This window comes from Heterodontus francisci, chromosome 13 (assembly GCF_036365525.1).
Source record: "Heterodontus francisci isolate sHetFra1 chromosome 13, sHetFra1.hap1, whole genome shotgun sequence".
NCBI classification, from domain to species: domain Eukaryota; kingdom Metazoa; phylum Chordata; class Chondrichthyes; order Heterodontiformes; family Heterodontidae; genus Heterodontus; species Heterodontus francisci.
The window spans coordinates 104,760,926-104,833,014 of NC_090383.1; the positions used below are offsets into that span (position 1 = coordinate 104,760,926).

The 72,089-nt window shown below is 44.1% G+C and overlaps 1 protein-coding gene across 1 annotated transcript; it reads left to right on the plus strand.

The window, feature by feature from the left end:
* The first annotated feature begins 4,939 nt into the window (after positions 1-4,939).
* LOC137376556 (arginase-1-like) lies at positions 4,940-54,358 on the plus strand. The gene is made up of 8 exons (XM_068045322.1): positions 4,940-5,256; positions 5,356-5,428; positions 7,319-7,493; positions 19,053-19,212; positions 30,506-30,600; positions 39,802-39,906; positions 40,108-40,244; positions 53,011-54,358. The coding sequence occupies exons 1-8, from the start codon at positions 5,149-5,151 to the stop codon at positions 53,136-53,138; spliced, it is 981 nt and encodes a 326-aa protein (XP_067901423.1). The 5' UTR covers positions 4,940-5,148; the 3' UTR covers positions 53,139-54,358.
* The last annotated feature ends 17,731 nt before the right edge of the window (positions 54,359-72,089 follow it).

Below are 72,089 nucleotides of genomic sequence, written 5' to 3' on the forward strand. Positions count from 1 at the left end.
AAGCACTTATTACCCACCTCAGATGCAGGAATCAGCACATCCTTGCGTCCTCTCCTGCACTGCCTCCTTTGCTTGAATGCCGTCCTTAAGTGTCAAGGATTGTTTTCTCAAGGGCACGTTTTACATGAAAGGAAATAAGGAAAGAACATCAGTGTCAGAGCTTCCCTCCCTCCAATGAAATTACTGTTGAGCATGCTGTGTGTTCTGCGATAAAGGCATGTACTGATAACACCGCCAATGAATCACTTAGTACCCACCTCAGCTGTAGGAGGCAGGATGATGTTACTGCCCCTATCTCGTGATGGTTCAATGCTGCTGTCAGGGAAAACATGAATGATGTGAGGGTGCTGGAAAAGAAGCACATTTCTTTTGGGCTATGAACATAAAGCTGGCCACTTAGCCCAGCAGTTCCCTGCTAGTGGTTATGTTACTCGTGCGTCTTCCCATCCATTCCCATTTAATCCTGCCTACTACTATCACCAGTTGTGTTCACAGCAAGAGCATTCACATCTCTGCTACCACTGGACACGGCATGCTTGTTTCTTTTAGTGCTCAGTCTCTTCTTGCTGAATGTTCCCCAAGTGCTTGACCCCTTTGGACACCCTCTCTGCTTGACAGGCAGCAGCTGGCAATTGCGGAGTCTCACAAGGCTCTGCATGGTTGTTTCAAAGGCGGATGGGGAAACAGGTGGCTGTGTGCCCATGTGCACTGCTCTGATGGGTGTAGGAACAGGTGACTGTGTAACTGAGCAGCAAGGAGAGGGTACCGCAGGTAGGGGAAGTGGAGCTTTGAACAGGCAGGCATATGTATGGTCCATCAGATCATTAGGCCAGGGAGTGAGATGCTCAGGATCCAGGGTTTGTGACATGTGACTGATGTCCAGTGCGTGGCCACCTCCATCCGAAGGTGCTTCCGGACAATTGTTGGGCATAGTAAATGGCTCCATCTCATCAGCCAGTCCTTGCTGCCAGCGGAGAGTCTGTTGCCGCAGCCAGTCCAGTCTCCTCACGAGAAACATGAGATGAGATAAGAAATACAGACTGCACTCCATTAAAACGTTACAAAAGCGAAAGTGACCGTTAAGACGGTAGGTTGCAGCACATGTACTGCCTGCACACAGGAACTCACAACAGGGACTGGAGAACATGCGGTGGCTCAGACAATGGAACTGTTTTCAGAGCAGCTTACAACAGGGACTGGAGAACATGCGGTGGCCCAGACAATGGAAATGTTTTCAAAGCAACTTACAAAGGCAGAGCAACTTACCTTGGAACAATCTCCTGTGTCAAATAAAAATGAAGCAAGTCTCCAAAACGAATAAATAATTCAGATAAAATGCGAGAAAATGCCCGACGAAACCTCTCCACCTTCCACTTTCAAAAAGTTGCGCCGAAGCTTTGACGCATGCGCAGAGGCCAACCTGGCGCGTTGCCCGAGAAAGACGACGTAACGCGATGACGTCATCTGCGCATGCGCAAAACGGGAAGGGCAAGCCGGACCGCAGCGCATGCGCAGAGATCAGGAGACCGTGTGCGCATGTGCGTAACGCGTCATCTGCGCATGCGCAAAGTGGTCCTGGCAAGCCGGACCGCAGCGCATGCGCAGAGGGCATGAGACCGTCTGCGCATGTGCGCACCGCGGCGCATCCTGATGACGTTGGCGATGACGTAGCGTTGTCATGAATTACTTTGTAATTTTAAACTGTTGCTGGAGTGGACAGATGACTTGTTTAAAGAGATCAGCTGTGGCTGGCAAAAACATTTGCATTCTAAGAGACAGTAGCCTAGGAAAAAACAATGGGAACTGCTCACTGATTCAATTAACAGAGACTGGTCTGGGCAATGGTGATCCACACCTTGTCAGTGTAAGAGAAAGCACTACACCCTTCCCCCCACTGAGAGCTTTGGAATCCACAAATACAGGAGCTTGTTAAAAAAGCGAGTCACATGACTAACCTGCTGGCCCAGGTCTGGTTATGAATTGCTCACAGGACAGCTTAGGTCAGACTGCAGATTGCAACTGAACTTGGAAGAAGAGAGCCTCTCTCTCACTAATCTTCGGATCTACTGAAGTCATTTAAACCTCAAGAGAGAAAAGACTCCTACATCGAAACATGTTTTAAAGCATGCACTGGGCCCCAACGAAATGAGAAGATTTATCGGCAACCAAAGACTCTACATTGAACTCAAAGGATCGTGTCAGGCAAACCCCTCACCTGCCAAGATTGAGACACACAGGATTTCGCCACCTAAACATTAAAAACTTAAAATTGCAAGACCCTGACTAGAAGGACATTTGCATAGAATTAGCAGTGTTGGAACAAAAAGGACCCAGTAGTTACTTCCCCAATACACAGAAGTGGTCAAACCAGTTTTAGTCACATGACTAACTGGCTGTTGCAGAGAATTTGAACTTCCAACAAAGGATTTTGAAGAGACTGTTCCATATAAGGAGCTAGTCACATGACTAACCTGCAGGGCAACCTGGGAGATTTTTAAAATTTGAACTCCCAACAAAGGAATTAGAACAGAGAACGCTGTGTGCTCATGGACTGAGAACATCTCCTCTCCGCCTGCTTCCATCCCTTCCTATGGAACTGAATCTTGTGAAAACATGTGAAACTCAAAGAGAGAAAGGTTTCCTATGTGAACAATGTTTTAAGAAGACTACTGGGCCCCAATGAAACCATATCTTCAATCAAGGACTACAGCGAGCTCGAGAAACAGTAACAAGATATTGCCTCAAACTATTCTATTTATCTTTTCCTCTGCTCTTTTCTGTCCCTATCTGCATGTTTATATCCCGTGTGCATGCTAGCGTGGGTGCATCGTATATCTGTAGGCATTAACCATATTAGAGTTTAAGTTTTAAGGTTTAATAAATGTCATCTTTCTTCTTTAAACCACAGAAAGACTGTTTGTGTTCATTTCTTTGCCTTATAATTGGAAAGTTGTGAACAAGGATTGACAAAGGGGGAGCTCAAAACACAGTGTGTTTAAAATTAAATCCTGTTACAATAAGACCAGGTGACGATAATAACAGACCCCGAGACACCTTTTGCACCTGGTCGTAACAATCGTAAATTTAAAACCCAGCTATTGACTCAAACTTTTCCCCTTTATTCTTTCTACTTTTTCCGTCTCTATTTGCATGTGCTTATCGCCTATGCATGCTAGCGTCGTCACGTCACGTATTCGTAGTCATTAACCGAATTAGAGTTTAAGATTAATAAACTTCCTGCTTTCTTGTTTAAATCTAAGAAAACCTGTCTGATTTCTTTACCTTACAATTGGAAAGCAGTGAACAAGGATTCACTGAGGGCTGGCTAAAAACATGCTGTTTTTAAAATTAAACCCTGTTACGGTTAAACTAGGCAAAGGCTGAGAGGGAACCCCTAAACCCCTTTCTCACCTGGTCATAACAGCTTCTATTATACATTTTGTGAGGTAACTATCTATTATTTATTATTGAAATTGCTAGATGACCCTGTCTACAACTATATTTACTAATTATTTTTATGCTCAATGTTTAAACTTGAACAGTGATGTTATAATTTTGATTTTTTTAAGACAATAAACAATTGTGAGTGCATGTTGTGCTGTCTGATTTTACCTGATGATTTGGCCAGAAAGGGTTAATTTATTCACCCAGTAGGATACCCACAAGCTAATTGAGCACTGCGAAGGAGAACACAAACAATCCAAACTGGGTTATGTAAGACAGTTTGGTGAACTAAACTTAGTCAACATTCACCCTAGGTGTAGGATGGAAGGTTACTTCTTGGTGAGGAGTTAAAATGAAGGGATTAAGCATTCATCAGGTTCCAAATTTTGTGGCCAGTGGTGAATGAATGACAAGAAACAGCAAGGGTCTTCTACCAATCAGATTGAAGAATCTTCACTGAGATACCCAGAGTCAAAATCAGGAAGTATAAATTAGATTTAAATCATGTATAGCAAGCAAAATTAAGGTTGCGAAATGAGATAAGATCAAGAAGGAAAGATGAAACAGGCAGCAAAAGTAAAAAAAAAGCTAACTTTAAAAAAAAATCTCCAACTTGAATTAATTTCTGGAGGAATGAGACTCCACATAGAGAAAAATTAAAATTTTCAGAGCCAGGGAGGTTGTTTGGCAGTAATTATCATTTATTACACAGTTAAAAATTCAGTTACTTCTGAATACACCAGCCTTAACTTTTTCTGGTGTTTTTAGTAGGTAACTAGTAGATAAGTACCACAATTACATTGATTTCACCAGCAATATTCTCCAATAGCACAGCCAGTGAAAGAGCAGGGTAACTTGGACATCAATTTTCAGATTTCTGCATTTAATCATGCATGTGCGTACTCCAGAAGTTGCTGTCCGATTTACTCCACAATAATGGTGAACATTGATAGCCTCAACATTATTACCATAAAATCAGGACCATAATTGCTGGGATTCCAAGACCAATGTTCTCACAATACTCACCTCTGCTTTTGTCCCTAGTAAGGTCCTTACTCCCTCCCACTCTAATCATTGAACATCAGTCCTGCATTAGTTGCAGTTTCCTTTGATGAAAGGTCATTGACCTGAAATGTTAACTCTGTTCCTCTCTCCACAGATGCTGCTTGACTGGTTTAGTGCTACCAACATTTTCTGTTTTTATTTCAGATTTTCAGCATCCACATTATTTTGCTTTGGTTTCAGCAAAGTAGAATTGATTGGCTGTAAGCAACCACTGGTCATACCTACAACACAATAATTTTATGTCATGTTTTGACAAAAGATCCTTACCCCAAATGTCAACTCCTCCCTAATAAATGCTGCAAGGCCTGCTGAATTTTTTTGTGTTTGTATGTATTTATGTAATTTCAGAATCTGAATAGCAACCATATAATTGATATCGAAGGAGGGGAGGGGCTTTCAGGCCACACCCCTATGTGCTGCTCTACCTCATTACCCCATGTCGCAACTGCACCGTATACTGATTTAACTACAGTAATATGTGCTTTTGTCTCAGCTGTCCTCATTAACGATAAAAGCTCTCTGTTCTGCTGGATGGATATCTGAGTTATTTCAAATATAATTTGCATATAGTAAATGACATACCGCCCGGGAACTACAAATAGTTACTTGAGATTTGTTTGTTAAAAACCAAGAAGCAAGATGCTGTCTGGAAAGCGTTTGGTTCTTCTGAATCGCGGGGTCAGTATGATCAGCAGAAGATTTAATCACAAGGTCGGGATCCTTGGAGCACCATTATCGAGGGGACAGGTATGCTATATGGAAGCGATAGTTAGGAATCGAAAAGGTTTGTTATTTTTAAAGACGCGTTTTATTTTCTTATTTACTGTACCCTTTGCCTGCCTATAGGGAAAAGAGGGTGTAAAAATGGGACCAGACGCTTTAAGAAAATCTGGGCTGCTGACAGCGCTTCAGACTGGAGGTAATAATCCGGATGGTTATTAGAATAAAAACAAGAAATGCTGGAACCACTCAGCAGGTCTGGCAGCATCTGTGAAAAGAGAAGCAGAGTTAACGTTTCGGGTCAGTGACCCTTCTTCGGAACTGTAATTATTCGGTCTATCCCTCGCTCCCTTTTTTAAACCGAGGTACAACGTTAGCAGTTCCGAAGAAGGGTCACTGACCCGAAACATTAACTCTGCATCTCTTTCCACAGATGCTGCCAGACCTGCTGAGTGGTTCCAGCATTTCTTGTTTTTATTTCAGATTTCCAGCATCCGCAGTATTTTGCTTTTATTTTAGTGGTTATTAGAATGTTAAATATTGAGATCATCCCCAAAAGGGACAATATATCATAGGAAACCTTTTCAATTTTGATGTTTTAGGAATAAATGCATGATTCGTGGAGTATTTATAAAGCCATTGCTTTTTTCATTCACGTCTCCATTACCAGAAGAAATACACACGCTGCAAACATAGTTCATTTCAGTTGCGATCACTGCATCTACAAATAAGAGGAGAAAATCGAGTCCTTGCCCTCAAATTTAATAAAAAATAAATGTAAACACTCTGAAAGGGCATTTATTTACTTTTTAACTCACCGTGCCTGGAACTTTCTCAAGCAGTCAACACTAAGCTGTTAACACAAAGAGTAAGAGAAAATAACACTTTCAAACTAGCGGTGGCTAGATATGGCAGACAGGAGGGTTCAAGAAATGGATTGTTGAGCTTTGGTCAGAACTGGCAAAAAAACTTTTTTTAGCAAGAGTCGGGAAAGGAAGATCTCTGATAAGGTGGGTGGCAGGAGAGATTAAATGATAAAATGGATGGCGCAAGGTGAAAAGGACAAGTAAAGAAATAAAATATGATTCTAAAGGAGGTGTAAATGGCAATTACTGCCAACAGCTGCTGTCTGGAAAAATGGAAGCAGTGGTTGGGAGCTGAAATTGTTGAACTCAGTGTGAAGTCTGGAAGACAGTAAAGTGTCAAATCAAAAGATGAGGTGTTACTCCTCGAATTTCCGTTGAGTTTAATTGTACTTGAATATCACTAATTGAGTTCATGTTGACAGATTACAACAATGTCTTTATTTGTTCAAATGGACCATTCAGCACTTGCATCCAATTATTTTCAATTTAATTAGAGTGAATGCAGTTAAAGTCTGAATATGAAAATGCAACTTTAAAATGTATTTTAAACTGAGGCTGTCGACTGGCATTGAATGTAAATTATTGACTACTTCCGGTGGTAAAGCTTAAACATACAACTGAGCTTTGACCAGGTAGTTGACATTCCTAATTGAAAGTCGTAGAAAGGTTCAGAGGAGGCCAAGCAACACTGCATATCTAATATAAAGATTGCAGTGTAAGGTATCCTGCTGTTAGATGTTACTGGCATATTTAATAAATACTTTAGCATGTCACATTTACAAAGCACACAAGACACAACAGAATTTCCACAATGCCAGACTTCATATGTGGGACCAGATGATACAGTGAGAAAGCTTTAATTACAAAAACCTATCACAGCTGAGCCAATTTAGTTCTTCATCCAATAGTCACACATAAGCAGAGATTGCAGTATGGCGATCAGAAATGAGAATGTGGCTGATTTTTTCCACCTGCAGTCTAGGACTCTGAAGTCAGTTATAGTACCCGTCACACTCTGGATTAGTCAATACAGCACAGAACAGCAATCAACCTGGGACTTTCTCTGTCTGTATAAACTCACTGCAACACAGAGGGGTGCATTTTACCATGTGAGCCAGAGGGTCCTTTTAAAGATTATTTATTGATTCATAAATTTATACTTAACTGAATCAGTTTGAATTAACCTCCCCACCCACATTTTCCCCCAATGTTTTCTTTTTGAGGTTGTAATCTGAAAGACTATGGCAATTTGAAATTTGAAGATGAGCCGAAAGATGAGCCATTCAGAACAGTCAAAATGCCACGGACTGTGGGAAAAGCAAATGAGAAATTATCTCAAGCTGTAAACAAAGTGAAAGCAGATGGCCGGATCTGTGTCATTCTTGGGGGAGATCACAGGTATTTCTGTTTACTTTTGTTCAAATTATAAAATTTAAAGACATGTACAAGAAAGTTATCCAAAATGTTCATCACCATTTCATGCAACTGCAGAAAACATAGGACGTTCAGTAAAATATAAAGTGTATTTCCTATTTGTGTAGAAAAAAATGGGGAAAATAGGTATTATTTGAACAGTAAGATTAGGAAATGTACACAATTACTGTAGACTATAGCCACATCATCATGTGCTAGCTTGATTTGAAGGGGAAGAGGGTCTGATTGAAATATCAAAGATGGCAATGGACATGCGATGAATGTTACTTATGTAAAGAAATGTTTTGGGGATGTTGCTGGAATAGTTGCTGAGCCCTTGAGCATGAATGCATAGTGTGCTGACAAAATTTTAAGGATATGTTCACTCGACTGTGCAGCAAACCTGCACCATCAGTTATCTGCAAAGATGTAGAGCATGAGGCTGAGGACATTGGTGTAATACAAGGAAACAGCATTCCAACACATTACCATATGGTTATTCTCTGGAATACAAAGAAAGAACAAAGAACAAAGAAAATTACAGCACAGGAACAGGCCCTTCGGCCCTCCAAGCCTGCGCCGATCCAGATCCTCTATCTAAACATGTCGCCTATTTTCTAAGGGTCTGTATCTCTTTGCTTCCTGCCCATTCATGTATCTGTCTAGATACATCTTAAAAGATGCTATCGTGCCCGCGTCTACCACCTCCACTGGCAACGCGTTCCAGGCACCCACCACCCTCTGCGTAAAGAACTTTCCATGCATATCCCCCCTAAACTTTTCCCCTCTCACTTTGAACTCGTGACCCCTAGTAATTGAATCCCCCACTCTGGGGAAAAAGCTTCTTGCTATCCACCCTGTCTATACCTCTCATGATTTTGTACACCTCAATCAGGTCCCCCCTCAACCTCCGTCTTTCTAATGAAAATAATCCTAATCTGCTCAACCTCTCTTCATAGCTAGCGCCCTCCATACCAGGCAACATCCTGGTGAACCTCCTCTGCACCCTCTCCAAAGCATCCACATCCTTTTGGTAATGTGGCGACCAGAACTGCACGCAGTATTCCAAATGTGGCCGAACCAAAGTCCTATACAACTGTAACATGACCTGCCAACCCTTGTACTCAATACCCCATCCGATGAAGGAAAGCATGCCGTATGCCTTCTTGACCACTCTATTGACCTGCGTTGCCACCTTCAGGGAACAATGGACCTGAACACCCAAATCTCTCTGTACATCAATTTTCCCCAGGACTTTTCCATTTACTGTATAGTTCACTCTTGAATTGGATCTTCCAAAATGCATCACCTCGCATTTGCCCTGATTCAACTCCATCTGCCATTTCTCTGCCCAACTCTCCAGTCCATCTATATTCTGCTGTATTCTCTGACAGTCCCCTTCACTATCTGCTACTCCACCAATCTTAGTATCGTCTGCAAACTTGCTAATCAGACCACCTATACTTTCCTCCAAATCATTTATGTATATCACAAACAACAGTGGTCCCAGCACGGATCCCTGTGGAACACCACTGGTCACACGTCTCCATTTTGAGAAACTCCCTTCCACTGCTACTCTCTGTCTCCTGTTGCCCAGCCAGTTCTTTATCCATCTAGCTAGTACACCCTGGACCCCATGCGACTTCACTTTCTCCATCAGCCTACCATGGGGAACCTTATCAAACGCCTTACTGAAGTCCATGTATATGACATCTACAGCCCTTCCCTCATCAATCAACTTTGTCACTTCCTCAAAGAATTCTATTAAGTTGGTAAGACATGACCTTCCCTGCACAAAACCATGTTGCCTATCACTGATAAGCCCATTTTCTTCCAAATGGGAATAGATCCTATCCCTCAGTATCTTCTCCAGCAGCTTCCCTACCACTGACGTCAGGCTCACCGGTCTATAATTTCCTGGATTATCCCTGCTACCCTTCTTAAACAAGGGGACAACATTAGCAATTCTCCAGTCCTCCGGGACCTCACCCGTGTTTAAGGATGCTGCAAAGATATCTGTTAAGGCCCCAGCTATTTCCTCTCTCGCTTCCCTCAGTAACCTGGGATAGATCCCATCCGGACCTGGGGACCTGTCCACCTTAATGCCTTTTAGAATACCCAACACTTCCTCCCTCCTTATGCCGACTTGACCTAGAGTAACCAAACATCTGTCCCTAACCTCAACATCCGTCATGTCCCTCTCCTCGGTGCAAAGTACTCATTTAGAATCTCACCCATTTTCTCTGACTCCACGCATAACTTTCCTCCTTTGTCCTTGAGTGGGCCAATCCTTTCTCTAGTTACCCTTTTGCTTCTTCTATATGAATAAAAGGCTTTGGGATTTTCCTTAACCCTGTTTGCTAAAGATATTTCATGACCCCTTTTAGCCCTCTTAATTCCTCGTTTCAGATTGGTCCTACATTCCCGATATTCTTTCAAAGCTTCGTCTTTCTTCAGCCTCCTAGACCTTATGTATGCTTCCTTTTTCCTCTTAGCTAGTCTCACAATTTCACCTGTCATCCATGGTTCCCTAATCTTGCCATTTCTATCCCTCATTTTCACAGGAACATGTCTCTCCTGCACACTAATCAACCTCTCTTTAAAAGCCTCCCACATATCAAATGTGGATTTACCTTCAAACAGCTGCTCCCAATCTACATTCCCCAGCTCCTGCCGAATTTTGGTATAGTTGGCCTTCCCCCAATTTAGCACTCTTCCTTTGGGACCACTCTCGTCTTTGTCCATGAGTATTCTAAAACTTACGGAATTGTGATCACTATTCCCAAAGTAGTCCCCTACTGAAACTTCAACCACCAGGCCAGGCTCATTCCCCAACACCAGGTCCAGTATGGCCCCTTCCCGAGTTGGACTATTTACATACTGCTCTAGAAAACCCTCCTGGATGCTCCTTACAAATGGGCAGAAATGGATGGTAGCAAATTGATTGGCCACTGTACACTAGGACCATATAATTGATTACATTGGGAAGCTTTTCTTGTGTCTGCATCTGAACATGCCTGAATGCAGTGAATATTGGAAGATCAGGGAGGTCAGATAGCATGCCTGTAAATAACCTACCCAATTTCCCTGCATTCATTTAAAATAGTAGGAATACCATTATTTCCTTTAAACTACTTCTTAGGCAGTCTCTCGGGACCAAGGATGACTTGCCTCCACTCCAGTTCAGTGAGTTCTAACATGGTTAATGAGTCCAATGCGCAAACTGCAGATTCTACCACGTGGGGAAGATGGTGTTTGAAGAATTGGATAGGTGAGTTACTTGGGGGGGGGGGCTGTGTACTCCTTCCTCTGCCTGGACTTGGCTTCCGCGTGTTCCCCTCAAAATCTCACGAGGTGCTCGGTATCCACCTGAATGCACCTTCTCCACTTTGAGTGGCTGAGGGACAGGCTAAGCCAGTGAGCGTGTTGGATTTCTTCAGGGATGCCTTGAGAACGTCCCGAAAGCATCTTTTAAACACATGTGCTATGACCTGCCTGCTGTTATAATATTCATTGTTCCTGGGCAGTCCAGTGTGCCCACTTAAAGAACCTCAACTCTACAAATCTGTGCTGCTGCTGGGAGATTTTTGGAGAACAATATGTTGCAAGTAAGATCATCTCATGTCTCTGACATTTTGGTGGAGGTGCTTGTGGCACAAGACGAAGACACAGGCTGTTCATGTTCTACTTGATGGCAGAAGGATAGAGTTGCCAACATTCTTGGATCATCTGCGAGTCTCAGATACTACTGTTAGTAAGACAGGAGAAAAGTACAGCTAAGAAGGTGAACTTTTGGTGCAGATTTGAAAGTGTTTAATTGCCTGAATTGTAGCTAGTTGAGTTGCAGGTAGGGACCCTGCTCTGTATGGAGCTGGGTTGAGCCCAACTTAAACTGGGTACTCTGCTGTGTTTCTGCCAGTGCATTAAATAACCTTCAGAAGAAGTCACCTTGGAGTGGAACCAAGAAACACATGTGAGGCTCAGGTTTCAATTTTCACTGCGGCCTTGACTGATAACTGGCTTAGAAAATCATTACAGCTCACAGCCAGCAACCAGGAGGAGGGACCTCCCAAACTGCACTCCCGGCAGCAAGATGACTCATTTGGATGATTTCCATTTGTTTTTTGGGGAGTGATTTCTAGTGAAGTTTGGATGTTCTGGGCTCATTTTGTGTGAATTTTAGATTTCTATTTGAATATCAGCTGCTACTTCATAACAAACTATTCCAGTCGCTCCCTAACAAAATCTGAAAGTACCTTATTGACAAATCATACAGCTCTTTCTGCACCAGCTTTCAATTTTTTGTGTTTTGTATGCAGTACTTTTATGGATCTTTTCCCACTTATTGCCAGATTCAGTTGAAACATATTGCAGGAAAAGTTTACCACCCTCAAAGTTTAGCCCTATAATTTTCTTAAATGAGGCCAATGGTAGCAAGGGATTTGTAGAATGAATGAGTAAACACTACAAGAGTAGAGACTGTCTAAATTTTGATCAGGGCCCTTGAAGCAGAAATATTCATATCTTTGAACTAGCTCACAATGGAAGATAAACCTCCTGAGCACTGCTGCTAGCAACTTGGGAAAAAATAGAGCTTCACAGATGGGATTTGCACCTGGGTACTTCCTAACCCGCTAAGCACGCACAATACAGATGTAGAAAAGAATAAGAAAGAACTTACAATTATTTTGCACCTTTCATGTCCTCAGGATGTCACAGCCAATGAAATACTTTTGAAATGTATTCTCGATTGTAGTATAGAGAAAGGCACCAACCAATGTACGCACAGCAAGGTCTGACAAACGCCAAGAAAATAATGACCAGATATTGTGTCTTAGTGCTATTGGCTGAGTGGTAACTATTGGTAAGGATATCAGGGAGAATTCTTCTCCTTTTCTTTGATTAGTGCCATGGGATCTTTTAATGCCCTGAGAGGGCAGACAGGAGTCTGGTTTAATGTCTCAGGTGAAAAAAGTCACCTCCAGCACCCCCTCAGTACTGCACTGATCTGTCAGCCTAGATCAGGGGTCACCAACACATTGATCGCAAGCTACTGGTAGCTTGCGTCAGCCTTTGATTAGCTTGCATAAAGCTCCTGACAAAGCAGTCTGATCACCCACGTTATCCTGCCAGCACTAATCACACATGCGCATCCTGATGTCACCGCACACTGACATCACCATGGGACAAGCAAGCAGTGAGGAGTGGGGCAGCTGACGAGTGGTGGGGGTGGTGGGGGGTGGTGGATCGTGATATTTCTCCTTTATCAGAGGTTGGTGACCCCTGGGTCTAGATTATGTGTTCAAGTCTTTGGAGTGGGGCTTGAACTCATGGTTGCCTGACTTAACAACAACTTATAACAACAACTTATATTTGTATAGCACCTTTAACGTGATAAAATGTCCCATGGTGCTTCACAGGAGCATTATAAAACAAGATATTACACCAAGCCACATAAGGGGATATTAGGTCAGATAACCAAAAGTTTGTACAAAAAGGTAGGTTTTAACGAGTGTCTTAAAGGAGGAGAGCAAGGTAGAGAGGCAGAGAGGTGCAGTAAGGGAATTCCAGAGGTTAGGGCCTAGGCTGCTAAAAACACAGCCACCAATGGTGAACTGATTAAAATCAGGGATGCTCAAGAGTCCAGGATTAGATGATCGCAGTTATCTTGGAGGGTTATGGGGCTGGAGGAGATTGCAGAGATAGGGAGGGACGAAGTCATGGAGGGATTTATAAACCTAGATGATGATTTTAAAATCAAGCTGATGCTTGAACGGGAACCAGTGTAAGTCAGTGAGCACAGGAGTGAAAGGGGAACAGGACTAAGTGCAGGTTAACACAAGGGCTGCAGAATTTTGCAGGACCTCAAGTTTGTGAAAGGTAGGATGTGGGAGACCAGCCAGGAGTACATTGGAATAGTCAATTCTCATGATAGCAAAAGCATGAATGACGATTGCAGCAGCCAACGAGCTGAGACAGAGGCAAAGTCAGGGACTTACAGGCAAGTGTGCTACCACTGAGCCACAGAATGCACAAGTGAATGATCTTGTGAGAAAACCTAATCCTTACATAGTTATGGCAGTGGCTGCCAGTCAACTGATGTATTTCTGTTTATGACTTAGTGACACACAATTCTGTGCTAAAACTGTGATTTTACTTGAGTCCTGAACATTTCATCCAGTTTAAAAGTGGAGTCCAGGGTCACCACACTTTCCGCATTGAGGAATAAAAAATTAATCTCCCGGGCACTGCTACTGTCCCAGATTTTAACTTTGCAATTTAGGCTGCAATGTGCTTCAAACACTTCAACACAAGTGTTGTGTATTTCAATGTTGGTCAGAGATTAGAAGTTCTTTATTACAGGACTGCTAAAGATGGCATTGATAGAAATATAAACATGCTAAATACTATCAACAAAACATAAATGATATTAGAGCTTTCCACATTCAATTTGTTAGCTTTTTATCTGAAAAAGCAAATTAAATGATATATTGGCCTTGGAGGAGGTCCAGCACCGATTCAGCCAGGCCGTCAGAAAGCCGCCTGCTTTTGTCAGGTGGCTTTTCTTGGGCCTAGGCCGCCCAACCAGCCAAGGGTAAAATCCCCATGACGGTTTGACAAGGCCCTTAAGTGGCTGTTAACTGGCCACTTAAGGGCCTTGATTGGCTAGTGGTGGGCGGGCCGGTTTTCGCTGCCACTGCCCCGGGTAAAATGGCAGTGGAGGCGGGAGCGGGTTGGGAAGGGCTCCCCGAGCCTCCCACACCATTTTACAACCCCCCCACACCCCCTGCAACCACCAACCCACTCTTTGGCAGGGTGTAAAATTCCAGCCTCTGTTTCAAAAAACTTCTGGACTTCACTCGCCTGCCATAGCTGTCTCCGAACATGGACAACGGTCTGTTGAAACTTTATGCTTACTCCATTCTACCCACATCAACTTTATCCTACCACGAGACCTCTGTACACCCTCCTACTGTCTCATCTCTATTCCCGTTTTTTTTTTTTAGATTAGATTAGAGATACAGCACTGAAACAGGCCCTTCGGCCCACCGAGTCTGTGCCGACCAGCAACCACCCATTTATACTAATCCTACACTAATCCCATATTCCTACCAAACATCCCCATCTGTCCCTATATTTCCCTACCACCTACCTATACTAGTGACAATTTATAATGGCCAATTTACCTACCAACCTGCAAGTCTTTTGGCTTGTGGGAGGAAACCGGAGCACCCGGAGAAAACCCACGCAGACACAGGGAGAACTTGCAAACTCCACACAGGCAGTACCCGGAATCGAACCCGGGTCCCTGGAGCTGTGAGGCTGCAGTGCTAACCACTGCACCACTGTGCTGCCCTACTTTTTACTACTAGGATATGTATATCCTAATAATTACTATGTACTCAGGCCTATGTAACTTGAATTTTCCCTATGTCTATTCATATGCATGCTTTGACTGCACCAGACCCAAGCCTATCAATTCTATTTCCACATTTTTCTCCCCTTTTTAAAAAATTATTTTCTCTTTACCTCTCCTGGAACCCTCTCTTCTGTCCTCATGCCTCCTTTCATTGCTCCCTGCTGGGGTACTCTGCTCTCCCAAATCCGTACCTCAACCCGTCACTACTCCTTGACCTTCCTACTGTCCTGTTGCTGCCACAGGCTTGGTTCCCTCAGTGCTTCTCTTAGCATCCTCCAAAGAACCCATCAAGGCACTCATTGTTGTCTCCTTATGAGCAGCAACTCCAACTGCCCCATCCTACTCTCATGCCAACTTTCCTGTTTAACACTCCCACTGGGGGCTAATCTTGCTAATTTCCTTTCCATCCAACTTGCCCCTCTCAGTGCTGACCCTGTGTAATATGCCAGTGGTTGAGCTATCACTGTCCCTCTCCATATCTCCCTCCAGAACATCTGTTCTCTTGTGAACAAGGCCCTGGCCGTCCATGGGCTTATTGTGATTGCATTGACACCATGGCCTTGACAGAAACTTGGTTGAGCAGTGATGAAGCCTCTCTGCTTTGCTATGCCTTCCACCAACTGTCCTGCTCAGACTGTCATGGTAGAATATGTGGCTCTTATTACCAAATTATACTTTGGTCTGTCCCCTTACTCCTCTGAATCTTTGTCCTCTTTTGAACATCTTGGCTTGTTCCACCCCTCTTTCTCATTTGAAATCCTCATTCTATACTTTCCACCTAAATACCATAACATTTTTTCACTGAAGTATTTTCCCTGCTTTCCTCCCTCAGCTCCTGACCCAAGGGACTTCTCATCCTTGCTGATTTCAATCTACAATCCAATTCATAATGCTCCCCCTCCGCTGAGTTCACTGCCCTCCTATCCTTCCTTAATCTTTCGCTCTATATAAACTCCCCTACCCATACTCACGGCCATCCCCTTGACTTTGTTATCTCACATGGCTTCATTACTCCCATTGTGTCAATCACAGATAAGACCATCTTTGATCACTTCCTTGAATCACTCTCTACCCACATCTCCCTTCCACCTCCCAACCCTATGTCCTTCTGTATCCACCCCTGGAAAAAAAAACTCTCCCAATTCGCTTACAGCGGCACTTTCAAAATCCCAACTGTCTAGTCTTTGGCCCTCCATTCACTAACATTTTTGCAGCTACCGATCTGCTCCACCACAACCTCATCTCCACTTTTGACGTCCTAGTCCCCATTAAAACTATTATTCTCTCTGCTGCAGCCATTTCCCAGTTATGGCCCTCGTCTTTGCTCTTAGGTCCAAGGGGCGTAGACTTGAATGGAGCCATTCATCACCAGATATGACTGGACCACATAAAGTACTACTAGGTCCTGTTCTCGTCTGCTAAAACTGCTCACTATTTCAAGATCATTTCTGGAATGCAAAGATAACCCCGGTTTCTTTTCTCTACCGCAGTCTTCGTAAACCCCTCTTCCCAGTATCTTCCACCCTCACCTCCAACAAGAAGTGTGAGGAGCTCATGAGCTTCTTCTTTACTAAGTTTGAGACTATCCGATCAGCTGCCTCTGCCATTTCCCTCCCTTCCTCTAGCCCACTGGGAAAAACGTCCTTGAAGGATCCCCTCTGCTCCAGCCCTGAACTCAAATCTTTTTCTAATTTCTCTCCTATCTCCTCATATGCTCTCTCTGAGCTCATCTTGTCCCTGAGACCCGCCTCCTGTTTCCTCAACGCTATTCCCAATAAACTGATGACCCCCTACTTCCCTTCCTGGTTTCCAAGTGAGCTAATATTGTTAACAGTTCGCTCTCCTCGGGTACTAACGCCCCTCCTTCAAATCTGCTCTCTCCTCAAAAAATCAACCCTTGACCCATCCATTCTTGCAAACCTATGCCCCATCCTCAACCTCCCCTTCCTCTCCAAAGCCCTTGAATGTGCTATTGCCTCCCAAATTCATGCCCATCCTTCCTTGAAATCCATGTTTGAATCCCTTCAATCAGCTTTCTGCCCTGCCATAGTATCAAAACAGCTCTTATTAAAGTCACAAATTCCATCTGTGTGACTGACAAAGGTAAAATATCCATCTCAACCTGTCTGCAGCATTTGACAGCGTTATTTCCACATGTATGCTGATGACACCGAGTTCTACCTCACCAACACATCTCTCAACTCCTCTACTGTTTAAATTGTCACAATGTTAGTCCAACATCTAGTAATGGATAAGCAGAAGGTTCCTCCAACTAAATATTGAGATGACCAAACCATTGTCTTCAACCCCGCCACAGACTCTGTTCCCTAGCCACTGACTCAATTTCTCTGCCTCGCAACTGTCTGAGGCTGAGCCAGAGTGTTCGTAACCTTGATATCATATTTGAACACAGGATGAGTTTCTGACTACATAGAGGTGCAATCACCAAGACCACCTATTTCCACCTCCAAAACATCACCCAATTCCTCCCCTGCTTTAGCTCATATGCTGCTGAAACCCTTGTCCATGCCTTTTTATTACTTCTAAACTTGATTATTCCAACACGTTCTTGGTTGGCCTCCCATTTTCTACCCTCCATAAACTTGAGGCCATCCAAAACCCGGGTCCTAATTTGCACCAAGCCCTGTGCTCGCTGACCTACATTGGCTCCTGGTTATGCAACATCTCAATTTTTAAAAAAAATTCTCATTCATGGTTTCAAATCCCTCCATGGCACTGCCCCTTCCATATCTCTGCAATGTCCTCCACCCCTATAACCCTCTAATATCTGCACTCCTCCAATTCTTGCCGCTTGAGCATTCCAGATTTTAATCACTCCACTGTTGGCAGCTGTACTTTCAACTGCCACGCCCTTAAACTCTGGAATTCCCTCCCAAAATCTCTCCGCCTCTGTATACTCCTTCTAAGATGTTCCTGAAAATCTACCTCTGACCAAACAATGAGCTTGATATTATATGATCACATTTTGTTTGATAACGCTCCAGTGAATCGAATTGGGGTGTTTTACTACGTTAAAGACACTATATAAATACAAGTTATTGTAATTTTTTTTAAATTCATTTATTTGATCGCCATATATCAATGGCCCATATAGAATAATTTGTATGTTATATAGGATAATACAGCACATTATCTAACTCATTTTGAGATATAAAAAGATAATAGGTGGCATTGAATACATTGAGAATAATCTTCAGGTGCCTATGCTTTTTTTCTAGCTATTTATGATGTCATCTAACTCTTTGTTTCTTTATAATGACTCCCGTGAATCCGTTATTCCAGTATGAAACAGCCTCATTCGTGACATCTGCCAATAAAACACATTTAAAAGACAGGTGGTGGAAATGTTCACCGTAGTGTTTTGTTAAAGTAAGACAACCAGTTACCAGTATGTATGCACATGTTGTGGTGTCAACTCCAGTTTCCTGTCTGCCTCCCATAACCCTCGACTCCCTTTGTCTGTCTATCAAAAGTCTATCTAATTCAGTCTTGAATAAATTCAGTGACCCACCTCCACTGCTTTCTGGGGAAGAGAATTCCACAGACTAATGACCCTTTGAGAAAAAAAAATTCTCCTCATCTCCATCTTAAAAGGGAGACCTCTTATCCTTCAACTGTGCCTCCTAGTTCTAGTCTCCCCAAAAGAGGAAACATCCTCCCGGTATCCACTCTATCAAGCCCCCCTCAGGATCTTTTATGTTTCAATAAGATCACCTCTCATTCTTCTAAACTCCAATGGGTATAGGCCCAAATTGTTCAACCTTTCTTCATAAAATAAGCCCTTCATCCCCTGAATTTGTCAAGTGAACCTCGAGAACCATTAACTTTTAATAGATTATAAATTCTATGCTTGACAGTCTCTCTATGGATTAGAGTTGTGCTACTTGTCAGTTGCATTGTACAGATTTGCTCAATTTAGAATCTCACAGACTATTCTATAGCACATCTTTTCATGCCATTAATCTCATGGAGACAAGCAACTAGAAATACATCGCAAAAATATACAATAGAAATGGGACATGTAGACCTCATGTTACAAAGGAAACAATTTGAAATGTACATAAGCTGAGATAAAATCCTGATAATGTGCTTTCTTATTACAGTTTGGCAATTGGATCGATTTCTGGTCATGCAGCATTTCACTCAAACCTGTGTGTGGTGTGGGTAGATGCCCATGCTGACATTAACACTCCTAGTACAACACCATCAGGTAATCTGCATGGACAGCCAGTGTCATTTCTCATCAAGGAACTGAAGACTGAGGTAAATGTGAAATTAGGTGCAAAAATTAAATACATCATTATGTGAAGACAAATTGGGGTAGATTTTCAATTTCATTGCCTGAGCAATAATCTGGCAGAGTGGACTGCCACCCATTTATAGAACAGTGTTGTCCAATAGAAATCACTGAGTAGACATAGGCATTGCTATGATAGCATCATTTTAGCTACAAACTCTAATTTCAGAAATTGCCTTGCACACAATGCAGGTAATTTACTTAAATTTACTTAACATCTATTATCATCCAGGTGAAATGCTGCCTTTCTCTTTCACCAAATTTTGGAAGTCTCGGATGAATTTATCAGATACAGGACATCTTAGTGCAGCTTCTAGGTTTTTGTCGAGCATTTACAAGCAGTACCTTGACCTCATTGGAATGATCTGAGAACGCTGACTCTGACAAAGCAACACACAAGATCCACTCTTGCTCTCTATCCAGAATGCAGTTGGATGCTCCTTTCCCGACGCTCTGATGTGCCCTATTAGAGCTCATCATTATTAAAGAACAAAGAAAATTACAGCACAGGAACAGGCCCTTCGGCCCTCCAGGCCTGCGCCGATCCAGATCCTCTATCTAAACATGACGCCTATTTTCTAAGGGTCTGTATCTCTTTACTTCCTGCCCATTCATGTATCTGTCTAGATACATCTTAAAAGACGCTATCGTGCCCGCGTCTACCACCTCCGCTGGCAACGCGTTCCAGGCACCCACCACCCTCTGCGTAAAAAACTTTCCACGCATATCCCCCCTAAACTTTTCCCCTTTCACTTTGAACTCGTGACCCCTAGTAATTGAATCCCCCACTCTGGGGAAAAAGCTTCTTGCTATCCAATCTGTCTATACCTCTCATGATTTTGTACACCTCAATCAGGTCCCCCCTCAACCTCCGTCTTTCTAATGAAAATAATCCTAATCTACTCAACCTCTCTTCATAGCTAGCGCCCTCCATACCAGGCAACATCCTGGTGAACCTCCTCTGCACCCTCTCCAAAGCATCCACATCCTTTTGGTAATGTGGCGACCAGAACTGCACGCAGTATTCCAAATGTGGCCGAACCAAAGTCCTATACAACTGTAACATGACCTGCCAACTCTTGTACTCAATACCCCGTCCGATGAAGGAAAGCATGCCGTATGCCTTCTTGACCACTCTATTGACCTGCGTTGCCACCTTCAGGGAACAACTGAACACCCAAATCTCTCTGTACATCAATTTTCCCCAGGACTTTTCCATTTACTGTATAGTTCACTCTTGAATTGGATCTTCCAAAATGCATCACCTCGCATTTGCCCTGATTGAACTCCATCTGCCATTTCTCTGCCCAACTCTCCAGTCCATCTATATTCTGCTGTATTCTCTGACAGTCCCCTTCACTATCTGCTACTCCACCAATCTTAGTGTCGTCTGCAAACTTGCTAATCAGACCACCTATACTTTCCTCCAAATCATTTATGTATATCACAAACAACAGTGGTCCCAGCACGGATCCCTGTGGAACACCACTGGTCACACGCCTCCATTTTGAGAAACTCCCTTCCACTGCTACTCTCTGTCTCCTGTTGCCCAACCGTTCTTTATCCATCTAGCTAGTACACCCTGGACCCCATGCGACTTCACTTTCTCCATCAGCCTACCATGGGGAACCTTATCAAACGCCTTACTGAAGTCCATGTATATGACATCTACAGCCCTTCCCTCATCAATCAACTTTGTCACTTCCTCAAAGAATTCTATTAAGTTGGTAAGACAAGACCTTCCCTGCACAAAACCATGTTGCCTATCACAGATAAGCCCATTTTCTTCCAAATGGGAATAGATCCTATCCCTCAGTAACTTCTCCAGCAGCTTCCCTACCACTGACGTCAGGCTCACCGGTCTATAATTACCTGGATTATCCCTGCTACCCTTCTTAAACAAGGGGACAACATTAGCAATTCTCCAATCCTCCGGGACCTCACCCGTGTTTAAGGATGCTGCAAAGATATCTGTTAAGGCCCCAGCTATTTCCTCTCTCGCTTCCCTCAGTAACCTGGGATAGATCCCATCCGGACCTGGGGACCTGTCCACCTTAATGCCTTTTAGAATACCCAACACTTCCTCCCTCCTTATGCCGACTTGACCTAGAGTAATCAAACATCTGTTCCTAACCTCAACATCCTTCATTTCCCTCTCCTCGGTGAATACCGATGCAAAGTACTCGTTTACAATCTCACCCATTATCTCTGACTCCACGCATAACTTTCCTCCTTTGTCCTTGAGTGGGCCAATCCTTTCTCTAGTTACCCTTTTGCTTCTTCTATATGAATAAAAGGCTTTGGGATTTTCCTTAACCCTGTTTGCTAAAGATATTTCATGACCCCTTTTAGCCCTCTTAATTCCTCGTTTCAGATTGTGCCTACATTCCCGATATTCTTTCAAAGCTTCGTCTTTCTTCAGCCACCGAGACCTTATGTATGCTTCCTTTTTCCTCTTAGCTAGTCTCACAATTTCACCTGTCATCCATGGTTCCCTAATCTTGCCATTTCTATCCCTCATTTTCACAGGAACATGTCTCTCCTGCACGCTAATCAACCTCTCTTTAAAAGCCTCCCACATATCAAATGTGGATTTACCTTCAAACAGCTGCTCCCAATCTACATTCCCCAGCTCCTGCCGAATTTTGGTATAGTTGGCCTTCCCCCAATTTAGCACTCTTCCTTTAGGACCACTCTCGTCTTTGTCCATGAGTATTTTAAAGCTTACGGAATTGTGATCACTATTCCCAAAGTAGTCCCCTACTGAAACCTCAACCACCTGGCCAGGCTCATTCCCCAACACCAGGTCCAGTATGGCCCCTTCCCGAGTTGGACTATTTACATACTGCTCTAGAAAACCCTCCTGGATGCTCCTGACAAATTCTGCTCCATCTGGACCTCTAACACTAAGTGAATCCCAGTCAATGTTGGGAAAATTAAAATCTCCTATCACCACCACCCTGTTGTTCCTACATCTTTCCATAATCTGTTTACATATTTGTACCTCTATCTCTATCTATTAGTTGGGCTTGCTTTCTTCTGCTGACCTGGAGCAGTTATTCCAATTGTTCAAGCTAACCATGATAACAGTTAGAATAATGCAACATAGAAGGAGGCCATTTGGTCCATCAGATCTGTGCCAGCTCTTTTGAAGAGCAATTGAGTTAGTTCCATTTCTGCTGTTTTCCCATAACATTGCATTTTTTTTCTCCAAGTAATTATCCAATTCCCTTTTGAAGGCTACTATTGAATCTGTATCCACCATCCTATCAGGCAGTGCATTCTAAATCCTAACCAAGTTCACAAATGATATTCTGTGTTACTGACAAAGGTAAACTTTCCCTCCCAATTCTTCTCAGTTTGTCTGTACCCTTTGACACAGCTGACCACACCATCTTCCTCCAATGCCCCTCCATTGTCATCCAGCTGGGTGGGACTGCTCTCACCTGGTTCCATTCTTATCTATCTAATTGTAGCCGAAGTACCACTTGCAATGGCTTCTCTTCCTGCTCCTCCACCACTACCTCTGCAGTCCCTTGAGGCTGTATCCTTGGCCCCCCTCTTATTTCTCAAAGACATGCTGCCCCTGGACGACATCATCAGAAAGCACAATGTTAGTTTTTACATGTACGCTGACGACACTCAGCTCCACTTCACCACCACCTCCACTTAATTCCTCCACTGCTGCTAAATTATCCACTGCTTATCTGACATCCAGTACTGGATGAGCAGAAATTTCTTCTAATTAAGTATTGGGAAGACTAAAGCCATTGTTTTCGGTCCCTGCTCTAAACTCCCATTCATTAGCTACTGACTCCATTCTCTCCCTGGCAACAGTCTAAGACTAAAACAGTCAGTTCATAACCCTGGTGTCACATTTGACCCCGAGATTAGCTTCTGGCCTCATATTTGAGCTGTCACTAAGACTGCCTATTTCCACCTCCATAATATCACCTGACTTCGCCCTGTCTCAGCTCATCTGCTGCTAAAACCTTCATTCATGCCTTCGTTACCTCTAGACTTGACAATTCCAACACACACCTGGCTGGTCTCCCACACTCTACCCTCCATAAACATGAAGTCATCCAAAACTCTGCTGCCCATGTCTTAACTCGCACTAAGTCCCATTCATCTATCACCCCTATGCTCGCTGACCTGCACTGGCTCTCAATCAAGCAACGCCTTGATTTTAAAATTCTCATCCTTATTTTCAAATCCCTCCCTATCTCTGTTATCTTCTCCAGCTCTACTAACCTCTGAGATATCTGTGCTGCTCTAATTCTGGCCTCTTGAGCATCTCCAATTTTGATAGCTCCATTTTCAGTTGTCTAGGCCCTAAGCCCTCCCTCCACCTCTCTATCCTCCTTTAGGACACTCCTTAAAACCTACCTCTTTGACCAAACATATGTGAGTGTCATGTTTTGTTTTATAATGCTCCTGTGAAGCACCTTGGGACATTTTATCACGTTAAAGGCACTATATAAATATAAGTCATTAAATTACTGGTGTGTCCGTGGCACTGAAGTATGGCATTTTCACCCACGTTACAGACCATTTTAGTAGATGACCAACAGCATTAACAATGATCAAAATAGTTTTGCTCGCTCTGCTTTTCACCTGATCATTTTGCCATAAAAAGCATAAAAAGGTTAAAGTGCATGCACATACACTGTAACAATATGAATATTGCGAGCAATTCGTTGGTCGGGAAGTACTTTCGGGCACCCTTGGACATGAAAGTTGTCTTACATGTGCAAGCTGCTTCTATCTCGCATGCCCATAGTGAAAAACTGGTACTAAATAACAATTTCAGTCAGATGCCACAGGATTATTGGTGTGGGCAATGAGAAGATGTCACAAAGGTGCAGTGCTAGCTTTATCTTCTAAAGCTGAGGACAAGGCCTGTTGCTGTGGCAGAGTCGAGGGAGCTTTGCTCTGCATCTAATCGCATTATATCTAGCTTGGAAGTGCATGATGGTTACACGTGCTCCCAGAATTACCCAAAAAATACTATGGTAAGAAACTTAATTCATAAAAGACTACAATAAAGTTATGTAATACACTACTATTTTGCATTGAGATACCATTTTACACTCTTCAATCAATGTCAGTTTAACAATATTTGTAATTGGGTTACATTACTTTGAAATTATAGTACATATTCAAAAATGTTAGCTGGCAGGGAGTTAGAATAAGATTGTAATTCGGGGCTGGATTTTATTAGCGACGTGCTCTGCTGTGGCGCACTTTGAACTCGGCAGCCTTCCAACATGGAAGTGCCGCCACACAGTTCCTGCAATATTAAATTATATAAATAGAGGGGGCCGCCGCCGCATCCCTGGCAATGGCGTCTGGCGCCATTTCTAAAGGGCTTCAAACCCTGACAGCTCATGTAAAATTTTAAAGGGACCAACACTTTAAATGTCAATAAAAACATGATCACACAATAAATTTATTTCCTTCTTCCCCCACCCCGAGAAACCATTTCTGACAGTCCTGACTTTTAAACCCCAAATTTTGCACTCTTGGCCATTCAACCCTTTCCCACCATCCTCACAGCCAATAGAAAATGTTTACCCTGCTACTCCACCCCTCACACCCTGAAAATTCTATTCCTCCCCCACCCCCTTCTCGCCATACGGAGTTCCAAAGGCGCACAAGGTGTGAGTGGTGGCCGTAAAATCGGCGTGGGATGGCCGCCGCCAGCTGGTAAGCTAATTTACCTCTATTTAAGGTTAATTAAAATATTTAGATGAAAGCCCCGCCGCTTGGCGGCAAGGGGACCGGACCGAAGTCCCCCCGCCTCTGGTAATATGCTTCGGACCCTTCTCGACGTCGAGGGTCGAGGCAGGCCTCTCCCTGCAGAATTGTACCAGCCCCGTGGTGCAAGGGGCTGGTAAAATTCAGCCCTCAGTCTTTGGAGTTTAGTGATTATATATAAACTACTAAACTTTGCTGTTATGACTATGATATTACCTGAACTCCTTAATTAAATTGCAGGTTTGTATGCAGGAAAAAAAGAGAAGCACGTTAGTACCAATGTTTTATGTCATGGCGGAACAGGGATGTAAATCTTTTGGTGGAATGGGGTGGGCATAGGTGGAAAAGAACAATTTCCTGCCCATCTGATTTCTCACCAGAAGTGTAGGTGGCATTCGAAATGTCTGTCCATATGTAGGTGGACTAACTGAAATAATATGTAAATGCACCTGTGTGGTGAGTGGAAATCCTGCCACACTAAAGATGCGACACAATCCTATAAAAGGATAAAATCTGGGTTGTCCTTGTAAATGCGACAGAGAATATCCAGCTTCTTCTGTTATATCATGGAAGGTGCCAGGCTTGATACCAACCATTTCACACAGAAGAAAAAATTGGAAGGCAAGACATTGTGAAATTCAATTAACTATGAGGTTATATCACTGCAGTTACATAGTACATCACTGCAGCTGAAGTCCTGTAATAGTCAGAAATGTCCATCTCTGGGGTACCTTGTTGTCTTACCCCTACAACAGTGAGATCTTTAAAGTCACTGTTAACTCAAAGATAAGCTTCCCAATCTGCTATTACCATTTGTCACCATTTAAGAAATACTCTGCATTTGTTTTTTCCTACCAAAGTGGATAACTTCACACTTTTCCACATTATATTCCATCTGCCATGTTCTCGCCTGCTCACTTAGCCTGTCTAAATCCCCTTAAGCCTCTTTGCATCCCCCTCACAACTCACATTCCCACCTAGTTTTCTGTCATCTGCAAACTTGGAAATATTATATTTGGTTTCCACATCCAAGTAATTGATATAGGTTATGAATAGCTGGGGCCCAAGCACTGATCCTTGAGGCACCCCACTGGTCACAGCCTGCCAACCTGAGAATGACACATTCATTCCTACACTATTTTCTGTCCGTTAACCAATTTTCAATCCATGCCAGTATATTACCCCCAATCCCATGGGCTCAAATTTTGCTTACTGTCCTCTTGTGTGGGATCTTATTGAAAGCCTTCTGAAAATCCAATTACATCACATCCACTGGTTCCCCCTTATCTATTCCGCTGGTTACATTCTCAAAAAAACCCCAACAGGTTTGTCAGACATGATTTCCCTTTCATAGATCTATGTTGACTCTGCGCAATCCTACGATTGTTTTCTAAATGTCCAGTTATCACATCCTTTTATAATAGATTCTAGCATTTTCACTACTACTAATGTCAGGCTATCAGGTCTGTATTTCCACATTTTCTCTCTCTCTCCTTTCTTAAATTGTGGGGTTACATTTTCTACCTTCAGGAACCGCTCCAGAATCCATAGAACTTTGGAAGATGACCACCAATGCATCCACTATCTCTCTGGCCACCTCTTCCGACACTGTGCGATGTAAATCATCAGGTCCAGGGGATATATCGACTTTTAGTCCCATTAATTTCTCTAGTACTACTTTTTTTACTAATACTAATTTCTTTCAGTTCCTCATTCTAGCTACTCCCTTAGTTCCTTAGTATTTCTGGGAGGTTCAGCTATCTTTCTCCGTGAAGACAGACACAAAATATTTGTTTAGTGTTTCTGCCATTTCCTTATTCCTTATTATAAATTCCCCTTTCTCTGCCTGTGATGGGTCCACATTTGTCTTTTTTAATCTTATCCTTTTTATATACCTATAGAAGCTTTTACAGTCCGTTTTTGTTTCTTGCTAGTTTACCTTCATATTCTATTTTCTCTTTCTTTATTAATTTCTTGGTCCTTCTTTGCTGAATTCTAAAATGCTCCCAATGCTGTTGGGTTTTTGTGCCTCAAAGGAATGTAAACTTGCTGTAAACCATGTATTAATTGTTAAAATACTAGCAATTGCCTGCCTACTGTCATACCTTTTAAGGTAATTTCCCAATCTACAACAACCAACCTACCCCTCAATCTTCATAGTTTCCTTTGTTTCGATTTAAGACCCTAGTTTCTTATTAAAATACATCACTTTCAAACTTAAAGTAAAATTCTATCATATAATGGTCACTCTTTCCTAAAGGCTCCTTTACAATGAGATTATTGATTAGCCCTTTCTCATTGCACAATACCAGATCTAAAGTAGCCCGTTCTCTTGTTGGTTCCTCAACATGCTGTTCTAGAAAACCATCTTGTATACTGTCCAGGAATTTGTCCTCCACAGCATTAGTGCTAGTTAGGTTTACCCAGTCTATAGGTAGATTCAAGTCCCCCATGATTACTGTATTACCCTTGTTACATGCACCTCTAATTTCCAGATTTATACCATGCCCTACATTACCACTACTGTTTGCTGGCCTATAAACAACTCCTACCAATATTTAAAAGCAAAATACTGCGGATGCTGGAAATCTGAAACAAAAACAAGAAATGCTGGAATCACTCAGCAGGTCTTAGCAGCATCTGTGGAAAGAGAAGCAGAGTTAACGTTTCGGGTCAGTGACCCTTCTTCGGAACTGACAAATATTAGAAAAGTCACAGATTATAAGCAAGTGAGGTGGGGGTGGGGCAAGAGATAACAAAGGAGAAGGTGCAGATTGGACCAGGCCACATAGTGGCCATTATGTGGCCTGGTCCAATCTGCACCTTCTCCTTTGTTATCTCTTGCCCCACCCCCACCTCACTTGCTTATAATCTGTGACTTTTCTAATATTTGTCAGTTCCGAAGAAGGGTCACTGACCCGAAACGTTAACTCTGCTTCGCTTTACACAGATGCTGCCAGACCTGCTGAGTGATTCCAGCATTTCTTGTTTTTGGTCCTACCAATATTTTCTGTCCCTTGCTGTTTCTTAGCTCTACTCAAACTCATTCTACATCTTGATCCTTTGACCTAGGATCATCTCACTAATGTACAGATCACATCCTTTATTAACAGTGCTACCCACCTCCTTTTTCCTTTTTGCCTATCCTTCCTAAATGTCGAATACCCTTGAACATTCAGTTCCCAGCCTTTTTCCCAACCTATAGCCTTATCTGCTGGTGTACTCTTAAGTTTGTACGCTTTGTCCCTTCCTGCCACACTCTGATTATTATTATCCTTATTGCAACCTTGTTCTCTTGCCTTCTCCTCTCTTTTTTAAAATTATCACATCTTCCCTCATTTGATCCCTCCTCCCCCACTATTTAATTTAATGCCCTCTCTACTGCCCTAGTTATACGATTCACCAGAACACTGGTCCCAGCACAGTCAGGTGAAGACCGTCCCAATGGTACAGCTCCCCCTTTTTCCCCCGTACTGGTGCCACTGCCCCATGAATTGATACCCATTTCTCCCACACCAATCTTTGAGCCACACATTTAACTCTAATCTTATTTACCCTATGTCAATTTTCTCATGGCTCAGGTTATAATCCAGAGATTATTACCTTTTGAGGTTCTGCTTTTTAATTTTAGCCCTGAGCTGCTCATACTCTCTATGCAGAACCTCTTTCCTAGTCCTAGCTATGTCATTGGTACCCACATCTCATCTCATCGCATCTGAAGGCAGCACCTCTGACAGCCCAATACTCCTTCAGTATTGAGCTAAAGTGTCAGCCCTAAATTATGTGTTCAAGTCTCTGGAGTGGGACTTGAATTCACAGTCTTCTGACTCAGAGGCAAGAGTGCTACCACTGAGTCAAGGCTGGCACCTGATAATCAAAAGTGTCTATCTTTGGGCGAATCTTATCCTATCTTGACAACAATTAAAGTTTGGAAACAGGGATAAGCTTTACATTATGCTATTATAAAATAATGAAGAAAGTAATATACTTCAGAGTTTAGGGGTGCTAATAAACATTCTCTTGATTTATTTTGTCTTCCAAATGCCTCAGTATAGAAAAAGAAAGTACTTGCATTTATGTGGTGCTTTCGTTTATTTGTTGCAGCCAGCCTTTTGAGGCAGCTGGTAGCTTCAGACTTACTGTAAAACTGCAATTTGCACAGGCTTCCAGGCATTTAAACTTTAAATTACCTGCCAGTACCACAGCTATGCTGGATGTCAGGAACCAATGGGAATTCCTACCATCTGCTGCTGCTATGTTGACTTCTAACGTGCTCCTACAATCCTGTGTTTAGCTGCAAATATTATTGCTGTAAATGAGCCAAAACCAGTAATTGTTAATTGCAACCGCTAGTTACTAAAATTCAAAATAACTAATCGGTGATCCAAGGAAAGGTTTCTAATTACATTTATATGTAATCCTTGTTTGGAAATTAATCAATCATTTATATATAAAAGCTTTGCAGTTATAATGAATAAAGGCCTCAAACAACGTAGGTATATTTTGCATGCTATATGGTAAACTATCTTTCTCAGCCTGGTGCTCTCTGGTATCACCTTTCAGGACTTCCTGGCTGTCCCTTAGCTGAGTGCATTTATCACGTAACACTGAATGGAATGCATTCTAATTCAGTTGCCAAAACACACTTGACACACATCAAAAATAGTTACTTTACTGTATCCTTTGATCTTGACAGAATAGACTAGCAATAGTAAAAGTATTACAACAGGAAAAATACACAATAATTGCCAGAGTAACCTTTGATTCTAGTTAGGGGCATTTATTTCCCAGCCTTGTTGATAGATTTCACTTCACAGACTCCCTTTACTGTTTATTTAAAATTAATTATTAATTACTTTTCCTATACAAAAGTAGTTGATCTTCTTGGCATTGCTCATGGAGTCTTCAGGTGAAGCAGGTTTAGAGGGCAGGGAATAAATGGAAACGGGAGACATTAATTAATTACCATTTTAAAGTAATACATTCTGTCCTTATTTTTATTTAATACTTATTTCATACTATTTATGGTTACACAGCCAAAACTGTGGCAACTTGGGAGCTGGAGAAGTAAGTAGAGTTGGTTTGAGAATAGGGTTACTCTGCAATACAGACTGAGGGCGGCACAGTGGCGCAGTGGTTAGCACCGCAGCCTCACAGCTCCAGCTACCCGGGTTCAATTCTCCAGAAACTGAAGAGGGGTTTGCTGAGGGCAAACAATGCTGATACCGCAGGGGCAGCCATTGCTGTCTGGGGAACACTTGCTGATAAATTAATAAACAGCATGTGCAATATATATAGTAACTTTCAACCAAATTTGTCTGGCCTTTGTTCACCACATTCCAGGAAGTATGGGGAAGTTGTAATTATGTGGTCAATCTTTAAGATAATTGTAATCTTATACTTTCAGGTTACCTCAAGCTAAAACAATTTTCTGTCTGTTAGCTGTTGGGTCCAAGTTTCTTTGAACTCTTGAGTCATTCTTCATGTTTTCCATCTTAGATGCCAGCTGTCCCAGGATTCAGTTGGCTGGAACCATGTTTATCTGGAAAAGATATTGTTTATATTGGTCTGAGAGAGGTGGATCCTGGTGAGAAGTAAGTTTCTTAATTGAAGATATACTGAGAATTTATAATTTGTATAATTCATATTTAACATTCATTTAGAGTTAGTATCAAATATTAGAAGCAATTGTCACCTATTTAGTAAATCTTATGTTTAAGTTAGTACCGTAGTTGTTGGGAATTTAATTTTCCTGTAATAGATGGTAGTTTAATTTATAGTAATTGTGTAGTACTTCTTAGAAATTTATTATGGAGGCTCCCATGACGTTGCCAGCGTAATATCTGGCTGATTTCAACTTTCAGCCTCATTTCAATATAATTGGCAGGTTGCCCACCTGATTTCTTCTAGAAGCAAGCATACTGAGCAATTTATGCATGCAATTTTTGACGGGCCTCCTGCGGCCTATTTAAAGCAGAAATGCATCTCTTAAAGCAAGGTTATGTTTCCTGGAGACAGATTGCATTCCCAGACTACATGCTATTCTGCTGGGACTAAAGAGTCGGAGGACTGCCTTCGGGTTTTCTAATGCCTTTCTGGAGATCCTTGTGGAGGAAATCAGGGCAACAAGGAAGGTACTGTTCCATAGCACTTGCAGAAGCATCCCCAGGACCACTATTCAGCAGACCTGTACAGAGCTGGCTGACCAGATCAATGCCAGCAGCATCACCCCCAGGACCTGGCTACAGTGTAGGAAGAAATTCAATGACTCACAAGCAAGGGTGAGTACAACTCTTTTCTCAATCACTTACTCCAGCATCTGGCGACAATCCTTAACCCCCTCCCTCATCACTATCAACAATCCCCTCCCCTCCATTCCACCCTCAAGCATACAGTCACAAGGTATACTGCAACATCTGTCTTTCTGACTCAAACACATTCACCTCTTCCTCTGCTCTCTTCACATCATACACGAACAGAATTTGCTTCTAAGGTCCTAGCATTTGCACAACCACCAACAAATGGGTGGCACAGTGGCGCAGTGGTTCGCACAGCAGCCTCACAGCTGCAGCGACCCGGGTTCAACTCTGGGTACTGCCTGTGTGGAGTTTGCAAGTTCTCCCTGTGTCTGTGTGGGTTTCCTCCGGGTGCTCCGGTTTCCTCCCACGTGCCAAAGATTTGCAGGTTGATGGGTAAATTGGCCATTATAAATTGCCCCTAGTATAGGTAGGTGGTAGGGAAATATAGGGACAGGTGGGGATGTGGTAGGAATATGGAATTAGTGTAGGATTAGTATAGATGGGTGGTTTATGGTCGGCACAGACTCGGTGGGCCGAAGGGCCTGTTTCAGTGCTGTATCTCTAAAATAAAACAATAACTCCCAGCACTTCTCCTCACTTCCCATTGCACATATATGCCTTTACATTCATCACCTCACCATCCTAATTTCATTTTGCAACTTCTCCACCTCTCAACACATGCTTTTTATGCATAGCGCCTGCACACCACTAATTACTTTTTCAATAGCCACTCACTAACCCATGCCTTCTCTTTCTGCAGGACAAAACAGCACATAACCCTCATCCAAGCAGAGCACGAAGCCCTGCAGATTAGTAGCCGAGTGTCATGTAAGGCCCCCACCTGCCAAGAATGAGGCACATTAATTTTTAACTGTTGTTGGAGCGAGGAAATGATTTTTTAAACAGATCAGCCATGGCTGGAAAAAACATTTACATACTAACAGACATCGAAGGTGAGGAAGCACATTCCAGGGCCTGCTAAGGAGGATACAATCCACGAGGGCCAGGACTAGTTAGACCAGTTAGTCACATGACTACCTGGCTGCTCCAGGGTTTTCTTTTGAACCAGCCACAGAGAGTTTGAAGGGAGAGTGTCTGTTTGCTCCTGGACTAAGAAGATCACTCCTGTCTGCTCCCATCTTTTCTCACAAGCCTCTGAATCCACTGAAGACACATGAACCCCAAGACAGAAAAGTCTCCTACAGCAAACAAGGTTGAAGAAGAATACTGACCCCAACAAAAAGCAAGATCTACCTACAATCAAGGACTCTACAGTGAGCTCGAAGACCCGTAACAAAAACTCTTCAGATATTGCCTCAAACTTTTGCAATTTATTTTTTCTGCCCTTTTCTGTCTCTATTTGCATGTATGTATCGCATATGCATGCTCGCTTGGGCACGTCGTGTATCTGCAGGCGTCAACCGAATTAGAGTTTGTTTAATAAAATTTCACCTTTCATCTTTAAATCTAAGAAAGCCTGTTTGTGCTGGTTTCTTTGCCTCATAATTGGAAAGTGGTGAAGAAGGATACACCAAGGGTGAGCTAAAAACAGTGTGTTTAAAAATAAAACCCTGTTCCAGTAAGACCAGGTGAAGGCTGAAAGGGAACCTTAGAACTCTTTCTCACCTGGTCATAACACTGAGACAAAGTCATGACCCATGGGGAAGGTGAGACTAGCAACGTATTAGAGCGGGGTACCAGCAAGTCAGCTCGGCCAAACTGTCCCAACAGCAGTCAAGGTGCAGCAGTCTGCAGCCGCATCCTCACAGGCTCGAGAACCCAGAACTCATTGGCTACATGCATCTCAAAGGGCTCTATGTGAATGACCGCAGCCTTCCACCAGCTTTGCTGGGGTCATTGGGGACCACCTCATAGAAGTAAACATTCTTAGAAAAAAGGCACCAATAGGTTGACATTTGGGTGAGAACTGAGCAGAAGGCAATTGATGGGAATTAAATTCATCACCTTTATCACTATTGACACTTTGGTCTGCAGTGTTTTCATAGCAGCTTCCAAGTTTGCATTGTCATTATGTTATTGATATGGAAGTTGCCCAAATGATTTCAGATATTTTTAAATCCAGATTGTGGGAGTGATGATGAATGTAATAAGGATTGCTAACTTACGGAAAGTGACTCTGCGTTTTCATATTGAGTATGTCATCGGAATTGCTGAGCAATTAACTAATCTCTCACATCTCCTTCATCTGCTACTTCCTAGTCTTCCTCCTTGTATTACTCATCTGACAAGGATTGTTTCTGCTGCTATGTCGTCTCCAAATGCAGGCCTCTCTATATGGCTAGCTTGTGCAATATGCAGCATGCTACTATGTTGTGTGAGAATCTCCTCCTCCTCCTCTTCCTCCTTAGCTGTTTGGCATATACCTGGTGGGAAAGGCTGTGCAAGGTTGTGCAGTATGCACCAGTCCATGACGAATTTTGTGCTCTGCCTGGTACTGTAGGATTCCTTCACAGCAGTCCACACAGTGGAAGCATTGTTTAAACACCCCAATGGTGTGATTGATCACATTTTACATGACTGCATGACTTTCATTATATGCATGCTGCCCACATATGTTTGGGTTGCGCACCTGAGTCATGATCCAGATGGTCAGCAAATAGCCCTTGTTGCCCAGTAGCCACCCTCTGGTTTGTTGTGGTAGCTGAAATGCAGATGGAACAGCTGACTGCTACAGAATGAAGACATCATGACTGCTGCCAGGATACTGAATATTGTCTCACATGATGCGTTGAACGTGGTCATACACCAGAATCAGAATCACAGAATAATACAGTGCAGAAGAGGCCCTTCGGCCCATCGAGTCTGCACCGATGCATTAAAAACACCTGACCTGTCTACCTAATCCCATTTGCCAGCACTTGGCCCATAGCCTTGAATATTATGACGTGCCAAGGTACTTTTTAAAGGATGAGGCAACCTGCATCTACCACCCTCCCAGGCAGGGCATTCCAGACCATCACCACCCTCTGGGTAAAAAAGCTCTTCCTCAAGTCCCCCTTAAACCTCCCGCCCCTCACCTTAAACTTGTGACCCCTCGTAACTGATCCTTCAACTAAGGGAAACAGCCTCACAGCTCCAGCGACCCGGGTTCAGTTCTGGATACTGCCTGTGTGGAGTTTGCAGGTTCTCCCTGTGTCTGCGTGGGTTTCCGCCGGGTACTCCGGTTTCCTCCCACAGCCAAAGACTTGCAGGTTGATAGGTAAATTGGTCAATGTAAATTGCCCCTAGTGCAGGTAGGTGGTAGGAGAATGGTAGGGATGTGGTAGGGAATATGGGGTTAATGTAGGATTAGTATAAATGGGTGGTTGTTGGTTGGCACAGACTCGGTGGGCCGAAGGGCCTGTTTCAGTGCTGTATCTCTAAATAAATAAATAAATAAAAGCTGCTCCCTATCCACCCTGTCCATGCCCCTCATAATCTTGTACACCTCGATCAGGTCACCCCTCCGTCTTCTCTGCTCCAGTGAAAACAACCCAAGCCTATCCAACCTCGCTTCATAGCTTAAACGTTCCATCCCAGGCAACATCCTGGTGAATCGCCTCTGCACCCCCTCCAATGCAATCACATCCTTCCTATAATGTGGCGACCAGAATTGCACACAGTACTCCAGCTGTGGACTTACCAAAGTTCTGTACAACTCCAACATGACCTCCCTGCTTTTGTAATCTATGCCTCGATTGATAAAGGCAAGTGTCCCATATGCCTTTTTCACCATCTTATTAACCTGCCCTTCTGCCTTCAGAGATCTATGGACAAACACGCCAAGGTCCCTTTGTTCCTCGGAACTTCCCAGTGTCAGGCCATTCCGTGTCACATTACTCCTTCCAAAGTGTATCACTTCACACTTTTCAGCGTTAAATTCCATCTGCCACTTTTCTGTCCATTTGACCATCCTGTCTATATGTTCCTGTAACCTAAGACACTCCACCTCACTGTTAACCACTCGGCCAATCTTTGTGTCATCCGCGAACTTACTGAACCTACCCCCCACATAGTCATCTATGTCGTTTATATAAATGACAAACAATAGGGGACCCAGCACAGATCCCTGTGGTACGCTACTGGACACTGGCTTCCAGTCACTAAAACAGCTATCTGTCATCACTCTGTCTCCTACAGCTAAGCCAATTTTGAATCCACCTTATCAAGTTACCTTGTATCCCATGTGTATTTGCTTTCTTGATAAGTCTCCCACGTGGGACCTTGTCAAAGGCGTTGCTGAAATCCATGTAAACTACATCAAATGCACTCCCCTCATCTACACACCTGGTCACATGCTCAAAAAATTCAATCAAATTTGTTAGGCATGATCTCCCTCTGACAAAGCCATGCTGACTATTCCTAATCAAATTTTGCCTCTCCAAGTGAAGATAGATTCTCTCCTTCAGAATTTTCTCAAATAGTTTCCCTACCACTGACATGAGACTCACTGGTCTGTAGTTCCCTGGCTTATCTCTGCAACCTTTCTTAAATAGTGGGACCACATTAGCTGTTCTCCAGTCCTCTGGCACCTCCCCTGGTGGCCAGAGAGGAATTAAAAATTAGGGTCAGAGCCCCTGCAATCTCCACCCTCGCCTCCCACAGCATCCTGGGACACAAATCATCCGGACCTGGAGATTTTTCCACTTTTAAGCCTTCCAAAACCTCCAATACCTTGTCGCTCCTTATGACAGTTTGCTCAAGAACCTCACAGTCTCTCTCTCTCTGAGTTCCATATCTACATCCTCATTCTCTTGGGTGAGGACAGATGTGAAGTATTCGTTCAACACCCTACCAATGTCCTCTGGCTCCACCCACAGATTTCCCCCTTGGTCCCTAATGGGTCCTACTCTTTCCCTGGTTGTCCTCTTCCCATTGATATACTTATGGAATATCTTGGGATTTTCCCTACTTTTACCAGCCAGAGCTTTCTCATATCCCCTCTTTGCTCTCCTAATTGCTTTCTTAAGCTCCATCCTACACTTTCTGTATTCCACTAATGCTTCCATTGATTTGCTGTCCTTGTATTTGCTAAAAGCCTCTCTTTTCCTTCTCATCAGACCCTGAATGTTTCTGGTCATCCATGGTTCTCTGGGCTTGTTGCTCCTCCCTATTACCCTGGAGGGAATATGTTGGGCCTGTACCCTCCCCATTTCCTTTTTGAATGCCCCCCACTGCTCTTCTGTAGATTTCCCAACAAGTAACTCTTTCCAGTCTTCCTTGACCAGATCCTGCCTTATTTTACTAAAATTCACTCTCCCCCAATGCAAAATCTTTTTTTTGCAACTTGTCTATTTCTTTCTCCATAACAAACTTAAATTGTACCATGTTGTGGTCGCTATCACCAAAATGCTCCCCCACTAACACATCAACCACCTATCCGGTTTCATTCCCCAGAATTATGTCCAGCACTGCACCCTCCCTTGTTGGATCCTCTACATATTGAGTTAAAAAGTTCTCCTGTATATATTTTAAGAACTCCACTCCATCTAAGCCCGTAACACGATGACTATCCCAATTAATGTTGGGAAAGTTGAAATCACCTAATTATAATTACCCTATTATTTTTACACACCTCTGCAAATTGCGCACATATTTGCTCCTCAATTTTCCGCTATCTAGGGGTCGATAATAAACACCTAGCAATGTGGCTGTCCCTTTTTTATTCCTAAACTCTACCCATAAAGCTTAATTTGACGCCCCCTCCAAGATATCATCTCTCCTTACTGCAGTAACTGACTCCTTAACTAATATTGCAATGCCCCCTCCTCTTTTACCCCCTCCTCTGTCTCGCCTGAAGATTCTATATCCCGGGATATTGAGCTGCCAATCCTGCCCCTCCCTCAACCATGTCTCCGTGATGGCTACTATATCACAATTCCACGTGTCAATCATTGCCCTTAACTCATCCGTTTTACCTGCAATACTCCTGGCATTAGAGACCTTCCATCCTGGTCTTACTCCCTTGAACCTTACTTCCACTGTATTCCCTCTGACTTGTTTGCTTTCCTGTGCTTAGCTGTGTCCCTATTCTGCTAGGAGTCTGCGTCCCCTCCCCCTGCCAAATTAGTTTAAACTCCTCCCAACAGCACTAGCAAACCCACCAGCAAGGATGTTAGTCCCCCTCTGGTTCAGATGTAGACCGTCCCGCTTGTACAGGTCCCACCTTCCCCAGAAATGGTCCCAGTGGTCCAGGAATCTAAAACCCTCCCTCCTGCGCCAACTCTTAAGCCACGCATTCATCTGTGCTATTCCCCTATTTCTATACTCGCTAGCACGTGGCACAGGGAGTAATCCAGAGATTACAACCCGAGAGGTCCTGCTTTTTAGTCTACTGCCTAACTCCCTGAATTCTTGATGCAAGACCTCATCCCTCTTTCTACCTATGTCATTGGTACCAACATGTACCATGACCTCTGCCTTATCACTCTCCCCCTTCAAGATGCCATGCAGCCGTTCAGTGACATCCCGGACCCTGGCACCAGGGAGGCAACACACCATCCTGGAGTCACGTTGATGGCCACAGTAGCGCCTATCTGTTCCTCTGACTATAGAATCCCCTATTACTATTGCTCTTCCTCTCCTTTCCCCTTCCTGTGCAGACAGGCTGCTTGCGGTGCCAGAAGCTTGGCTCTGTCTGCACTCCCTGGAGGAACCAGCCTCATCAACCTCCAAAATGGAATACCAGCTGGACACTGAGGGAGTAGAATCGCTTCCGGTTGCGGTGCATCTCAGAATTGATGTGGCGCCTGCAAAGCGGCGCATTTGCAGTCAATGGCACCATATGGAAGCCTGCAGTCCTGGTAAAGCTGTGTTCTTGCTTCGCTCCGGCAAGAAAGAATGGAATGTATTTTTAGCTCACTTTGCACAGAGGCTCAGTGACTTCCATAACAGCAGATCTGGTGGGAGACTAAGCATAGCGACTGAGAGGTTAAAGCAGGGGAGAGAGAACGGCAGCCCAAACTCACCAGCAGCAGTGGCAGCCACAAACCTGGTTGGAGACTGAGCTGCAGCGACTGAGAAGAGAGAGGGGACTGAGGGAGAGAGAGCGAGAAGCAGCCCAGGGAAAGAAGAGTGGAACATCAATAGTGGTAGGGGATTCGATAGTGAGGGGAACAGCCAGGCATTTCTGTGGTCGCAGACGTGACTCCAGGATGGTATGTGCCCTTTCTGGTATGGTCAAGGATGTCACAGAGCAGCTACAGCAGAACCTCAAAGGTTGTCATCTCCAGATTACTCCGGGTGCCATGTGCTTGAGTACAGAAATAGAAAGATAGAGCTGATGAATACATGCTGGAGAGATGGTGCAGGAGGGAGGGCTTTAAATTCTTGAGGCATTGGGACCACTTCTAGGGGAGATGGAACCTGTGCAAGCTGGGACCAATATCCTCGCAGAGGGGGTTTGCTAGTGCTATTGGTAAGGGAGATGGGAACCTGAGTGTATATTCAAAAGGGAGAAAAGTTGGAAACGGAAGGCAGAAAATTAGTAAGCCTGTTTGGAAGGCAGAGGCTAGAAAATAAGCAACATGGGTTTTTGGCAATGTTAAATGGTATATACTTTCATGCAAGAAGCCTAGGGAATAAGGCAGGTGAGCTGAGAGCACAGATTGACATGCAGGAGTATAATATAGCTGTTACTAAGACATGGCTGAAAGAATGGCTAGTGACGGGATTTTCAGACAAGATAGGGGGATAAAAATGGAGGGGAGGGTCACAATATTGGTTAAAGAAATAATATACAGCTGTGAGGAGGGATGATGTAGTAGAAGAATCATCAAATGAGGCCATGTGGGTTGAACAAAGGAACAAAAAAGGGGCAGTCACACAACTGGGAGTGTACTATAGACTTAACGGTCAGAGGGAGATAGAAAAGCAAAAACATGTGCAAATCTCTCAGGTGCAAAAACAATAGGACAGTAATACTCGGGGATTTTAACTACCCTAATATTAACTGGGATAGAATTAGTGTGGAAGGCACAGAACAATCAGAATTCTTAAAATTCATTCAGGAGAACTTTTTTTTAGCCAGTACATAGCAAGCCCCACAAGAGAGGGGATGGTTCTGGACTATATTTTATAGTCAGTCTCATGTTTGTTATGCACAGAAACCCATCACCATGCGTAAGTGTAGCTCTGATAAATACGTTCAAAATATGGATGGGTTTTAATAAAGTACATAGGAAAAAACTAGTTGTTGTAGTCCTGACCAGAAGTCATCCATTTAAGATCATTACAAGAATGAAGGGCAAGATTAGGAGTATTTTTTATGCAGAAACATTTAAAATTCCAAACACCTAATCAGAAAATATGATGGAAGCTGAATCCATAATAGCTTTTAAAAAGTGGATACATTTTTGAAAAAGGTATATTTCAAAGGTTATGGGGAAATGGAAGAGGCATGATCTGCAAAAGGCCTCCTTCTGTGCGTTAACATTCTTTGCTGATATATTGCTTTAGCTATACTTTAAGTAATTTTACTAATTGACTTTTTTTCAGAGATATTATAAAGAAATTGGGAATTAAATTCTTCTCAATGACAGATGTGAATCACATGGGAATACAGAAAGTCATGGAGATAACCAGTGATTACTTGTATTCAAGGTATGGATTTTACCAACCTGGAGTTCATTTGCTGTCTAGAAAATTAACAAAATACCAATTTACATTTATCTAGAGACTTTAATATTTTAAAAAGGTCTTAAGGTGTTTCACCGAGGCTTAACAGTTTCTATAACATTTTTACTGGGTGTCAACATATTTATAATAAACTCTCAACCTGATTTAATATCTAACTTTCTCTAGAGTAAAAAAGCCAATCCATCTTAGTTTTGACATTGATGGATTTGATCCCACTCTGGCACCTGCTACAGGAACCCCTGTAGAGGGAGGTCTCACCTATGAACAAGGTATCTTCGTGGCAAATGAAATCCATAAAACAGGTAAGGGAAAGAGGAAAATGATAGAAAAAGTTGTCAATATAATTGGCCCCATTGGATAAATTATGCAAATTGAGAAACTCAAGGAGACATTGACATTTAGAGGTCCCAAACCAGTTTGCTGGGTATGAGTACACCAGAACTTGGGTAGTTGTGGTTGTTCAAGAAGGAAATGGAAAGAAAAATCTAGGTAAGCAAAACATTATCTTCGGTTCATGCTGCATCATCTGTGGGACTGGTAGTTGCTTTGTTTTAAGCTTCCTCTACACAATCAGCTTAGTTTAAATTTTCTAGGGATGTTATATTTCTGTCAACTGATATAGTTGACATAGTAAATGCAAATCACCAATAGATGCAAGTTTTTTTTTTTCTTTCCAATGGAAGCACAGAATTAGTGAATTCATTGCACAGAGAACCAACATAAGAGAATTATAGCACACTAATAGAAACCGAAATAGACACAAGCTAAATTTAACTTTAGAAAAATCTTTGTCCATGTCTAGTCATTGGACCATATTAATTTAGAGATATAGCACTGAAACAGGCCCTTCGGCCCACTGAGTCTGTGCTGACCAACAACCACCCATTTATACTAACCCTACAGTAATCCCATATTCCCTACCACCTACCTACACTAGGGGCAATTTATAATGGCCAATTTACCTATCACCTGCAAGTCTTTGGCTGTGGGAGGAAACCGGAGCACCCGGCAAAAACCCACACGGTCACAGGGAGAACTTGCAAACTCCACACAGGCAGTACACAGAATCGAACCCAGGTCCCTGGAGTTGTGAGGCTGCGGTGCTAACCATTGCGCCACTGTGCTTTTCAACAATTCCAAATTGTAGCAGACCACAAGGGAAAAGTCAGATAGTGAGCCTTACTGTTGGCTGACATGCATTCCTTACCACCTGCACTCCACCCCTCCCCCCAGCCCCCCCAACGAAGATTGTTGCTGAGCGCTCCATGTTTTTCACTGTGTATAGATGGCAGAAATGGTGGGGCCTGGGTTCCTGGTCGATTTCTCTTCTATCTGCCTGTTACCACCACTTTGAACGACTGCCATGGCGAAGCTGATGGTAGGCACCAGGAAATTGCCATAATGGCCCATAGCATCAGTAAGGGCCTTGTATTGGGCTCCTCTCCCTCCACCCCACTCCCAGCACTTAACTGTCAAAGACCCTGGTCCTGGGCAAGGCCTCCAGTGGGACGATGAGTCCAGTCTGCAAAGGTTATGCGCCCTGACAACATTCTGGCAATAGTACTGAAGACTTGTGCAAGCTGTTCCAGTACAGCTATGACACTGGCATCTACCCGGCAATGTGGAAAACATCCCAGGTATGTCCTGTCCACAAAAAGCAGGACAAATCCAACCCAGTCAATTATCACCCTATCCGTCTACTCTCAATCATCAGCAAAGTGATGGAAGGGTTCGTGGACAGTGCTATCAAGCGGCACTTGCTTAGCAATAACCTGCTTACTGACACTCAGTTTGGGTTCCGCAAGGGCCACTCAGCTCCTGGCCTTATTATAGCCTGTGTTCAAACATGGACAAAAGAGCTGAACTCCAGAGGTGTGGTGAGAGTGACTACCCTTGACGTCAAGGCAGCATTTGACCGAGTATGGCAGCAAGGAGCCCTACAAAACTGGAGTTAATGGGAATCGGGGGAAAACTCTCTGCTGCTTGGAGTCATACTTAGCACAAAGGAAGATGGTTGTGGTTGTCGGAGGTCAGTCACCTCAGTCCCAGGATATTGCTGCTGGAGTACAGTTCTAGGTAGTGCTCCACCCAGCGGTCCATTTGCTTGCGTTGGTCAGTGATTGTGTCCCCTGATTAAGATTTGAGGGGGGCGATCTTCTTGATGGTTGGCTCAAAAGCTCTCTCAATGCCATCATACATTCCTCTGATGTTTCCGGTGTCAGAGGCCAGCTGAATATGACTGCATAGATGTTGCCAGTAGTCATTTGCGCAGCGCCTGGCTGTTCTTTGTGCAGCGCTTCTGGCTACTTTAAGTGCTTTGGATGTTAACTCGCTGGGGGCTTTCTTGTAGTTCAACAGTGCAATGCGCTTAGCAGCTATGACAGGTTCCAGCTCTTCAAAGTGAGATTGAAACCAGTCTGCATTCTGCTTCACACGTTTGTCATAGGTGGTCATAGCTGAGTCATAGATGGCTTCTCTGATGTGGGCCCGCTTGGTCTCTGCATCCCCTGTAGGAGTGTTTTGAAGGGCATTTTCAAGTGAATTTAGAAACTTATGTAACAGCTGTGGATAAGAAATTCTGCTAGTGTTGATGCGCTGGCGGCCCTTCTGCTTGGAGTGATGCAGCTTCTTTGGTTTGAGTCTAACCTTGCTGCACACCAGGGAGTGGTCGGTGTCGCATTCCGCACTGTGGAAGCTGCGCGTGATTTGAACGCTGTCTAAAGAGGCTTGCCTTGTGATGATGAGGTCCAGCTGGTGCCAACGACGTGATCTTGGGTGCCTCCAAGAAACCTGGTGACAGGGTTTAGTATGAAAGAAGGAGTTGGTGATGCAGAGGTTATGATAGGTACACAACTCAAGCAGTCTCTGTCCATTCTCATTCATCCTTCCAATGCCATAGCGCCCAAGGCAGGAGGGCTATGAGTCATGGTCGGCCCCAACCCTGGCATTAAAGTCCCCAAGCAGGAATAGATGTTTGGTATTGGGGATGCTACTAATGATATTATGGAGTTCTTCGTAGAACTGGTCTTTAGCTTCAGGTGGGGAGCAGAGTGTTGGAGCATAGATGCTGAGTAGGTGTACTGGACCAGAGGCGGTGAGCAGTCGGATGGACAGTATGCCTTCCGAGCCATTTGAAGGTGGCTCTATCATGCTGAGCAAAGAGTTTCTGATGGCGAAGCCCACTCCATGCTGTCTTGGTTCTTCAGGATCCCTACCCTGCCAGAAGAAGGTGTGGTCATGCTCTCTTAGAGATCCGCTCGCAGGGAGGCGTGTCTCCTGAAGTGCTGCAATGCCCACATTGAGTCTACTGAGCTCGTTGTTAATGATGGTGGTCTTCCGACAGGTCAGGACACATTGTTCTGATGTTCCAGCTTGAAAAACGAAGAGCTGGTACGTTCTTTCCTTTTTTTGTCTTGCTGTTTGGTGCGGTGTTACAGTCCACTTGTCGGGCAATGACCCTGAGCTCCAAGCACCCATTGAAGCAGGTGGACTGTGGCAGGACAGAACCTTACTGACCGGGGGCTGCCTGGTTTGAGGCGGGAGGTAACTGTCCAGTGAGATCCGATGACCTCTCCCACCAACAAAGGCAACCCATGGCGCCCAATCTCTACGTCAACTGAGCTGGACTTATAACCCGTAACTGCTGTCTTTCGTGTTGTTTTGGTCGCTGTGAGGTGACTATGGAGTGACCGCCCCATGGCGCATGCCTGGGCGGATGTATGGAGGTTGTGAGTTGCCCAAGCGTCAAAACCCCCCTCTTGGCCTTCCTGGTGGGGTGCAAAGGAGTGCAGAGCATGGCATTTGGCACTGGTATGGCTGCAGGAACTGCCGGAAACATACCAAAGGTGACACATGACCGCCTTCGGGGTTCCGCTCTGGATTTTCTGTTAGGGTTTACTCCCTTAGCCTTGGTCTCTCCCAAGACGCCCACGAGGCAGTGAGGTTGTTAGGGCCCCTGCTCAGGGATAGGTGGATGACGGTGGGAGGAGGTGGAGGGAAGGGGGTGCGAGGGGGAGCTGGGAAGGGGGCTGCCGGGGGGCAAGAGAGGGGGTGTGAGGGGAAGATGGTGCAAGGGGGGAGCTGGGAAGAGGGAGCAGGGGGGTGGGGGGGGGGGGGGTGGGGGGAAGGGGGGCAGGTAATAAAACATTTCATCAGCTCCCATCATCGCCACTGAGAAAGCTCACTGCGTCCTCCGGGAGGTGGGCGACAGCTTCGAGTGCCAGTACCAGCAGGAATTTGCCGACATTGCGCTGCAGGGGCGCTTTGAAGCTGTGCTGACTAATGTATAATAATAATATGCAGGTTTGTCTTCTGGACTGTCTTGATTGGTCAAGGGGTGTGTCTGTTGGTGGGTTTATTTGGTGGGAATACCTGGCACACGCAGAGGCACAATTAGTTTTCGGCTCCATTTTTGACTGGGATGGATCTGAGTAGTGGAAATGAAATCCAAATTCGTCAAAATGATGTTTCAGGGAAGTGGTTGCTAACTGAATTTTTAAAACTCCTCACAGTAGTTTGTGGAACCTTGCTGTGCACAAAACGGTCCCCACTTTATCTCACAGAACTGCACCAGATAATTAATTCCATGCAAGGTGCTTTGGGACATTTGAAAGACATGAGAGTGTTGAATAGATGCAAATCTTTTTTTGTCTTTAGGGGGAGTCAGGAACAGTGCAAACTACAGGGGATTATTGGCCTTTCCTTATTACATATTCTCCCATGCAGCTAAGAATCTTATAAGGAGGCTACAGACTGGCTAGCTGAGTGCAAAAGCTGTAGAATTATTTCAGAGTAATGCATTAAATTGACAGAGGTGAAAAATGTTGTTTTAGTGAAGTGATTGCTAACTGCAATTTCTTTAAAACCCAGTTCCATTTATTGCATTCAATTACACTTGAGATAAGTAAGCATTGTCCACATGGGATGGGTTTACTTTTTGGTGCTATTTCAAAGCCATTGTTCGTACACATGCACAGCTTTATGCAGCTTTTTCCAGGGTCAGAAATTTTGATTCTGTTAAAAGTCTTTGAAAGAATAACTAGAAATCTTGAATTTGAAAAGTGCTGTTGCAATAAAGATACTACTTTGACCGCAAAAATTTTGCCAGTCTCTGCTGTAGTGCGTGAGGAGACACGAGGGGCACGTGGAGAACTGCTGCACATTTTTCAAGCCTAATTCTGTTTAGTGCATTAAATTAAACTTTTTTGAAATATGTGAGCATTATGCACATGGGGCACATTTAATTTTTGGGGGCACTGAAATTTTTTTTAAACCCAAATCCATTTATTGCATTCAATTAAACTTTGAGATATGTGAGTGTTTCAGAGAAGTGATTGCTAGGTCTTCCATGCTGCCTATGAAGGCGAAAGCAAAGCATTCTTTTTGGATGGTCCCACGGGAACAGGGAAAACCTTTGCTTAGAACACGTATGATATGAGGCAAAAGAGATGTTGTTCTGCCAGGCATAGCCTCAACTCTGCACATTGGAGGTCAAACATCACACTTTTTAAAATTCCAATACCAATTCACAAATCTTCAACATGTAAATTGAAAGCAAATTCTAGGGGAGCAGAACTTACTAGAAATTCAAAGCTTATTATATGGGTTGAAGCTCCAATTATGCCAACATGTTGCTTCCTGGCGATCCGGCAATTATTTAAAGAGTTAATGAATAATGATTTTATATTCGGGGGGGAAATTTGTTTTGCTAGGAGGTGCTTTTTGACAACTCCTACTGGTTATCCCTAGAGTGTTGAGAAGATAATTGTAGGAAGTTGTATTAACAAAAGCAATAGATGACCAGAACTGAGGAAATTCAAACTTAAAGAAAACCTGAGAGTAATGTGGGCGGCACAGTGGCGCAGTGGTTAGCACTGCAGCCTCACAGCTCTAGGGACCCGGGTTCGATTCCGGGTACTGCCTGTGTGGAGTTTGCAAGTTCTCCCTGTGTCTGCGTGGGTTTTCTCCGGGTACTCCGGTTTCCTCCCACCACCAAAAGACTTGCAGGTTGATAGGTAAATTGGTCATTATAAATTGTCACTAGTCTAGGTAGGTGGTAGGGAAATATAGGGACAGGTGGGGATGTTTGGTAGGAATATGGGATTAGTGTAGGATTAGTATAAATGGGTGGCTGATGTTCGGCACAGACTCGGTGGGCCGAAGGGTCTGTTTCAGTGCTGTATCTCTAATCTAATCTAATCTAACACCCAACAAGAAAGTGCTTGCAGTATGGCTTCTAAAACTATGGGTTGGAAAATTGGGAGATGCAATTGAGAATTGTTTTTCCGAGGAGACAAATTGTACTGATTTCCTATTTTGTGATAGCATTGATGTATTTGATACCATTTATTATTCAAAAGCTATTCCTTTCGCTAAAAATGAAGATTCACTAGATTTGAGTGAAAAGGTTTTAGTAAAGCAGTCAGGTGAATTAAAAGAATACATCAATATCGTCTCTATAGACAAAGAAGATGATAGCAGTCTGTACCCTCCAGAGTTTCTAAACAGTCTAACTCCAATGGGCATACCACTGCACAAGCATAGAGTCATGAACGGAGCATTTCTAATGTTGCTACAAAACTTGAATCCTAAATAAGGACTTTGTAATGGAACAAGATTGGTAGTTAGGAAGCTGCTTTCTTTGATAATAGATACTGAAATTATAACAGGCAGATTTCAATTGAGTGATTAGTCCTCGAATAATATTGAGCCCATCAGATGTAAGCCTTTTCAACTTGGGAGAAACCAGTTCCCAATTAGACTTTCATATGTGTTACGACCAGGTGAGAAAGAGGTCTAGGGTTCCATTGCAGCATTCACCTGGTCTTACCGTAACAGGGTTTTATTTTTAAACACACTGTTTTTAGCTCCCCCCTTGGTGAATCCTTGTTCACCGCTTTCCAATTATAAGGCAAAGAAACCAGCAGAAACAGGCTTTCTTAGGTTTTAAAGAAGAAAAGTTGAAATTTATTAAACTTAAACTGTAATTTGGTTGACACCTACGGATACACGACGCGCCCAGGCTACCAGGCATACGCGATGCACACATGCAAATAAAGACAGAAAAGAGCAGAAGAAATAAAGTGGAAAGGTTTGAGGTAATATCTGAAGAGTTTTTGTTATGGTTCTTTGAGCTCACTGCATGTAGAGTCCTTGATTGTAGGTAGATCTTGTTTTTTGTTGGGGCCCAGTATTCTTCAACCTTGTTCGCTGTAGGAGACTTTTCTCTCTTGAGATTCATGTGTCTTCAGTGGATTCAGAGGCTTGTGAGAAAGAGTTAGGAGCAGACAGGAGAGATTTTCTCCGTCCAGGAGCAAACAGACACTCCCTGAGTTCAATCTGTTTGTAAAAAAAACAGGTTACCAAGCAGGTTAGTCATGTGACTAACTGGTCTGACCACATTTTGGATTGTATCACCTTAGCAGTCTCTGGAATAAAGCCTGGCTACCCGACTACATGTGTCGGGTCTATATTCTGAGTCCAGCATTCAGGCTCGGGTCGCGGACAGTGCTGGCTCCGGGAAGTAATCTTCCATGCAACATTAAGGTCAAGGCAGGAAACGTACAGTCTGCACTCTGCAGTGAGCGTCTCTATGACGTCATGCTGTAGCTTCCATGCATCCAAAAGTGATTCTACACTACAGTACACTATGGATGCGAAACGAATGCTGTCTACTGGAGAATGTTTAGCAGTGGAAAGTCCTGTAGCCGGAAAAGGTAAATCTTCCATTTGGAAACATTTCAACGCTGTTGTTTTCCATGATCGTAAAAGGTCCAATGGATTTGTACAATGCAAATCTTGCCAACTTCTACTAAAATATGAAAGCAAAAAGAGGGGAAATTCATCTTTGCAGCGGCACATGGAAAAAGGTTGTACTCAATGTGCAGCAGGGCCAAGTCAGTTGTACCTAACTTCGTTTGTACAGATGAGCGAAAAAAACATACCTGCTCACAAGCAATTACAGACAAATGCGTGAGTCTCTATTGCAAGGATATTCGACCTTTCCAAACTCTCTCTAGTGAAGGGTTTGTTGAGCTAGCACAAGAGCTTATCAATATGAGTTTTACATACAGTCAAGCATCAGCATCAAGTGTGTTACCAAATCCAAGTGCAGTTTCAAGAAGGTATCGTGATGTGGCCGAAGAAAAGTGCAAACAACTAATTTCTCAGATTACTGACATACTGAAGGATGTGAATGTGGGAATGACAACTAACATGTGGACGGATGACTACCGTAAAATCCATTATATGTCGATAACCTGTCATTACATCACAGCAGATTTTAAACTTAATGCCAAAGTTTTAACACCAGCAATGTTTCCACTGGAGGACACCAAAACTGGCGAAAACATCAGGCATGAGATTTTAAAGCTGCCAGTGAATACTTTTGGATTTGACCCAGCAAGTTTAGATAAATTAGTCTGGGTGACAGATCAAGGCGCTAACATATTGCTTGCTTTTAGACCATATCAACGTCTGGATTGTCAAGACCACTTATATAACATGGTCCTTCCACATTCACTTGATCCAAAGGAATTAGCTTCTGAAGCTCCGGATGTTGTAGAAACATACTTCATTCCAAAGCCTTGATGACATACGTTGAACAGTCTGGTCTTGCTGCACAGTTGTCTAAAACTGTAAATCCAATGGGAGAAACTAGGTGTAGTACTGTGTATCTAACACTGAATTCAATTCAGGATATTTATCATGAGCTGCACAAGAAACTGGAACAGCGTGGGGAAAACTCCAGGCTGGAAAACATCGCCCCCAATGTCTTGCAGTCTTTGGTTGATTTCCTCCAGCCATTTTATGAAGCTCAGAGGGAACTCCAGGGACACCAGCATCCTACATTGAATCTGGCAATTCCGTGGTTTGAGAAACTTGAACGACTCTGTATGCCGCTTTCTTCAGATACTCTATTGCAAGCAGTTGTCAGGCAATCGCACAGAGAGTGGCTTCTGAAGAAAGTTGAAGTAAATGATGCACACAAGATAGCGACATTTCTCTGACCTAAATTTAATCAGCTGCGAATGTTGTCTGGCCATGATAGGGAAGAAGTTTGTTCTGAAGTGCACAGACTTATCAACAACTTTAAAACCGAAGACCCTGTGAAGGAAAACAAAAGTGGTTGACGATGAACCTACAACTGCCAAAAATAGCAGTGACCGAATTTGCTGAATGGGAGACTGTTCATGAAGAAGTGGACACAAATGATGAAGTGCAGCAGTACGCAGCACAGAGGCCTACTGTGTTGGTGATGGCAAATGAGCGTGATCTGTTGGGCTGGTGGAAGGAACACAGTTTTGCATACCCTAAATTGGCCAGGCTGGCTAGAAGGATACTTTGTCCTTCCAGCTATGCTGAAGTTCCTCTCACTGCTGCTACTGCTTGCCAGAATGCAATCGACCAGTAGAGGACTGCCCTTAAGCCTTCCAGTGTTGACTCTATTCTTTTTTTACGTGATTAAAAAAAGAGAAAAGGTTTGATAAATTATGTCTGTAACTGAGACTACATACTTGCTATATCTGTAACTGAGACTACTAAATCAAATGTTCACCTAACTGCCTATTGGGTGCTTCGTTGGAGTAGGCTATTTGTTTTCTTTTTAATATACGTTTTGATGCTTTTTTTTCTGTTTTATCTGGTTATTACAGTGCTGTTTGTGGGAGCTTGCTGTGGGCAATGACTGCTGCGTTTCCTACTGTATAACAATGACTACAATTCACAAAGTCCTTCATTCGGTGGAAAGTAGTTTGGGATGTCGTGAGGTTGTGAAAGGTACTAGAGAAGTGCAAGTCTTTCTTTGTAGAGAGAAAATGGATAGACGCATGAGAAGACTGCTTAAAATCATGAGGGAGTCAAAGCATTGTTTGAAAGTCTTGGAAGAGACAGGCTGATATTTCTGACAGAAAAGAGAAATACTGTGTGTATTTGAAAGTTATCTACAAAAACATAGTTCGGCTCCTACAGTTAGGATCTTTAATTTTAAGTACTCAAGGAGTTGAAAGATGTTCAATAAATACATAACTGTATTTGATCGCTGTTAGATTATTTGTTTTGCATTTTAATACTTCAAATCAGGGCTTCTGGGATTTTTTATCTCTTCTGAGACTGAACTGTAATCTTATAGAGGAACAAGACAGTCCAGTGTGTAACAGCAATTAACAAGCAGAGCTTGCTGCACCTAACACACTGAGAACATTTCTTCCATTCCATTAGAGAACAACCTTGCAGCTAAATGCAGTACGAGTACAAATAGGAATTGTGGTCATGGTGGGGCATAGAAATAACGCTTTGAAGAAATTATTTTTTATCATTTTTCCTCTCACGTTTTTAAAATAGAAACAACAGCTCAGACTTCAACTTGTTATTTAGCCTCTTCACTTTTCCGTCGTTATTTCAATATTGGGTTAAGGGAAAAATATAGTCAGTCTGAATTCTTCCAGAGTCAGGTATGTGAATAGATGCCAAGGTAACCAATATGATCTGGATGCACTCCAGATACTTTTGCTCATGCTCCAAAAGTCTGCTTCCAAAGGACTCTGGGACAATGGGTCACAGGGAGAACAATGAACCCTTTTGCCGATGAAATATCCACTGGAAAATGTCCAAGTTATTATTTTGCTGTCTTGTTCGCTCCCACTGACAGACAAATAACACCAGTGTCTGAAACTGAAAACTATTAATCAGGCTTATTAATACAATTAGAAGCTAAAAGCAAACAGCAGCAAATAGATAGATCACTGTTTTATTTAACATACTGAACCCATCGCAGAACAGTAAAATGTCACATTCTGACTCCTTTTAAGACGCTCCTTAAAACCCACCTCTTTGACCAAGATTTTGGTCACCTGTCCCAATATCTCCTTATGTGGCTCAGTGTCACATTTTGTCCAATAACACACTTGTGAAGCGCTTGGGAGGTTTTCATTAACAGTGCTATATAAATGCACATTATTATTAGCCAACATTTTCTTTTCAAACTTTGGACCTGTATCTCTGATGCAAAGTGTATGCATAAAATTCAATACTGATGGAGAGTTCCACCACCCCAGCTGATGAAGCCAAGATTCACTGATAAAACATTGATACAGAGCTGATTATACCCACTCTTCACTCTGAAGCTCACATGGACACAAAGGAAGGTAACATGCAGATAACCTTGATAGCCACGCCACAGCACCAATCACAAAGATGATGAAAAGCACTGAAATTATAACTGGAAAATGCAAGAGGCAATATTTACTGAATGCTTATACAGCATCATCTTTGATACAGTGGCCTTCTGCCCAGGAGGCCTGAGCAACACAAGAACGGCATTCGTTAATTCATCCTCCTCATTATGACAGGCAATTCCTTTGGTGAGAATAACACATTCGTCAGGATTTGGATTTCCCCTGATGCAGAGAAAACCATCGTGTGTGAAAGTGGGGGTTGGTTGGGGGTGGGGGGTCGTGATGGTTGGCTCCTGGTGACGGGATCAGGCTCACCCATGATTCCCCACAACTCCATCTGCAGGAATAGCCTGCTGCCAGAACAGATGAACAGGTTCACCAGTATTACTGTTTGGACAAGGTAGAGCGCAATAACATGTTTGATATCATTAAATTTACTGCGATATTCGGTCGGGCTGGGAGCGAAAAAAAATTAAAGTACTCTCGCCCGGGTCGGGTTCGGGTTGGCTGTGGTCGGGTCAGGTTTCAATTTTATACCCAAGCAGGCCTTTACTCTAGAATGCTCCTCTTACACACAATGCCTGGTGATCAAGGTCCACTGTGAGTTGAATGTGTCAGGAAATGGTCCTTTGTCCTTCCAATCACCGTCTGTTAATATGCAAATGTATTTTGCAGCCACAGCTGATCTGTTAACAAGTCCTTTCTTCACTCCAGTAACACTTTAAAATCAATGTTCATGACACAATTAATGTGCCCCATTCTTGGCAGGTGGGGGCCTAGCATGACATATAAACAAGCTACAAGGGCAGACTTTTGACAAAATTTGTACTTCTATTCCTAGGCCTGTATTCACACATGGACAGCTTTATATAGCTTTTTTCCAGAGGGAAGTTTTGATTCGTGTTATGATCCCCTTGGAGATCAATAAACCAAAAGAACTGAATTTACCAAATGACTCCAATAGGAAACGAAATAGATACGATTACACTTTCATAACTTTTATTTTAACAGTCAAACCAAAATCAACATAAATTAAACATGAAATAACAGACAAATGATGGTCAATATGTATTTTACAGATTGCATGTTAATTCTCAGATATAACAAGTTAGATCTCACAGATTTACTGGACAGTCCACTCAGCAATATGGCACCAATTACAGCCACAAAGTCCTTCAAATGTCTGAACTTCAGGTAGATCTCCAGATCCCATCTTCCAAGGTGCAGCAACTGAGTCTCATCTGGCAGCAGTTCCCCTTCAATCCTGCACTCCACGGTACGGTTTCCACCAAAAATGCCACACTACTCCGGAACTTCCTTTAGCTCTACTCATGACAGCCTTGATAGCTTCACCAGTATCATCTTAAGTAACCAAAAACAGCTGCAACAACTCGTATTTTGCCTGATTCAGCTTCCATTCTCTACAGCTTGTCTGCAAACTGCCTGCAGCCTGCTTGAACTCTCCAGTCTTGTGATCTGGGAATGACACTGGTCAGATGACTCTGTCTCTTATCTGGTTTCAACCAGTTCTGTCTCCCCTGAACGCTGAAGTTTTTAGTTTCACCTTTAGTTGGCACTGTCTCGATAAAACAAGCTTTGAAACCAGAGTCAGTGCACCTAACAGAACATTCAACATGTCATCTGTTAAGACAATAGCTTGCACATGCTCCTCCGCTGGTCTTGCAAACTGTGGACTCCATCACATTCTGTTAAAGTCTTTGGTGAAATAATAACTAGAAATCCTGCATTTAAAGAAGTACTGTTGCAATTGCAATAAAGATATTAATTTGACTGAAAATGTTTTGCAGATCTCAGCTAGGAATATACTAAATGTCAGATTTTGTTTCTATGTATATAATTGTACTGTTTATTAATGTTATATTTCCTTCTACAGGCCTGCTGTCAGCAATTGATCTAGTGGAAGTTAACCCATCTTTAGGAAGAGATGAAGAAGAAGTTACATCTACTGTGAATTCTGGTCGTGATGTTATCTTGAAAGCACTCGGCTATGCACAAAAATGATTCCACCAGTCATTCTTTGCTGGAATTCCAACAGCTTTAAAGATTTGTCATTCATCGTATCGTAACTATGTACACTCGTAAATCCTCTGTGTTCCCAGAGAGAAATATGTAGTACTTTTTAAACTTTGTCTAAAATAGTAATACAGTTTGATAAAAGATATATAATTTCTTAATGTTAAAGTTTGATTGTCTGGCATCAAGTCCTAGATGAATTAACATCAGCTGCAACATGCTCTGGCTCCAACTCCATCATCCTCCCTAGTTATTCTCTCAGGTTGAATCTGTTAAATCGAATTACATAGAGTCTACAGAAAAGAAACTGGCCATTGGGCCCAACTGTTCCGTGCCAGTATTTATGCTCTGCACGAGCTTCCTCCCACCCTTTTTTCATCTAACTCTAGCAACATATCCTTTTATTCCTTTCTCCGTCATGTGCTTAGTTTCCCCTCAAGTGCATCTACATTATTTGCCTCAACTACTCCTCATGGTAGTAATTTCAGCATTCTTTTCACTCTTTAGATAAAAACATTTCTGCTGCCTCTCCTATTGGATTTATTAGTGACTATCTTATATTTGTGACCTCTAGTTTTGAACTCTCCCACAAATGGAAACCTTTTCTTTACATCTACCCTATCAAACCATTTCATAATGTTGAAGATTTCTATCAGGTCACCTCTTTTCTGGAGAAAACAGTCTCAGCCTGATAGGTATATCTTCCCAGTTCTGGTATCATCCTTGTGAATATGCTTTGTACCTTCTCCAGTGCTTCTTTATTTTTACAATGTGAAGACCAGATCTGTGCAGTGAGTGTGGTCTAACCTAGGTTCAATACAAGTTTAATATCACTTCGCCGTTTTTCAATTCTATCCCTCCAGAAATGGATCTCAGTTTACTTGGTTTGCTTTTTTATAGCCGTGTTAACCCATGTCATTACTTTTAACGATTTGTGTATGTTTCCTAGATCTCTTAGCTTCTCATTTAGACTTATTATTCAAGCATTGTGGGGTCTCCTTATTCTTCCTACAAAATGTACCACCACACATTTATCTATATTGAAGTTAATTTGCCAACTTCACACCAATTCTGCAAGTTTAATAATGTCGTATTGTATTTTGTCACATTTTTCCTCGGCAATTTGGTGGTGTCTGCATATTCTGTAATTGTACTTCTGATTTTCAAGTCCAAATCATTAATATAAATTGAGAACAACAGTGATCCTAGCACCAATCTTCTGGAAGACCACTTCCCAATTTTTGCAACTGTGTAACTACCACTTTTCTTTGCTGGAATTGTAACAGCTTTAAACATTTGTCTTTCATCGTATCATAACTATGTACACTCGTGAACCCTATTCTGTTTCCTCTTTTGTTGCCAGCTTGCTATCCATTTTGATAGTGGTATGTAAGCTCAACATCTTGCTCAATCCTGAAATGTGCTTTTTACCCTACATGCAGTCTGTCAACAAGTTCACATTCTCTTCTACCTCCAGAACATTTTGTTTGCCTATGCTCCATCTTTCAACACCGCCAAAAAACGAATCAATGCCTCCATAACATCAAAGATCTCCTCACTGGTCTTCTGTCCTTCAGAAACTTCAACTAATCTAGAACTCTGCAGCTCATATCCTCTCCCTAATACACATCATCCCTGTCTTTGCCAAGCTCCACTGAATCCCTAACCCAGCAAATTCAAGATCCTAGACTTTAAATACCGCCATCACCTTCCTCCACCCTTCACTTGTTCAACCTTACCACATAATTATCCTTGCCCACACCCTCTGCCCCTGTGACTCCACAGTAGAAGTTATTATTTCAGGTACTATGTCCTATCATCTGGAATTCTCTCCCAACACCACTTTGTCTAGCTACCTTCATAAGTCTCTTAAAAACGATACAACTTTGTCTTCCATTTCCCCTCCTTACTTTCCTTTTTTAGTGTCCATCTTTCTACCTTTTAAAATTCCCTGAGTTATTTTGTGTGAGGAGTGATTTATATTTTTTGAAATGGTTTTTGGATTTTCTGTTATAAATTCACTGGCAGCAAGTTCATATGCATTAAGTAAAACTTCATTTCTACATGCCGTTCTGAACTCCAGTAATGCAAGAGACTGCTGTGATGCTAAACAAGCTGTGCCAAACACAGATGTGCAAAGGAAATGAGTTAAATAACTTTTAAAACTTTTATGTTAATGGGGTTCAGTGTGGTAGTGGATTGAAAAATCAGAATTAAGTATTCACAGAGTCATGACAGCACAAGAGGCAACTCAGCCCATCATGTCTGCACCGGCTCTCCGAATGAGCAATTCATCTAATGCCATTGCCCTGCCTTCTCCCCTTAACCCTGCACATTCTTCCTTTTCAGATCACATTTTAATTCCCTTTTGACTGCCTCAATTGAACCTGCCTCCACCACACGCTCAGGCAGTGCATTCCAGATTCTGTCATGGAGATTTTTTATATTGCCATAAATTTTCCTTTTGTGCAGTATCAGATTCAAAAATAATTTTTAAAAGACAGCCTCATTCATGTGCTTGTTTCATTAGTACCTTACAAACAAGTGAGAATTCACTGTTAATTCTTTCTGAGGACACAATAATAAATAGTGAATTGGTCAATTCTGGAAACACGGCAGGAGAGAACAAAATGCGCCAGATCTTGCTGGAGCAGGGCATGTCGTGGCATCTTCTGTTTGGCTTGTTTTTGCATATTCAGGTTGAAAAAAAAAATTGTCCACAAAGTTACTGAAAGTGTGAAGATAATGGTGTAGGGAAGGCATTTGGGGGACTTGGTGAACAATGGGGTAAACAGTGCATCTTCTTAACCAATGAGATTTAAGGATCAAGAAATAAAGAGAAGTCTGAGAAGGAGGGTGAATTAGAGTGGGTGAATTCAATATCAAATCAGATAGATAAATAAAGAGAGGGAAATAGAGATTGAATTAAAATGAGAAAAACAGGCAAAGTAACAAAAATTGTAATTTGATATTTTTTAAATCTCCTAAAAAAATTCACAATTTAAAGGAATGAGACTCCATACTTATAATTGTTTACTTTCTGGCCAAGAGAGATTGATTGGCAATCATTAACAATCATCATGTTAAAAGGGTACTTGCACTTAATTACAAGACTTAACTTTCTGTGGCGAGTTTAATTGGCTAATAATATGCAAATGTAGTAACTTCCATGGGAAAGCGTCCGCTGCTATGTCCAGACTGGCCAAGAGAGTGTGGGAAAATGGCGCACTGACATGGAACACAAAAGTCCAAGTGTATCAAGCCTGTGTCCTCAGTTCCTTGCTCTATGGTAGCGAGGCCTGGACAACGTATGTCAGCCAAGAGCAACGTCTCAATTCATTCCATCTTCGCTGCCTCCGGAGAATCCTTGGCATCAGGTGGCAGGACTGTATCTCCAATGTAGAAGTCCTCGAGGCGGCCAACATCCCCAGTATTTACACCCTACTGAGCCAGCGGCGCTTGCGATGGCTTGGCCATGTGAGCCGCATGGAAGATGGCAGGATCCCCAAGGACACATTGTACAGCGAGCTCGTCACTGGTATCAGACCCACTGGCTGTCCATGTCTCCGCTTTAAAGACGTCTGCAAACGCGACATGAAGTCCTGTGACACTGATCACAAGTCGTGGGAGTCAGTTGCCAGTGATCGCCAGAGCTGACGGACAGCCATAAAGGTGGGGCTAAAGAGTGGCGAGTCAAAGAGACTTAGCTGTTGGCAGGAAAAAAGACAGAAGCGCAAGGGGAGAGCCAACTCTGTAACAGCCCCGACAACCAATTTTATCTGCAGCGCCTGTGGAAAAGTCTGTCACTCTAGAATTGGCCTTTATAGTCACTCTAGAATTGGCCTTTATAGCCACTTCACAAACCACTGACCACCTCCAGGCACTTACCCATTGTCTCTCGAGATAAGGAGGCCAAAGAAGAAGAAGAGTAACTTCCATGAAAATTACATGGAGGGTAAATGCAAAATGCCATTTTTGTGAAGCTGATGATGAAGCATTGCAAATTGGCCAGTAACTTTTGGTGATTCGTAGAGGGTATCTCTTCCTTGCGACAAGTTGCCGGCTGATTTGTGCTTTAATAACGGTGTGCGAGATTTGGATGTCATTTTTTTTTTAGCAAAATCTAGCCCAATGTTTTAGATTCAGCCGCATGTTTTGAAGAAGGATCCACACCCTCTCCACAAATGCTGACTGACCTGCTGTGTGCTTCTAGCAATTTTTGTTTTTGTTTCAGATTTCCAGGATCTGCAGCATTTTACTAATAACTGAGAAGAGTTGCCCACAGCACTCTGCATTGGCTTTTGTTTATAAATTGCAGAATCTGATTGATTGCATATCTCACCCCTCTCAATTCAAGTTTTCACAATTGTTTTCAGCTACTTTGCTTTCTCAAGATTCTCTCCTACCACTTACAATAAAACTGCAGAATCTTGCATTGTGACATTATACTGTTCCTCCTCTTCAAACTTCCATATGAATTTTAGTAGAGTGTAGATGATACATTGGGTATAAATTCCCACAGAATTACTTTCAGGTAATCAAATTAACCTGAAGACTCATCCTTAAACTGAATGGAATAACTAAGGTAGTAGATAGGGCTTTAAACTTATAAAGGGGAGGGAAGGTTCAGGTAAGGGTAAATCTATAAGTCTGAAAAGAAAAGTCATGTCTGTAGAGCAGAGTAGCAATTTGGATAAAATCAGGTAGATTGTGTCAGGAAGGGACATAAAGTTTAACAATAGTAATAGGACATTAGCAACTAAGGCCACATCAGGGAAAATAGTAAAATGTTATAATTGAAAGTGCTATATGTGAATGCACAAAGAATTTGTAACGATATTTGAATGAATGCCACAAATAGAGATTTATTTTTATTCATACATGAGATGTGAGTGTTGCTGGTAAAGCCAACATTTATTGCCCATCCCTAATTGCCTTTGAGAAGATGGTGGTAAGCCACCTTCTTGAAATGCTGCAGTCCATGTGATGTAGGTATGGCCACAGCACTATTGGGGAGGGAGGCCAGGATTTTGACCCAGCTACAGTGAAGGAACAGTGATATAGTTTCAAGTCAGGATGGTGTGTGACTTGGAAGAGAACTTGCAAGTGGCGGTGATCCAATGCCCTGTTCTTCTAGGTGGTAAAGGTCCCGGGTTTGGAAGATGCTGTTAAAGGAGCCTTGGCGAGTTGGTGCATTGCATCTTGTAGATGCAGCCACTATGCACCGGTGGTGGAGGGAGTGAATGTTTAAGAAGATGGATGGGGTGACGATCAAGCAGGCTGCTATTTTTTACTGGATGGTGTCGAGCTTCTTGAGTGTTGCTGCAGCGGCACTCATCCTGCCTTGTGTCTTGTAGATGTTGGACAGGCTTTCAGGAGTCAGAAGATGATTTACTTGCAGCAGAATTCGCAGCCTCTGACCTGCTCTTGTGGCCACAGTATTTATATGGCTGGCCCAGTTTGTTTCTGGTCAATAAGAAATCCCATGATGTTGATGGTGGAGGATTCAGGGATGGTAATGCTGTCGAACATCAAGGGGAGATAGTTAAATTCTCTCTTGTTGGAGATGATCACTGCCTAGCACTTGCGTGGCACAAATGTGGCCTAAGCCTGACTGTTGTCCAGGTCATATTGCATGTGGGTACAGACTGCTTCAGTATCTGAGGAGTTGCGAATGGTACTAAATGCTGTGCAATCATTAGTGAACGTCCTCAATAATAAAGTAGCTGAAGATGGTTGAGCCTAGGTCACTATCCTGAGGAACTACTGCAGCAATGTCCTGGGGCTGAGATGATTGGCCTCCAACAACCACAACCATCTTATTTTGTGCGAGGTATGACTCCAGCCAACGAAGAGTTTTCCCCGATTTCCATTAACTTCAATTTTACTAGGACTCCTTAATGCCAAACTTGGTCAAATGCTGCCTTGATGTCAAGGGCAGTCACTCTGGAATTCAGCTCTTTTGTCCATGTTTTTGACCAAGGCTGTAATGAGGTCTGGAACTGAGTGGCCCTGGCAGAACCCAATCTCAGCATAGGTGAGCAAGTTATTGCTGAATAAGTGCTGCTTGATAGCACTGTCAACGACGCCTTCCATCACTTTCCCGATGATTAGGAATAGACCAATGGGACTGGATTTGTCCTGCCTTTTGGGGATAGGACATACCTGGGCAATTTTCCACATTGTCAAGTAGATGCCAGTGTTATAGATGTACTGGAACAGCTTGGCTAGGGGCATGGCGAATTCTATACTTTAGTACTACAGCCAGGATGTTGTCAGGGCACATAGCCTTTGTTGTATCCAGTGCGTTCAGCTGTTTATTGATAATCACATGGAGTGAATCAAATTGGCTGAAGATTGACATCTGTGGATGCTGGCGACTTCAGTAGGAGGCCGAGATGGATCATCCACTTGGCACTTCTGGCTGAAGTGATAATATAAAAAGAGATTGTAAGAGATTTTACAAGTATGGAAAACAAAAGAGATTAGTGAAAGTAAATGTGGCTCCCTTAGAGGCAGAGAAATTATAGTGGGGAATAAGGAAATGGCAGAGACATTAAACAAATATTTTGTGGCTGGCTTCACAGTATAATACACAATGAACATATTGGAAAGTGTGGGGAATCAAGGGTCTAATGAGAGTGAAGAACAAAGTAATTAATAGTAGTAAAGAAAACATACTGGAGAAATTATTGGGACTAAAAGCTGACAAATCTCCTGCACCTGATGCCCTATATCCTAGGGTTTTAAAAGAGGTAGCTACAGAAACAGTGGATGCATTGGTTTTGAGCATCTTGAATTCCCTAAATTCTAGAATCGTTCCTGTGATTGGAAGGTAGCAAATGCAACAACACTGTTCAAGAAAGGAAAAAGAAAATAGGGATCTATAAGGAAAGTTAGCCTGACCTAAGTAAGAGAAACAAATGCTAGAATCAATTATTACAGACATGCTACCAGGGCACTTCGAAAATCACAATATGATTAGGGAAAGGGCGGCACAGTGGTTAGCACCGCAGCCTCACAGCTCCAGCGACCCGGGTTCAATTCTGGGTACTGCCTGTGTGCAGTTTGCAAGTTCTCCCTGTGTCTGCATGGGTTTCCTCCCACATGCCAAAAGACTTGCAGGTTGATAGGTTAATTGGCCATTATAAATTGCCCCTAGTATATGTAGGTGGTAGGGAAATATAGGGACAGATGGGGATGTGGTAGGAATATGGAATTAGTGTAGGATTAGTATAAATGGGTGGTTGATGGTCGGCACAGACTCGGTGAGCCGAAGGGCCTGTTTCAGTGCTGTATCTCTAAACTAAACTAAACTAAAGTTAACACAGTTTTATGAAAGGGAACTCCTGTTTGACAAATCTATGAGAGTTTTTGAGGGTGTAAATAGTAGGGGAGATAAAGGGGCACCAATGGATGAAGTATATTTGGATTTTCAGAAGGCATTTGATAAGGTTGCTACACAAGATTAGGGCTCATAGGACTGGGGATATTAGCATGGACAGAAAACAGAAAGTAGGAATAAACGGGTCATTTACAGGATGGCAGCAATGTAGGGTGTAAGTAATGGAGTGCCACAAGGATCAGTGCTTGGGCCTCAGTTATTTGCAATCTGTATCAATGATTTAAATGAGCAGACCAAGTGTAATATATCCAATTTTGCTGATGTTGCAAAGTTAGATGTGAGGAGGACATAAAGAGAATGCAAATGGATATAGATCAGTTACGTAACTGGGCCTTGAGGACATTTCGTGCAGACCACTGCCTGATGGATTGGTGGTCAGAGATGGTGCATCCTGTCGGATGGTTCCCTGAGCAGACCGCCAAAGTCATTTGGCAGCATGCCTCATCACCAGAACAAAGAACAGTACAGCACAGGAGCAGACCATTCAGCCCTCCAAGCCTGCGCCGATCTTGATGCCTGCCTAAACTAAAACCTTCTGCACTTCCGGGGACCGTATCCCTCTATTCCCATCCTATTCATGTATTTGTCAAGATGCCTGTTAAACATCGCTATCATACCTGCTTCCACCACCTTCCCCGGCAGCAAGTTCCAGGCACTCACCACCCTCTGTGTAAAGAACTTTCCTCGCACATCCCCTCTAAACTTTGCCCCTCGCACCTTAAACCTATGTCTCCTAGTAACTGACTCTTCCACCCTGGGAAAAAGCTTCTGACTATCCACTCTGTCCATGCCAGTCATAACTTTGTAAACCTCTATCATGTCGCCCCTCCACCTCCATCGTTCCAGTGAAAACAATCCGAGTGTATCCAACCTCTCCTCATAGCTAATGCTCTCCAGACCAGGCAACATTCTGGTAAACCTCTTCTGTACCTTTCAAACAAGCATCAAGACGTAGCTTGCCTGGTAGTGAGAGGGGCCCTCCCGGTCAGATGCTTCCTGCACGCCTGGAATCTCACAGCCTCCGCACCCTGCCCTCGAGGTGGCTGTGGTGGGAAAGAGACTGTGACCCACCTCCTTCCGGAATGTGCTGTTGCAAAGCAAGTGTGGAAAGAGATGCAGTGATTTTCTGCACCAACTTTTCCACGAAGGATAGGTAATACGGCACGGTCCAACTGGATGGAGCGTTCCGTGGCAATGTGGCCAGACCCATCCTTCGCAACACCGGGGTCAGATAGAACCTCAGCACATAGTTCCTTTACTTTTTTTTTTCCAAAATATACTTTATTCATAAAAATCTGTAAAAAAAAATACATTACAAAACAGTTCAAAACAGCACCAAGTCAACAATACAAAGAGTGCAACAGAGATCAGTTTCCTTCAATACAGGAGTGAGTTGCCTCACAACCCTTCCATTTCATTTTTCATGCCATATACATTTTGCAGCAAACCCATATTTTCTGGATACAGCCCAAGGGGTTTCCCATGGATCCAGCCCCTCAGTTCACTTTGGTGGGGGGACCTTACACAGTGGTCTTTCCCCATTCAGCCTTTGCTGCTGCTGCCCCAAGCTTTAGTGCGTTCCTCAGCACATAGTTCTGGACCTTGGAATGTGCCAGTCGGCAACATTCAGTCGTGGACAACTCTTTGGGCTGGAAGACCAGCAAGTTTCGGGAAGACCAAAGGGCGTCTTTCAACGAATTGATCGTCCTCCAGCAGCAGTCGATGTTTATCTCAGTGTGCGTCCCTGGGAACAGCCCGCAGAGCACAGACTCCTGTGTTACAGAGCTGCTTGGGATGAACCTCGACAAAAACCACTGCATCTCTTTCCACACCTGCTTTGCAAAGACACATAGTTCATTTACTTTTTTTTAAATTTCCAAAATATACTTTATTCATAAAAATCTGTAAAAAATACATTACAAAACAGTTCCAAAAAGCACCAAGTCACACAATACAAGGAGTACAAAGGAGATCAGTTTCTTTCACAATCCTTCCATTTCATCTTACATGCCATGTACATTTTACAGCAAATAAATATTTTCTGGCTACAGTTCGAGGGGTTTCCCATGGATCCAGCTCCTCAGTTCACTTTGGTGGGGGGACCTTACACATTGGTCTTTCCCCATTCAGCCTTTGCTGCTGCTGCCCCAAGCTTTAGTGCGTTCCTCAGCACGTAGTCCTGGACCTTGGAATGTGCCAGTGTGCAACATTCAGTCGTGGACAACTCTTTGGGCTGGAAGACCAGCAAGTTTCGGGAAGACCAAAGGGCGTCTTTCAACGAATTGATCGTCCTCCAGCAGCAGTCGATGTTTATCTCAGTGTGCGTCCCTGGGAACAGCCCGCAGAGCACAGACTCCTGTGTTACAGAGCTGCTTGGGATGAACCTCGACAAAAACCACTGCATCTCTTTCCACACCTGCTTTGCAAAGACACATTCCAGAAAAAAGTGGGTAACCATCTCTTGCCCACCACAGCCACCTCAAGAGCATTGTGCAGAGGGTGTGAGACTCCAGGCATGCAGGAAGGATCTGACGGGGACGGCTCTTCTCACCACCAGCGAAGCTATATCCTGGTGCTTGTTTGAAAGTTCTGGTGATGAGGCATTCCCCCAAATGATTTTGGCAGTCTGCTCAGGGAACCATACGACCGGATCCACCATCTCCTTTTCCCGTAGGGCCTTGAGGACATTCCCTGCAGACCACTGCCTGATGGATTGGTGGTCAAAGGTGTTTTTCACAGAAACTTTTCCACGAAGGATAGGTGGTACGGCACGGTCCAACTGGATGGAGCGTTCCGCGGCAATGTGACCAGACTCATCCTTCGCAACACTGGGGACAGATAGAACCTCAGCATGTAGTGACACTTTGAGTTTGCGTACTGGGAGTCTTCGCACAGCTTGATGCAGCCGCACATGAAGGTGGTCATCAGGATGAGGGCGGCGTTGGGTACTTTTTTCCCACCCTTATCAAGATGTTTGAACATCGTGTCCCTCTGGACCCGGTCCATTTTGGATCCCCAGATGAAGTGGAAAATGGCTTTGGCGACTGCCACGGCGCAGGAGTGGGGTATGGGCCAGACCTGCGCCACATACAGCAACGACGTGAGCGCCTCGCATCTGATGACCAGGTTCTTACCCACAATGGAAAGAGTTCGCTGCTCCCACATGCTCAGCTTATGGTGCATCCTGGCTACTCACTCCTTCCAGGATTGGGTGCACGCCCCGCCCCTCTGAACTATATCCACAACACCTTCAGGTAGCCTGACCTGACAGAGAAGGGGACAAAGGATCGGTCAGCCCAGTTCCCAAAGAACATGGCCTCGCTCTTGCCGTGGTTAACTTTGGCTCCCGAGGCCAGTCCGCACTGGTCGCAGATGCTCATCAGTCTGCGAACGGACAGCGGATCCGAGCAGAAGACGGCGACGTCATCCATGTATAGGGCGGTTTTAACCTGGGTGCCTCCACTGCCTGGGATTGTCACCCCTCTTATGTTCACATCCTTGCTAATAGACTCAGCAAAGGGTTCAATACAGCAAAAAAAACAAGAGTGGGGAGAGAGGACAGCCCTGTCTGACTCCAGATTGGATCGGGAAACTTTTTGATTCCCACCCATTGATTGAGACTGTGCTACTTGATGTTCGTGTAGAGCAGATTCCCTCCCCAAACTCCAATTTGGACAGCATGTCCATCATGTAGGTGTGTGATATCCTGTCAAAAGCCTTCTCTTGGTCCAGGCTGATGAAGCAGGTGTCCAACCTCCTTTCCCGTACATAGGCGATCGTATTCCTGAGTAGCGCGAGACTATCAGAGATCTTCCTGCTGGGTACAGTGCAGGTCTGGTCAGGCTGAATCACCAACTCCAGAGCAGACTTGACTCGACTCGCTATGACTTTGGACAGAATCTTGTAGTCAACATTAAGCAGTGAGATGGGCCGCCAATTTCTGATTTCTGCCCTCTCCCCCTTCCGCTTGTTGATGAGGGTGATGATGCCTTTCCTCATGGATTATGCCATGTTGCCAGCCAGGAGCATACTCTTGTATACTTCCAGCAGGTCTGGGCCAATCCAGTCCCACAGGGCCGAATACAACTCAACCGGTAAGCCATCGCTTCCGGGAGTTTGACTTGTCTCGAAGGACGTGACGGCCTTTGTCAGCTCGTCCAGGGTTAACGGCTTGTCCAGTCTCTCCCTCATGCTGTCATCTAAGACCTCTGTGAGAGATGACAGGAAGGACTGGGAGGCTCTGCTGTCTGTGGCCTTCACGTTGTACAGCCCAGCATAAAAGGATTTGCTGATCCTGAGTATGTCGGACTGCGAAGACGTTACCGAGCCATCCTCTTCCTTCATGCTGATGATCACAGAGCTCTCTCTGTGTACCTTTTGGAAGAAGTAACGCGAGCACATCTCATCCTGCTCAATGGAGCGGACTCTGGACCGGAAGATGATCTTGGAGGCCTCCGTGGCAAAGAGCGAGGCCTGCTGGCTCTTCACCTCATGGACGTCCTCCTTGACCTCGACCCCCATCGACTGCAGCCAGAGCAGATTTTGCATTCTTTTCTGGAGTCAGGACATTTCCCTGTGTCTCTCTCTTGCCCTTTGAACACCTTTGAATATAAAGAACCTCCTGATGTTCTCCTTGATCGCCTCCCACCAGTGAACTGGAGACTCAAAGAACAAAGAACAGTACAGCACAGGAACCGGCCATTCGACCCTCCAAGCCTGCGCCGATCTTGATGCCTGCCTAAACTAAAACCTTCTGCACTTCCGGGGACTGTATCCCTCTATTCCCATCCTATTCATGTATTTGTCAAGATGCCTCTTAAACATCGCTATCGTACCTGCTTCCACCACCTCCCCCGGCAGCAAGTTCCAGGCACTCACCACCCTCTATGTAAAGAACTTGCCTCGCACATCCCCTCTAAACTTTGCCCCTCTCACCTTAAACCTATGTCTCCTAGTAACTGACTCTTCCACCCTGGGAAAAAGCTTCTGACTATCCACTCTGTCCATGCCGCTCATAACTTTGTAAACCTCTATCATGTCGCCCCTCCACCTCCGTCGTTCCAGTGAAAACAATCCGAGTTTATCCAACCTCTCCTCATAGCTAATGCCCTCCAGACCAGGCAACATCCTGGTAAACCTCTTCTGTACCCGCTCCAAAGCCTGCACGTCCTTCTGGTAGTGTGACGACCAGAATTGCACACAATATTCTAAGTGTGGGCTAACTAAAGTTCTGTACAGCTGCAGCATTACTTGCCAATTTTTATACTCTATGCCCCGACCGATGAAGGCAAGCATGCCGTATGCCTTCTTGACTACCTTTTCCACCTGCGATGCCACTTTCAGTGACCTGTGGACCTGTAGGCCCAGATCTCTCTGCCTGTCAATACTCCTAAGGGTTCTGCCATTTACTGTATACTTCCCACCTGCATTAGACCTTGCAAAATGCATTACCTCACATTTGTCTGGATTAAACTCCATCTGCCATTTCTCCGCCCAAGTCTCCAACCGATCTATATCCTGCTGTATCCTCTGACAATCCTCAACACTATCCGCAACTCAAAGAGGGGTTTCATGGTTCTCCGACCTTTGCAATCCCTTTTGAGTTCCTCACTGTTCTCTGGGGTTAGCAGTGTAGCATTGAGCTTCCATGTCCCCCTGCCAACCCGCTGGTCATCCAGTCGGCCAGTAAGAGGCAGTGGTCAGAGAAGAACACCAGCTTGACGTCAGTGGATCTGACCGTGACAGCACAGGACACAAACAGGAAGTCAATCCTGGAACGGGCAGACCCGTCCGATCTTGACCAGGTGTATCTATGCTGCGCTCTGTCTGCAGGTTTGCTGAAGACGTTGTGCAGTTTGGCATCTTTTTCTGTTTCTATTAGGAATCTGGACATAGTGTCCAGTTTGCTGTCGTCACTGCCGGATCGTCCAGCTGCATCGATGATGCAGTTGAAGTCACCGCCTAGGATGACCGGCCTGGACATCGCCAGCAGCAGTGGGAGCTGCTGGAAAACGGTCAGCCGCTCGCTGCATTGAACCGGGACGCACACGTTGATCAATTGGAGCGGAGCATTGTTGTACATTACATCTGCTACGAGGAGGCGACCGCCCACCACCTCCTTAACCTCAGAGATGGTGAAGTTACCTCCCCGCAGCAGAATACCCAGGCCGGAGGAACGGGAATCATTTCCCCCTGACCACATCGATGGCCCGTGGGACCACCATCTCAACCATTGTCTGTAGGTGCTGTGTGATGTTCCACACTCCTGCAGAAACAGTAGGTCGGCTTTGACCTTGGCGAGGTAGTTCAAGGTTGAAACACATTGCGTAGTGGATTTAATGCTACACACGTTAACTGAAGCAATCCTTTTACCCATTTTTAAGTTCGTTGTTGCTTCCCACACCATTTGTCCTTGCTAGACCCAGTCCTTTGGTATGCTCCTGCATACCCATGGTGTACACAAGTTGTTTCACGTTCATTGGGCTCAGAAACCCCTCCTGGTTTCTCATGCAGGGTTTTTTCCGCTGGGGTGACATCAGCGGGAGGGGGGGGGGGCTCTTGTAGACAGCAAGGATTGGGCTGTCCTCTACTGTTGTTTCCTCCTCGAGAACATCACTGCTCCCGGCTTCCCGGAGCTGGAGTGCACCAGACGTGTCATTGCTCTCGGTGTCCCGGAGCTGGGAGGCTCTGGGCATGTCGCTCGGTTTGGCGCTTTGGATTTGGGGCGCACTGGGCCCATCACAACTTTCAGTGCCCAGGGGCTGGGGGGCTTCATCTTCCAGCTCCTTTGAATTCTGCTGCTTCTTTTGCAGGTACCATCGTTCTGACACTTCCTCGTCCAGTGACGAGGAGCTGCTGTAGTCTGTCTCAGATGGTAGCCTCCACTTGCCACTGGTTTGCGTGGTGACCTGTTCCGCTTTCGGCAGATTTTTCCTTGTGGTTTTCTTTTGTACCACTTGTCACTGACCTGTTTGACCAGCAGCTGCCTCATTCTCCATTGACTCTGGCTGTGGAGGAGGGGTTTCCGGGCACAGGGTAGGTGTTGGGTCACTGGTTTCAGCTGCCTCCCCTTTCTTCTTCTCAGGTAGGTTTTCCTTGCTGCGGACAGGGTTGCTTGTCTCTTCCCAGCACCAGACGCATTCATTGTTCTTTCTCCCGGCCTTTCCTTGGGCCTTGCCACCTGAGCATAGCTGAGGTAACGTTTGGGGCAGGTTTTGTAGAAGTGGCCTGCCTCACTGCACAGGTTGCAACACTTACTCTGTTTACAGTCCTGGGTCTGATGGCCTTCCTTCTTGCAGTTCTTGTAGATGGCTGTACTGCAGTTAGTTGCCACGTGAGCAGATTTGCCACAGGTGCGACAAACTCTGGGCTGCCCCGCATAGACTAAGAAGCCTCGACTTCCCCCGATAGCGAAGCTGGAGGGAGGGTGGATGATGGCTCCGTTGTCATCATCCTCCAAGGTTACCTTGACCTGCCGCTCACTTGTCCAAATCCCAAACAGGTCCCTGATATCAGTGCTGCTGCTGACCACTTCGAAGTACCTGGCTAGGAAGTGAGTACATTCACGACAGGAACATGAGGGTTATAGAGGTGAATTGTCACCACCCGGTCACGTTGTGACAACAGCGTGAAGAGCAGCTCTGCTGTGAGAATGGACAGCGGCGCCTGGTTTCCCTTCTCTTTGAAGATCTTCAGGAACTTGATGCATCCCGCCACACTCTTAAACGTCACGTCGAAATATCCGCTGTTGGGGAAGTCCTGCAGGCAGACGATGTCTGCAGCTTGGAATCCACAGCAATCGATGAGGATTCTCTTGATGAAGAAGGTGCGGTCAAACGGTGCACCTCCTTCCTTATTCTTCACAACCACCTGAATGGTGTTGCGCAAACCCTGGCCCGAAGCTCTAGAATTGGTTATAGCCATTTGCTCAAAAAGTACCCAGGACTGTAGAGGCGGTGGCTGCTGCCAGTAATGCATCCAGCCAAGGCTTGGCATCATTGAGGGACCCAGGCCACAGGTAAGTCATGGCAGGAGAGGTTTTGTAGGGTGGGGGGGTTGCAGGGGAGGGGTTGTGGAGCGGGGAGGGTCAGCAGCAAGGGCAGGAGTTGTCTTGCAGCGGCTCCCCTTCCTGATGCCAGGTCCCTCAATCAGGTGCTGTGTCTTTGAATGAGGGACTCCCCTCTGGGAGCCGGCAAGCAACCCGCATGGGTTTGCTTGTCATGCACCTCACGTGGTGACAAGCCTTCTCGTCACTAGGCTAATAACAGCGGCGGCGGGATGAGGCCCATAATTGGGCATTAATTGCCCACTTAAGGGCCTCAACTGGCGGGATGTACGTCCACGGGCATTCCCACCAGACTTAACTGGGGTGGAGGCGAGAAGGTGGCAGGGTTCCCACCTTTCACCATCCCATTCAATTAAATGCTCTCCCCGCTTCAAACTCACCACAGGGGACAGCATAAAATCCAGCCCAATGTGGGGAAGTATGAAATTATCTACTTTGTTAGGAAGAATGGAAAAACAGAATATTTTTTTAAAAAGCGACAGACAAATAAAATGTTGGGATTCAGAGGAATTGGGGTATTCTTGTACATGAATCACAGAAAGGTAACATGCAGGTACAGCAATTTACTAGGAAGGCAAATTATGTGTTAGCCTTTATTGCAATGGGGTTGCAACCTAAGTGTAAGGAAGTCTTGCTTAATAAAGGGCTTTGATGAGATCACACCTGGAGTACTGTGTACAGTTTTTGTCTCCTTACCTAAGGAAGGTTATACTTGGAGAGGGTGCAACAGGGGTTCGCAAGAAAGCTGTGGAGGCCCCGTCACTAAGTATGTTCAAGACAGAGATCGATAGATTTCTAAATATATAATAGATCAAGGGCTATGGGGATAGTGTGGGAAAATGGTGTTGAGGTAGAATATCAGCTATGATGTAGTTGAATGGTGCAGCAGGTTCAACGGGCTGAATGGCCTACTCCTGCTCCTATTTTCTATGTTCCTATGATTGATTCCTGGGAAGAGAGAGCAGTCCTTTTTTTTATTCTTTCACAGGATATGAGCGCACTGGCTAGTCCAGCATTTATTGCCCATCGTTAATTGCCCTTGAGAAGGTGGTGATGTGACAGTGCTGTTAGGAAGTGAGTTCCAGGATTTTGACCCAATGACAGTGAAGGAACGGTGAAATAGTTCCAAGTCAGGATGGTGTGTGGCTTGAAGGGGAACTTGGAGATAGCAGTGTTCCTGTGCATCTGCTACCCTTGTCCTTCTAGGTGGTAAAGATCATGGGTTTGGAGCTGCTGTCGAAGGAGCCTTGGTGAGTTGCGGCAGTGCATCTTGTAGATGGTACACACTGTCACTGTGCATCGGTGGTGGAGGGAGTGAATGTTGAAGGTGGTGGATGGGCTGCCAATCAAGCGGGCTGTTGTCGAGCTTCTTGAGTATTGTTGAAGTTGCACCCATCTAGGCAAGTGGAAAGTATTTCATCATACTCCTGACTTATGCCTTGTAGATGGTGGACAGGCTTTGGGGAGTCAGATGAGTTACTTCTCACAGAATTCCCAGCCTCTGACCTGCTCTTGTAGCCAGAGTATGTATATGGCTGGTCCAGTTCAGTTTCTGGTCAATGTTAACCCCCAGGATGTTAATAGTGGGGGATACAGTGATGGTAATGCTACTGAATGTCAAGGGGATTCTCTCTTGCTGGAGATGGTCATTGCCTGGCACTTGTGTCGCATGAATGTAACTTGCCACTTATCAGCTCAAGCCTAAATGTTGTCCAGGTTTTGCTGCATATGGACACGGTCTGCTTCAGTATCTGAGGAGTCAAAAATGGTGCTGAACATTGCGCAATCATCAGCGAACATCCCCACTTCTGACCTTATGATGGAGCAGCTGATGGTCATGATGAAGCAGCTGAGGATGTTTGAGCCCGGACACTACCCTGAGTAACTCCTGTAGTGATGTCCTGGGACTGAGATGATTGACCTCCAACAACCACAACCATCCTCCTTTGTGCTAGGTATGAATCCAACCAGCGGAGAGTTTTACCACTGATTCCCATTGACTCCAGTTTTGCTAGGACTCCCTGATGCCATACTCTGTCAAATGCTGCCTTGATGTCAAGGGCAGTCACTCCCACCTCATCTCTTGTGTTCAGTTCTTTTGTCCATGTTTGAACCAAGGCTGTAATGAGGTCAGAAGCTGAATGGTAGTGAGCAAGTTATCGCTAAGCAAGTGCCGCTTGATAGCACTGTCGACGACACTTTCCATCACTTTGCTGATGACCAAGAGTAGACTGATGGAGTGGTAATTGGCCGGGTTGGATTTGTCCTGCTTTTCATGCACAGGACATAATTGGACAATTTTCCACATTGTCGTGTAGATGCCAGTGTTGTAGCTGTACTGGAACAGCTTGGCTAGGGGTGCAGCCAGTTCTGGAGCACGTCTTCAGTACTCCAGTACATTGCCAGAATATTGTCAGGGCCCATAGCCTTTGTAGTATCCAGTGCCTTCAGCTGTTTCTTGATATCACGCGGAGTGAATCGAATTGGCTGAAGACTGGCATCTGTGACGCTGGGCACCTCAGGAGGAGGCCAAGATGGATCATCCACTCAGCACTTCTGGCTGAAGATGGTTGCAAATGCTTAAGCCTTGTCTTTTGCACTGATATGTTGGGCTCCCCCATCTTTGAGGATGGTAATATTTGTGGAGCCTCCTCCTCCTGTTAGTTGCTTAATTGTCCACCACCATTCACAACTGGATGTGGCAGGACTGCAAAGCGTACACTTGCTCCATTGGTTGTGGTATCGCTTAGCTCTGTCTATCGCATGCTGTTCCGCTGTTTGGCATGCATGTAGTCCTGTGTTGTAGCTTCATCAGGTTGGCACCTCATTTTTAGGTATGCCTGCTGCTGTTCCTGGCATACCCTCCTGCACTCTTCATTGGAACCCCAGGGTTGGTCCTTCGGCTTGATGGTAATGGTGGAGAGCGGGATATGCCAAACCATGAGGTTACAGGTTTCAGTTGAATACAATTCTGCTGCTGCTGATGGCCTACGGCGCCTCATGGATGCCCAGTTTTGAGTTGCTAGTTCTGTTCGAAATCTATCAACATTTAGCAATATTATCCCCTACAATAAAGGCCAGCTCAGGTTGGGAAAAAGAACCCGACCGAACCACAGCGGACCAGAGCCCAACCCAGCCCAAGTCCCTCTGATTTTGCCCCGAGCCCGACCCAACCCGAGCCCGACCCGACCAACCCTTTACTTGCCTTCCTGATACCGAACCTGCAGGAAGCTGCAGCGCATGCGTGAAGATGTCATAGTGACATCACTCACTCACTGTGCAGACTCAGTTTCATCCCGGACTCCCAGCTCAGATAAGTTTTTTAATTTCAATACTTACCAGCAGAGCACTTACCCTGTGTGTCCAGCCCAACCTGGACCCGGCCCCGGCCCGACCCGATCCGAGCCCGAAAGCCGGACCCGGAATAGGGGCCTGACCCGAACCGAACCCGACACATGTCGTCGGGTTC

What these genes read in the sequence shown, in the direction of transcription:
- LOC137376556 (XM_068045322.1), top strand. Translation starts at nt 5,149, where the DNA reads ATGCTGTCTGGAAAGCGTTTGGTTCTTCTGAATCGCGGGGTCAGTATG. An exon ending in GACAGCGCTTCAGACTGGAG is followed by an intron (nt 5,429 to 7,318) that starts GTAATAATCCGG and finishes TTTCTTTTTGAG; the next exon opens with GTTGTAATCTGAAAGACTAT. An exon ending in AAATGAAATCCATAAAACAG is followed by an intron (nt 40,245 to 53,010) that starts GTAAGGGAAAGA and finishes TTCCTTCTACAG; the next exon opens with GCCTGCTGTCAGCAATTGAT.